The sequence below is a fragment of the Aulonocara stuartgranti genome (assembly GCF_965226115.1).
Source record: "Aulonocara stuartgranti genome assembly, chromosome: 5".
Classification (NCBI taxonomy): Eukaryota; Metazoa; Chordata; class Actinopteri; order Cichliformes; family Cichlidae; genus Aulonocara; species Aulonocara stuartgranti.
In genome coordinates this window covers 1,526,823-1,592,500 of record NC_138943.1, presented here as the reverse complement: position 1 = coordinate 1,592,500, position 65,678 = coordinate 1,526,823, and the positions used below count along the sequence as shown (strand labels likewise).

At 46.5% G+C, this 65,678-nt stretch overlaps 1 protein-coding gene across 1 annotated transcript; it reads right to left on the bottom strand.

Annotated features, from left to right (window-relative positions):
- Window positions 1-8,205: 8,205 nt before the first annotated feature.
- Window positions 8,206-64,298, bottom strand: dag1 (dystroglycan 1). The gene is made up of 4 exons (XM_082533440.1): window positions 63,779-64,298; window positions 35,107-35,789; window positions 12,342-12,803; window positions 8,206-12,146 (listed from the first exon to the last, which is right to left on the bottom strand). The coding sequence occupies exons 2-4, from the start codon at window positions 35,512-35,514 to the stop codon at window positions 10,305-10,307; spliced, it is 2,712 nt and encodes a 903-aa protein (XP_082389566.1). The 5' UTR covers window positions 35,515-35,789; window positions 63,779-64,298; the 3' UTR covers window positions 8,206-10,304.
- Between the last annotated feature and the right edge of the window lie 1,380 nt (window positions 64,299-65,678).

The window sequence follows — 65,678 nt, the reverse complement described above, 5'->3', positions numbered from 1 at the left end:
TCTGTTTAAGAAAGAGACCTGTTTTACTGTGTTAATGTTGTCATTTTGAGCTAAAAATAAATGGCTAAATGATCATTTGTTTCACATGTGTTCATATCACAAAGAATATGCAGCTGCTTAAATCAACTTCAAGTCAAATGGTTAAAAAATAATTTCACACACAAAAAAGGACCTAAAAAATTCACCACACTGGGAAGGGTGAAGACGATCGGGTCGCCCAGCCCTGTCCACGAGGTGTCCCTTATTTATTTTTCAGGGAGTTGGCAACCCTAGTTGGCACCTCGACCACTACCCAGCAGCGGTAAAAACAAGCCACACTCTGAAACAGCTGGGCTACGCTGTGAAGGAAAGCCGCGGGATGAGCAGCTTACAATCAGCCAAATTCTAAATCTAAACTTTTCATTTTATTATTCAGCAGCGATATGGTGGGAAACACAGCCAACGCAACTGAAGAGGTCATGGTGAGGAGGAGGAGGATGAAGGTCCGGCTGAACAAACTAAAGATGACATCTCCAGGACAATCACTGCCATCACCTAAAATATAATAATTAAAATATAATAAAATATAATCATTATACTTGTCTTCTGTAAGTCACCACCTTATCGTGGTGGAGGGGTTTGTGTGTCGTTTGCTGTTTGTGTGGGATGATGATGTCAAAGGGGTTTTGCCCCCTCCCAAGCCAAACAGATTCAGACAGCCCATCAAAGGAGATGTTTCCTCTGTATTGTTGTAGGATTTTAACCTTACACTATGAAGCACGTTGAGGCAACGACTGTTGTACCTGATTGGAGACACTTGAAACACATCACTTAGGAGGTGTCAGAGGTTGACGTGCCTCCTTTTGATGTGGAGGAGGAGCAGCTGTCCGCTCGTAACAAAGTCTCTAAAGATCAGATTTAAAATGAGTTATTAGTTGTCTGTAATGTGCAGACTGAGGACTGGTTCATCCTTCATAGGTCAGACTGAAGTGCTTCAACAAGCAAAACGTTATAAATGTGTTTAAAGGGGCTGCTAGACCAAACAGCTATGTTATTATAATAACTTTATTTTAATTTGAATATGTTCAAAGAGCAAAGAAGAAATGTGCAAACATGGTTCAGGCTGTAAGTTAGAAGGACACAGTCACTTATGATGTAAAATATTTTAGCAGCAGCACAAACTGCAGCCTCCAGAGAGGCGTCCACACGGAGCCAGCAGCTCTCTAAACGTCGGCATTCATTTTAGCGAGGAGCGCCAAAAAAACTGGCAACTGAGAGTATGCTCCTGATGTGTTGTGGAAAAGTGGTGCAAAGAAAAGACACATTTTCCTTGTCAACCAAAACATATCACGTCTTCTATAGTTATGTGTAATTCTCAAAATGGGTCATCCACACACACACACACACACACACACACACACACACACACACACACACACACACACACTCAGAATGATGGGTTTGAAGAGGACGGGGAGGAACTTGTCAGCAGTGCAGCATTTCAGAGCAAAAAAAAATGGTGGAAAGAAGAAAACAGCAGACAGGAGCTCATTATGTGATTTACCAAAGCAATGGAGGGGTGGTGGGGGGCCGCAGCATAGGAAGGAGGGCGGGGGGGTTCTATTCACACCCTTCTGTTGGATGATGCAAGGTCAAGAACACTCAGCGTGACAAGACGCGTGAATGGAAAGGAGCTGGGAACGAGGCGAGCGCGGCGCCTCCGAGAGCGTCTGTCCACACATCACACGGAGATGGACAGATCTGGATCACTGGGCAGACAAACAGCCACAGGTACAGCTCAGTAATGAGGAAAACTGTCTCTAAATGTAATCCGTTCCCTGCACTGTCTGCTGTATGATCAGCACACAGCTGCACAGCTTCCAAACAAACACGAAGGTGTGAGAGCCTCATTGAACCAGAATCTTCTGACGAAGCTTATGAATACATTCAGTAAGGAATATTCAGGCGAGAGACACGTGTCTGTCTGCATTCTTGTCCTCTCTCATCATGACTACCCAGAGATCTTCACCCAACTCTCCACCTACTTCATCTCCACCACCAGCAGTGGTGTCTAGTGGATGCGTCCTGCCTGTGGCCATCTCCCTGTACAACGCATCCACTTAACACACTGTTTGCTGCTACAGCTACACATGTTTCTTTTCCAAATATTTATTTATAAGTGACTTATGTATGTATGTATGTATATATATGTATATATTGTACTATTCTTAGTTAGCGTATTGTCTGTCTTGTCTTAATGTTGGTTTAAAATGGAGCACTGTAACAAAAAATAATTTCCCCCAGGGATCAATAAAGTATTCTGATTCTGATTCTGATAGACTCTGCTTTACTTCCTGTTAATGCTGGCGCTCCTCTCTGCTATGTAGTTTCATCTGAATCTGATCAGCAGGTCACTACTCAAACACTCTGCTTCAATAAGTGATGTTCAGTTCTTCCACGTGAGCTCTGCTTAATGAAATGCAGCTGGTTAAGCAACTCTAGAGGACCAGTTCTAGCCACCATGCCACTCGCTGTGCATGAAAGATGGATGAACTCTGAGACTGCAGTGCCTCACTTCCTTATCCACTGCTGTCATCAAACTGACTTTATCCTATGACTCTGAGACTGAACGGGTCAAGCTGGCTGTTTGTGATAAACCAGCAAAAATCGCAAATCCTTTGCTTCCTAACATTAAGAGTCCAGCTCTGAAACAGAAATTCCTCCACAGACAGTGAGGCAAGCAGGACGATGGTGTTACTGCAAAATGACAAATGCACCTTGGTTGATTGCAATATAACCAGAATACAAACATCCACCCATCCATCTTCTTCCACTTATCCAGGGCTGGGTCACGGGGGAAGCAGCCTAAGGAGAGAAGCCCAGACCTCCCTCTCCCCAGCCACCTCCTCAACTATCTGGGGGAACACCAAGGTGTTCCCAGGTCAGTCGAGAAGATATAGCCTCTCCAGCATCTCCTTGTTCTGCCCCGGGGTCTCCTCCTGGTGGGACATGCCTGAAACACCTCACCCAGGAGACATCAAACCACTTCAACTGGCTCCTTTTCATGTGGAGGAGCAGCTGCTCTACTCTGAGCCCCTCCCAGATGGCCAAACTCCTCACCCTATCTCTAAGGGAGAGCCCAGCCACCCTTCGGAGGAAGCTCATTTTTGCCTCGTTCTTTCGGTCACTACCCACAGCTCGCTCAGGATAGTGACATAGATCCCTACCCTGGTTATTAAACACAAATAGCTGAGCCAAATCCTCTGTAACCTGGCACATCATGGCCTGAACTCTCTGAGAAGAATGATGCAACACCCTGAAAGTGAGCTGCAGCACAGTGGTCAACAGCATCCAGCAGTTTAACAGGACAGGTTCCACTCAAACCTCGCTGTGAGCGACCCAAAAAGTTCAGTGCACATGCTCAGCGTCATATCTGATGAGACCAACATAAACGTATTTGGTTCAGATGGTGTCAGGGGTGTGTGGTGGCAACCAGGTGAGGAGTACAAAGACAAGCATGTCTTGCCTACAGTCAAGCATGGTGGGGGGATGTCATTGTTTGGGGCTGCATGAGTGCTGCTGTCACTGGGGAGCTACAATTAACTTAGGGAACCATGAATGCCAACATGTACTGTGACATACAGACAGAACATGATCCCCTTCACAAACCGGGCTACAGGACAGTATTCCAGCATGATAACAACCCCAAACACGCCTCCAAAAAGACCAGTGCCTTGTTAAATCTACTGAGGGTACGTGACTGCCCACGCATGTCTCCAGACTTAAACCCTATTGAGCATCTGTGGGGCATCCTCAAATGGAAGGTGTGCAGCACTTTCTGTCAGCTGTGGTTGTTTTAAAGAGCTTTATAAATAAAGGTGATGATGATGAGTGGAAGAGGATTCCAGTGGCACCCTGTGAAGCTCTGGTGAACTCTGTGCCCAACAGATTTAAGGCAGTGTTGGAAAATAATGGTGGCCACACAACTTACTGACACTCGGGCACAGTTGGGACATTTTCACTCAGGGGTGTACTCGCTTTTGTTGCCAGCAGTTTACACATTAATGGCTGTATGCTGAGTTATTTTGAGGTGGCAGCATATTTACACTGTTGTACAAGCTGCATACTCACTACTTTACACTGTATCAAAGTGTCATATCTTCAGTGTTGTCCCAGAAAAAGATATAACAAAATATTTACAAAAATGTGACGGGCGTACTCACTTTTGTGAGATACTGTATGTAAGCATCTTGGGTGTATTTAACACAATCGCCTCATGTTTGAATAACTTTAATAGTGTTAATTTAATCAGTTGTTAAAGTCGCTACCAGAGCAAATCATCTGTGTGTAACAATGTCCACTAATGAGTGCAATAAATCCAACATGTTCTTCTTCTCAGTGATTTTAGAATTCCCAGTTAACCTAAGCCCACATGAACTCTCATTCTGATTAGCTCGCCTGAGTTTTTCCTCGTGTTTTACCATCGACCTTACTGAATCTATACCACGTGCTGTCATTACTTGCTGTGGTTTAATTTGGCTTCATAACTCAGTGCAGTTAACAGGAAGAAACTCAGGAACAGAACCAGCGTTCTTACTCTACCTGTGTGGCTTCTCTCCAGGTACTCCAACTTCATCCCACAGTTCAACTACACGTGTGTAGGTTACCACTGGAACATAAACACTTGAAGTACATTTACAATTAGTACAATCAGCATTACTCTGGTTCAGTGGCATCTATGGGAGAAAATCAATGATGGCAATCAAGTTAAAGGGGGGACCAGTGCAGCATATGCCCCCGTCTCCCCACACAGATATATGTAAATGGCCTGTATTTATATAGCGCTTTTCTAGTCCTTAAGGACCCCAAAGCGCTTCACACTACATTCAGCCATCCACCCATTCACACACACATTCACCCACTGGTGATGGCAGCTACATTGTAGCCACCCTGGGGCGCACTGACAGAGGCGAGGCTGCCGGACACAGGCGCCACCGGGCCCTCTGACCACCACCAGTAGGCAAACATGGGGTTAGCATCTTGTCCATGTTTATCTGTTCAGTAAGATGCTTCGCAGGTCAGACTGTCTCTAAAGCTCACATGGTGCTACTATCTTCGTTTTAAATTATTCAAGTCGTTAATCCTTTCTTTTCCATTTCTAAAATAAACTTCACAAATAGAAGAAAAAACAACTTCCTCAATAAAAAGAAGAAACTGCTAAAAATACGATGGAGTGGTGCTGCTCTCGTATTTTTAGTAGTTTTTTATTCTAAGGCGTGATCCTTAGAACTCACCACCACTTTTATTCAGAACTAATTTGGTATTTATTTACTTGTCATGCATCTGAGAGAAAGACCATCCTAATTTATGAATATTTTCTTGCTCTTATTTTGAAAACCCCTGCTGACACATCTTCCTGGTTTGTTTCCATGACAGCTGGTTGACCGTCAGTGAAGTGGTGGTCCTCGACATCATCTGTTCTGGAGGATGGAGGTCCACTCCAACCAGAACCTGCAGCAGGTGGAGGCCTGGTTGACGAGCAGGGACCACGTTTGCTGTTCGCTGTCTGAGTTGGTGTGAAACCAGAGGACGAGGGACTCACCGGAGAAGAAGCAGAGCATTGCTTCATCGACTGAGGCTGCTCATGTTTGCACGGGATGACACTATACTGGTACCAGTGTGCACATTTAGCTGCTAACACACTAATGCAGCTCTGCAGTCGTATATTCAGCCTGCGTTAAGTATCTGTTTGTGGTTTGCACATCAGCGAATGACCTTGGGGACTCAAACGCTTCATGCTTACGCTGCTGAGCGGGTCAGGCTGTAATGAAGGAGCATGTCATCGTGGACAGTCCTCATGACCTGGGTAATAGCCAGGCTGCAGCAGACCAGCTGAATTGTTTTCTGAGTGACTTTTCCTGGGATTGATTGTCAATTTATTTCCAATTTAAAGTCCTGATCCTCAGCTGCACAGTTTCCACCCACCTATCAGACTCCATGCACCCCCACTCCCCCCACACACACCTTTAATAGAGACCCAGTGCACTCGACTGCATTCAGCTGTAGCCTGTGTGGCCAACGAGAGTTTTAATCAACCTTCCCTGCAAAAGAAGTGTGATAGTGAAGCCTTTGTGGCTATAATGTTTCCTCAAACAAAGCCCTGAAAAACTGTCAAAAGCTACAATCTTGTACCTTTTATGAGACCGTTCAATTACTGACAAAAAGAGATTCAGTCAGCTGAAATTACATCTCATAAAGTCTGTCACAACTCCAGAGAAAACTAATCATGTATCAGAAGGCTGACTCAAGCAAAAACGCGTTTCCCCTGCTCCATTCTGTCCGATCCAGTTTTACCTGCTGGGGAAATTTTCCCCGTGCTGTTAACGGTTTCTTGTCAAACCAGGGTGTGCTTTTTGTGATGTAGATGAAATCTGAAAATGATATAAAGGATACATCCTTCAGATCAGAATAGAGTGTTAAGAGAAACCTAAACTATGCACGTAAAAGAAATGAAAATCAGCCCCTTCGCTCGTGAATCTAAAACCAGAAACCAGGGAAAATCACAAGATGTGTTTAGGGAAAGTGACAGTAATGCACATGCTGATCTCAAAGCTGAGGAATGGGCCTTTAAATGCTTTCTGAATGGGTTCATGGTCCCTTCTTGCACGTTTACAGGTTTAGCTTCCTGTGTTTGTGAGCAGAGGGAGCTCGTAGTCTGCGTTTCCTCCTGAAGTCAGTCTGAGCTCCTCGACACGTAAAACTAAGAAGCATCGCGAGGGTGTGCCTCAGACGTTTCAGGTTTTCTGCCCTTCACCGTTTCTGTGTGACATCTGTCACGTCCGGCCATGCTGTGAATTTAATTAAAAGTGTCTCTAATTATAAAACTTGAGCACTGTTCCACTTCTTATCATAAATCCAGCTGCAGCTGAGCTGCAACAAAACTATTTATGACACAAATGACGTCGCTTTAAATGAAGGTGAGGATGTCTCTCTCTTTTTACCTGCTGCCTCGCCACCTCAGCTCAGGTAGGAGGTGCTAAGACATGAGGAAATGAGACAGGTGTTGTTGCGGCGGGATGACTGACGGTGCTTCTGGAGAGTCGTTTGTGTCGCTGAGCTTATGAAAGTCGATTAAATTATAAGCACAACCCGCACAGTTCTGCTGATATGACAGTTCATTACATAAGTAAATGATCTGAATATTGTTGCTTTTCTCTTTAGCGTTACAGCTACAACACTGGACTAAATTCAGTGTGACTTTTTTCAGGGCCTCTGGCAGGAGTCACGGCAGTACCACAGATCAGTACCGTGCACCTGAACACGAAGTATTTCTTTAAATGACCTCCATTTTATAACGTACTGTAAACGTCACACTCTTGTTTCTCCTCCAATCAGAATCAGTATTAATGAGCAGCGTATGACCTATGCCGACGTCTTCAGAGGGGTGTAACTCCAAAGCGTAGAAGGAGAACAGGTGTGAGCACAGTTTTAAAGATGCTTTGCAGCAGGTTGGGATCAGTGAGCAGGTAAAACCAGGGGCACCTTTGTGGCACTTTAGCCCACTAACCTTGTAGTTGCACTCAGATGAATGTCTAAGGGTTATTTAGGTCCAGATCTTCCCCTTTGTGTAATTTTTACCTGTGTGAAATATCCAAATGGAAAGGCCAGCTTGCTAAGCTTGTTTAGCATGTTGCTAAGATGCAGTCTAACCTGTTTCTGAGACTGTGCTGGGCTACTTGAACTGAAGCCAGTAGCCTTTCACACTTCTTTGCTTGCCCAGTGAGGTCTGAGTCTTCACCTTGACCCCCATCCTCGGGGGCTGTCGTGAAACCTCTTCGCCGTCTCGTTGGTCATCAGAGATACTGCAGCTAAAGAGCCGTCAATTTCACCCTTTTTATGACCATGCTGCTCATTTTAATTCAAAGGTCGAGAGTCTTGTCATATATGCGCACACCGAGCCACCTCACGGGTTGCCTCAATCAAACCCAGATCAATCCCCCGTTAATCTCTGTCATCAGTACGACCCGTTTATCCATTTCAGCATCTACGGACGTCCCGGGAATACATCGATCATCGCTTCCCCTACCTCCAAATTAAACTCTGTCGTGAATTATCGCAGAGGGACAGCAGAGCTGGCAAATTGTTTACATCTAATCAATATTCCAAGTAATCAATGCAAATTATCTGTATGCAGCGTGTGGAAAGACAGAGTGAGCTGAGAGACTGTTTTCACAGCGTAGCCTTTTTAATGGAAAGAGCTTTCAAACGGAATTGTCCAACTAGTCATTCAATGGCAGAATAATTTAGTACAAAAAGGACAGCGGTACAACCGTTCCAGTGAGTCCAAAGACCGTAGATGGTTGCCAGGCAGCGAGCTGTCTAGGGAGGTAAAACCTCTTGTGGACTTCAGACGGATTGATTTATCAATTCAAGGCTAAGTGGAGCAGTAGAAAAGTGACGGTGACCAAAAATCTCATCCATAAACATCAGTCAGGGTGGGAGAAAATATTTTCCCGGCAGAAATGAGTTAAATCAGAATGAAGAAAGGGGTGATTTTGCTTTTGTTTAAGGTACCACTTGGTTTTATTATTACAATGCACACTCCAAAAGCAAAAAATAAAAGCCTTGGCATCTGCACACCCGACAACATCACGACCGTACGAGTCACTCGAGCCTGCGTCGACCCGTTGCTGGGTCGACCGCAGCGTACATTATTATTGCAAAGGGTCACTTTCAGTTGAACTCATCATCAAACAGAAGGACATAAAGAAATAAAAGTTGTGAATACATAAAATATGGATCATTCAATTCTTGAATAGTGGGAAATACACTTTAAATGCAAACACACACACAGAGTAAAATAAAACGTTAAAACATGTGACCCATGACAAAAAAATCAAAGTACATAACTGAACCAATAATTGAACTTCTAAGCTAAGATTTTACAAATCACAGAAGACTAATCTTGAATCATTTTCTCGTTTTAATCATTAATCGATTTGAGGCTGTATCAAAAACTCTTGTAAAAAGAAAATTAAAACGTGATCTTATTGTTTCGGTGACTAATCGCATCCGCGTCTCGGCCTCCGTCGTCTCCTCCGTGAAATCTAGAATGGGATTATCTGTACAGTCCCGCGTGGCGTTCCCCATCCGAGTGGAGAGAAGAACTGCCTCGTTACATAAAAAAATAATTCTCCCTGGTCCAAAATAAATTGCAGGGTTGTTCTTCCTGTTAGTATACAACGTGGAGGTGTGTACAAAAGGGCAAGAGTTGTGTTGCTACATTTAATAATTGATCTCCAAATCTCGTCAACCTGTCAACTAAATTTCTTTGTTGCTTCCACCTGATTGAGTCTGTCGGCTGTACTGAAGGGAGGAAGGTTCATGTTTGAATTGTGATATTAGTGTTTCATATATATAAACAAACAGGAATACAAAGCTCCTGCAGGTTATTTTAGTGAGGCAGTCCCTTTCTTCCACATTTCTTCGACCTCCAAAAAAATATAACAATCTATCATAACGTCTTCCAGATATACAGTGAAACCCAAAACCAATGAAACAAAAATTATTCTTCTTCTCTAAATCTTTTTAGGCTACCTTGTTATTCTCATCTTTACTACACATTGTGAATAAGGATAAAAACAGACAACTAGTGTTAAAAGGCAAACCGTATTGAATCTGAATAAACACACCCGCTCATTCAAACACACACTCACGCACACACTTCGGCCTCCTATTGTCTTGTGTCGTCTGCAGGGCTGAATTGAGATCCTCGCGATAGCTTTTCTCATATTCGAAGGATCTGTCTCCCTTTATTAAAAATGCGAGCTGTCGCCTGCAGCGGTCTGATGACAGGACGCCGTCTTCTCGCATTATTTAAAAGCCAGGCAGAAGAAGAGTTAGGCAAACACTTCAGTCCAGAGGAAAAAGAAAAAAGAATCTTGGGCTAAAAAGGTGAAAAATAATCCAGTATCCAAACTCGGGAGAAAAGAAAATGCTGGGATGGGAGCGCACGTCTCCCAGTTGTTGCTTCAGACCAGCTGGTCGAACCAAAGCCAGTGTGATGAGAATTTGCTCGTCTTAGGCCACTGTAGTAGGTGGGCTACCACGAAAACAGTAGTCCCTCCCTGTGCACTGTAAAGCCCACCCAAATCATTGCGCCCCGACCCATCCCAAACCAAAGTCGCTTGAAGCCTTTTTGTACTATAGCACCTCTTGTCATCACTCCCTGCAAATGTCCAGACAGACGAACACCAGAAAGGAAACTGTCAGAGTTCCTCAGGCATCCTCACCCTCCTCCCTATCAGGGGAGGGTTAATCAAGTCTTAGGGCGGCACATAAGGAGGTGGAGATCTGTAGGGAGTTATGTTCTTCGGACGGGAGCCCTTGCCCTCCATAGGAGTGGTGAAGGGAGGAGGCGGTTGGTAGGGAGGCGCGTTGGGGTCGTCATCTTGCAGAGCCGTGTACTCCCCCAGCAGCTCCTGATTTAGGGGAGTGGTTTCTGGCGTGGCCATGTTGGGGTATTCAGGGGGTGGAAGTGGGGGCTTCTCTTCCTGGAGAATCAAGGGCATACTGGAGGATGGAGGTGGCTTGGAATCATCAAGTTCATCTGCAAAGATAATCGGCACACCTTTCTTAATGAAGGTGGCCTGGTCCTCGATGGTAAGCTTGCCCTTTCGTTTCTTTCTATAGCAGATCATTGCAATAATTCCTGCTATTAGCAATATTGCTGCCACCACCACAGCAGGAATGACCGTGTGGAGATAGACGTCATCTGCGCTATCCTTGCTTGATCCCACAGCTGGAGTGACAGCTGGAGGTTCTGGGATATCGATGTCTCCTGGTGGGATGAAGGAATACATTCGGCAGCTTGCCCTCCCCTTCACCTTGACGTCCAGTGGTTTGAATTCGGGGTCCATTATGTGCTTGAAGCTCTGTGAGGGTCTTCCGTCAGAATTGGCCAGCGTCCTGCTCATGACTAAGATCTGCTCCTTTGGACATGGATGCTGAGGCAGGCTGGTGTTCGTCCACTCCACCACAATGGACCCTTTGGTGATGTTCCTTAGACTCACCGTGCTGCTGTTGCGGTCCCCGAGGACATATGCCAGCTTTTTAACCAGGAGGATCTTCCTGTGGATGTTGTTCGTTACAGACCGTGGCTCACCCTCAAATCGTGCCGTAAATATAACGGGCGTTTTGTCATTGGTTGGCCAGCGGTTTACGCGTACCTCAAAAGCATCAATTGCATTGAGGTCACCTTTGTCAGCTGCCTGCATGAAGTATTCATGTTTTCCCACATGCTGGACATCAGGCAGTCCATACAGGAGTTGGCTGGTCGTGTTGAACTGGATCCAGGAGTCCTCTGGAACTATTTCATTATGGTTTTGTCGAAGGGTTAATCGCAGCTTATCTGTCGTTCCATCCTCTTTGTCAAAGAATGTATCAGATGGGATCTTGACTTCGAAATAAGTGCCGACCAATGCATTGACCTGGTCGATGGGGTTCCTTAACTCGGGCTTTTCGTTGAATGGATCTGGAACAGTGCGTGATGTGGTGGTCATAGGAGACTTTGTTGTGGGGGTCTTTGGCGTTCTGAATGCTGGTGTGGTTGTCTTCTGCTTCCTTCCTGGTTTCCTGGTAGGTTTTCTGGTGGATGTGGGTGTGGAGGCTGTGGCTGGTGTGGCGGTGGGTTGTACGTAGGTAGGCCTGGTCATGCTCGGCTGGATAGCAATGCTGCTGGTGGACTCCATGACCTTCGTTGGCTGGGAAGGTCCCGTAGTCGGAGTGTGAGCAATAGGGTCACGTACTCTAAAAGTAGGCTTTCCCGGAAGCGGGACGGGACCTCTCACGGGAGGGGCAGAGCTTTCAGTCGGTGCAGCAATAGAGGGAGAGGAGAGGGTTGGGATAATTCGCACTGGTGGCTCCACTGCAGTTGTTGGAGGAGGCACAACCAGAATAGGCGTCGGAGTGTTGTTTAGTTGTCGTCTCACTCGTTTGGGGACATGAGGTTTCTTGTTAGCGATGTGCCAGCCCACCACGGGGTAACCCAGCTTGGCTGACATTGTGCCTTCCTTTGCAGGACCCTGGACGCTGTTGATATCTGGGACTGTGCTCTGGTCCAGCGAGCAGCCGAGCTTCCAGGACAACAGAGCGCCGTTCTCCACCACCTGGAGAGACATCAGAAATGTTGATTAGATGTTTACCAGTTCAACCCATTGGTGACTATTAGAATTATTTATAAGTAGCTGCACAAGGTAACTAATTTTGTTCTATAAGAAGCCCTTCAAATTGACACAAACTGCTCAGTTCAGAAAAGAGCTTTGAGGGGTACTGCTAGTAGAGTGAAATGACTATTCACTCACCTTTTTGGCATTCCCAGGTCCAGCCATAAACGCAGACATGTCAAACAGCCTGTTGTTGACCACAGGGAGCATCTTCATGTACTGAAGCCCAACACCAGAGAAGCTCCTCATGTTATCCAGAAGCTCTACCCTCTGCTCTGAGCTCATCTTTGTCAAATCAGCATCCAGGATCACCGTCAGCACTGTGACCGGTTCCTCGTTCCCACACATGAACTGTTGGACGTCATTTTCAGTGGACGCCTGGTTAGACGTCAGCTGAGCTGAATCTGAATCCAGGCAATCTTCAGGGTGCACTGCGATGGAAAATACCTCTGAAGAAGACGAGGATTTAGTGTGGTTGGAGATGGACACGGTGATGTAGTGAACACCTTTATCCTCTTCCAAAGGTAGACCTTGCAAGATTCTGCTGCTGGCATCCCAGTGCAGCCATTCTGGGAGCGAGTCCTTACCCATCTCTGTAATCTGGAAGACAGAAGAGGGGGGGAAAAAAAGAGCCAGATAATTATATATATTAGCTAGCTTAACGGTTTTAGCATGTAGCTACAAAATATCCAAAAAACTGGGTTGGAAGGGGAGTTGGAGATGTACTATGATGTGGTTTGGTTTAGGCCAGGGGTGGGCAACATTTTAGATGTGTCCTTGATCCAACACAGCTGATTTAAATGGCTAAAAGTTCTCCAGAGGCCTGGTAATGAACTAATGATTTGATTCAAGTGTGTTGACCCAGGGCGAGATCTAAAACCTGCAGACCCTCGAGCCCTGGAGTTGGACACCCCAGGTTTAGGCTCTAATCAAACATGATTTCTGGTCAGCTTTGACAGTAGTCTAACAGTATCAGAAGACAGGTATGAAAGTTTTGGGACCTCTCTACTTCAATTTTGCAACGAACCCGATGTAAACGTAGCTTCTTTGTGTAAATCTGAAATGGCCCCTCGGTGCTCGTGCCGCTAGCAGTCAACCACAAATGTCGATGCTCAAATATAAATCATAGTTTGTCATCAGCGTCTGCATTAACATAACCCCTACGTCAACCATAAATCCAGTTTAAGCCTTCCTCCTTCAGCGCATATGGACACACTCAACAGAATTGTAATTTAAACCCGACTAAAATTAAAATAACTCGGCCAATTACACGGCTGGGGACGCCCACATGGCAGGAGGCTGATGGAGAGAAATGGATCGCAGGGGACTGACAATGCATCCGTGCACATAAATTCAAAAACAAGAGCGAATGCATCCTGCGCCGCCTCCCCGCCCCCGACCCTCCACCAGCCCCTACAAGTTAATTCTGCGGCTAATAAATCCTGGTTGATAAATTATGTAGAGGCAACGCTCCCTAGACACATCATTAATGCTCTAACCAGCACACACGCGTCGCCGGGGGAAAACACACACAAACACACAAACACACACAGCCATGCAAACAGTCGAACACACACACAGAAGCCTATTTTCCATGAGAGGTGCAGCGCATGTGGCCACCTCAACAAAAATCAAAAGCATGCCAGCAGCTGGACTTCTACCAGTTACCCCCTCGTGGACAACAAGTCTCCTAAATACCCCCCTTCACGCCCCCTGCTGGATAAGCGCCCTCAAGCCTTCTCTGGCAAACTCTTGGATCTCGTCCTTTTTTCCAGAAGCAGAGCAAACAGCAAAGGGACATAGTGGAAATAAGTTGTTCCAGTCATTTTATTTATATCTTCCTGCCTTTTCTTTGTTGCCTCGCCTGCTTTTCTCATCCTCAGTTTCCCGTCAACTTCACTCTACTTCCCTTTCTTTCTGCATCGCCATGCTCTCCTCTTTAGTCCCGCCTTCCTTTTCCTTCTGTCATTTCAAAGTGTCACGATTAAAATCTGATGCTCCTTTTCCCCGCCGCCAGATAAAAGCTCATTTCTGGATGTCACGATTCAGCTCGAAAATTATTACTGCAGGAAAACAAATTATAGATACAGTTCTGTCCACATAATTATAGATTACAGAAAAGCAGACAGGGCCCATTATAACCGACACTTGAGCTTCATAACATAGGCTGTTTGAAACCAGCAGCCTTCTGCGATGCTGCGCGGCGAGCAGCAGAGACGGCAAAAATATCAGAACGGGTCAACGGCTGGAAATCAAGAAACAAAAATCTTCAGCTTCCTCGGCTGATTGAGTTTGTCACAAAGTGTTCTCCAAAGACAGAACTTCAAACCAAACGCCTTCTGACACGGCGCTGCAAATTAAATCACAAAGAGACGACGAAGGACAGGCGAACTGTCGGGCAGCGATCTCCTCCAACTCGTCTCTAATTGTTCGGTAAATTGCTTAATTTGTGTCCGAATAGCAGAAGGATGATCGCTTACTTAAGAGTTGCTAATTAAATATGAGTGTGAGGAAAAAACAAGGGTGATCATTTCACTTATCGAGGCCTATATCAGGAAAAACTCACTGCTGTGCTGTGTTAGTACCGTACCGGAGCCCCAGTAACACCAAACTGGGCCCCAGGTCCAGACAAACACAAAGGAACCGTTGCACCCCAATAAACATATCACCCTTTATACAGACATTCAAACAAATAATATTCAGTAAACCTAATTTTAGTAATTACTATATTTTTATGATCTCATTTCTTATTCTGCAGGGATGTAACTCCCTGGTGGGCTGTGAAGGTACTGCAGGTTAAAAAAACTATTCAAAATCCTTAATTCTTATAAAGGTAAAAAAAATGACAAAAGTTAAAAATTTAAATGACTTATTCCCTGAGGATTAAGCATAAAATCAAATTATAATCTTTGGTTTAATTCTTATATCAGGCAGTAGGACAGCATCCATTGGGACTCGTTCGTCTATTAAAATCTTCCTTTGGACTTCAGTTTTCAATTTTGAAAAGAAGTTAAAAGACTGAAGCACGAATGTGAAGTTTAAAAATGATTTATTCTTCATTTTGGGGGTGCGTTTGATCCCAAATTCACTGAAGAGACTTTAATTTGAAAAGTAAAGCTGCTGATGAATCAAATTCAAGAAATGAATGAAAGGAAACACAAAGGGAACAGTTCATTTTCCTCTCGTGTGATGATCAGAGCCGTGATTACAGGTTCGGGTCGGCTGCAGAACATTTTCATTCTTCACATGATCCCAACAAGCGTTAAGATATTAGCAAATAAAAATGGAGCGATTCACTGATTCGGCTGAGATGTGAATTGGACTTGTGTGTAGCTTTTTCTGGCAGTTTCCTGTTATTTTTGGACATTTCACAATTAAAAGGCGCTCGAGTAAATTCATCTCCACTTTAGTTTATTGTGGATCTCAGTTCTGAGGACTTCTCTTCCTATATGCATTTTTATATGCAGGAAAAATCCTGGTGAAATATAAAAAGCTCCTGCTGCTTGCTACCAGGCATCCACCACAGGGTGAAGACATGTCGGGAGAACGTGACGAGAGTGGAGCAGAAAATAAAAGATGACAATGAGAGGTGGTGCTGAATGATAAGCTGCAGGCCAGCTGTTCCCGTTAGCTGTGTGGATACAAACGGCAGATGAAGCTAGTCAAACCTGATGTTTTTTTTACTAAAAAACCCCAAAAACCCATCTTCCTGACCCGACTGACACTAAAACGGCAGCGGCACAGGCCCGACTCCAGCTGTGATTGGGTAAGCGCATCCCCTCCACAGCACATTCCCCAAAGCTGCTCTCCGAGGCAGCGTTCCTGGCTCGGCGTACGTTAAAACAGAACACAACAGCACCTTTTTAACTCCTGCATGAACCCAGCAGAGAGCGTGGAGTTTCCCGCTTCCCTAAAAGAACATGAAAAATACATCAAATCCTCTCAAAATGTCAAGAAAAATATTTCACATCTTTTCCCGGCACAAGTCTGCGGCGCAGAGGAGTTTGATGTTTGGCCCTAAAGGTTATCGTGCGCTCTCACGGGCTACTCTGGCTTCCCTTCTTCCTCCCATTTAGCAAGCACCTCTGGCGAGGTTACAGCCCAAGCTCCTCTGAACCAGCCGGGAAACTTTGGGAGGATTGGTCTGCAGAGGAGAATGGAGGGCGCTAAACCGCTTTGTGGGACATTATTAAAGGTGAAGGCGAGGGATGTACGGACGTACCGAAGCAGCGAGCAGGATGAGAACCTTTCAGAGCTTCGGTTAAATGCTCGAGGACTTTACAGCAGAGAGTTCCTTTGCATCCAAAAAGACTTAATGCTTAATGATGACGTTGGTGCTTTATGGCCGATTCAAAGACCGAATCACTGACATGCAGACAGAGGTGTGGATGCCCCCCCACCCCCCCACTTAAAAGACTTAATTAAAGCCAAATACGTGATAATCTCAAAGTTGGGACTTGTTTCATCGTCTTTGAAACAAGTCCCAACTTTGTGGCTGACACATGCGTCAGCCACAAAGCCACCATGACTATCAGCTGCAACAAACTAGGCAGAAAATGTATTTGAAGTCTGTGTGAGCGACAGCCATGAAACACGAGGAGACGTTATCGCATATCAGCAGCATCATCCTCGTTTTCCTGCGCGTCGCCGGGCTCGCTCGCTCTGCAGGCTCAGCTTCCTCATTCAGAGACGCAGCCTGGACAAAAAGTCAGAGACGGATCGCAGAGTATTCGCAGTGTGTCTGACGTGCAGAGGGCATGAGCTTTATTTTGAAACACCCCCTCTGACCTCTGGCACGTAGGCGTGGACACTAGCAGGCTCTTTAACGAAGCACTTCTAGTTCGAGCCCAGTGTTTGAGTTTTCATTCCATTAAAGTCATTTTTAAATGAAATGAAATTGAATATATTTTATAGAATTATATTTTTAATGTTGGCCGTGTTATATTATTTATGTTCTATGACCTACATTAGCTGTTGTAAACGGGCCGCAGCGTCTCTGCCTGAGAGTAAACAAAGGTTTTCATGTCCTCTCTGACCAAAAGGACCCTCGTTGATAGCATCACAGTCGCTACGCTACAGGAGCAGCGCTTTTATAGACCGTCCCACCCGGTTCTGGCTTGTGAAGGTGTGGCCTGCATTAGCCACGCCCTGGATTTGGACACAGGTAACACGTGTTAACGATCACAGGTGGTGTGACACATAATTAACTTCACTTCTGTCCTCACTCTCTTCACACCCGGCGCTCTAATGACCTGATAATATGGCACATAGATACACCGCCTTTATGAAACACTGGACACACACACACACACACACACACACACACACACACACTTTTGTTACCTCGAGAAAAATGCAATCACAGAGCTCTTTCAAAGAAGTCCAAGAGTGGGAGCGAGCGCGAGGCAGATAGACTGAGATAGTGACAAAGACAGGAAGCAGGAATGAGTGAGAGAAAGAAAACGAGAGGTCAAGCAAGAATAATGAGAGAGAAAATGAGGGAGAGATCTCCTAAACATGGACATATTACGAGGAGGCGTCGAGTCTCGCAGCAGAAAGAAAGCAGCTCATTGTCGCAGCGAGAGGCGAACGCCGAGAAAGGAGTCCATTGTTACGGCGGACCTGGTGACAGCTCCACAGATAAGCCTCATATTTGGGAGGAGGACGAGGATGAGGAGGTGCAGCGGGAGCACAGTGATGCGATATGATGACTTGGGGCGAAATGAACCTCAGAGTGAGATGAAGGAGGACAGAGGGAGCGTGAAGGGAGGAAGAGAAGGAGGAATGATGGGGGGAGCAGAGGAGTGTAAGGAAATGCAAAGAGGGGAGAAGTAGAGCGAGGTGAGAGGCTCAGCGTGGGGCGAGTGAGAAAGGTTGCATTCAGAGAGCAGGCGGGTGGGGGGGTTGCAGGAAACCTGCAGAGGGAGAGAGGGCAAGATGGGAATGGCTGCCTGGCACAGTCGAAGGTTTCCAGTGGAAAATATGAAGACGGACGGACGAGCTATTGGGGGGGGCTTCAGCTGGCCAACAGGCAGGCGGATGTTTATGGGGGGAAATCCATCTTAGAGCCTATTTTCTGCTGTTAAAAATTCGAGGCCCCGTCCACAGCAGGCACACTCACACTCTCGCGGTGCAGTCAAGGAATTGGAAATATATGAGCAGCGAGGGCCGCGAGCTGTCCAACTCCCAAATGTCAGCTTGATCGCAAAAAACAACCAAGTTTTTAAAATGGAAAAGTTCTGAGATCGGAAAATGGGTTTAAAGGCAGTTCGATACGAACGCCGCTCTCCAAATTCACTATGGAGAACACTCAAGCCATTTTCACACAGGTCACTGTGGACTTTTTCCCCACAGTCGTCCTTCTGTCATGCGGCACAGGAAACACATTCTGCACTCCTGGAAATACTGTTTGTTATAGGTGACGGGGTCTGACGAGGCACCGCTCAGGAGCCACACGGGACTGAGCCAGGCTGAGCGCAGCATCTGCACAGCACCTCTGTCTGACACCTCAAAGGCTTCGGCCTCTACAGCAGCACGGCAGTAAAGACGTCCAACAACAGGAGGTCATCCTGGGAGCGAGGACTGAACCCTGGACTTTTACCCCGGAGGCAACAGCTTTGTATTTGGGACCGTTTACTTTAACTGGAATGACTCTAACACAGCTTCATACAACATGCCTCGTTCACCCATTCATACAAGCACTTGCATCTGTGCTCAAGTCCTTTCTATCCACCAATGACACGCATTCATACTCTGATGGATGCAACTTGGTGTTAGTAATATTGTCCAAGGACATTCGACATGTAGATGGGAGCAGCCGTGGATCAAACCACCAACCTGCTCTACCTCTGTGACTTATGCCGGGCAGTATTTTAGCAATAATTTGGTTTCCTGGAACCGTTTATTAAGTGTCAAGTCTGAGCCTCAGTTAAGCTTAGAACACCATCATCTTTGGCGTTTTTCATCAATGGAACTGCTTCTTCCTGGTAAAAGGAAGTTTTTCCTTCCCACTTTCGCCAAGTGCTTGATTGTAGGAGTTTTCCCTGTATGATTGTAGGATCCTTACCTTACAATAAACAGCGCCATGAGGCAACAGTTCTCGTGTTTTGTTGTTAGTTTTATATTTTACAATAAAGGCTATCTATATTCTATTATTATATTCTATATTATTATATTATATTCTATATTCTAGTAGAAATAACCGAACTGAACTGATTTTTTCTTTGTTCTGATTTTCTAAGCGCTCATTCACGGGACTGTTACCTGCACAAACATGTGATCAGTACTGCAGTTCCTGCTGGCGAATTCGGACGAACAATGAAAATCATACAGAACACACACGTGGAAAAAACACAGATTTACACACAGCTACAGAGGTAAGTTAGACACAGTGCTGGTTTGTAATCTGCTGAAAGCTTTAAGGTATCAAACAAGATTTTCCATTCTCAGTATAACTAAAAAGAGAAGTGTTAATGTCGGCATTTCTCCAATAACAGCTGCAATATGCAATTATTATAAATTATATATACCTGCATTATAAACCAAAATTGAATTAATACATCCTCAAATATAAAAATATACACCCAGAACTCTGCATGTTTGTGGAAGGTGGGTTTACTTCATGGTCATAAAGTCAAACAGGGGTGTAGATTCCCACAGATGAAACACGTTCCAGGAAAAATATACTCTTCCTATTAACAGGCTCTATTTCAGGATCAATGTGGGATCCACAGGAATCAGCGGCATCAGGAAGACATTATGGGCTGTGGGAGTTTAAGAAGTCATTAAAATGTTTGCGACTGCTGCGCACAAGTTTGCAGTTACACGCACACGTGTGTGCACGTCACACACACTCATAACCACACACACGCGCCTATTATAAAGTCGTTAAAGTATGACGATGAAGCGGCTCTGGGCTACAAAACCTGTGCTGAAGTATGCGCTCTTTATATCACACACACACACACACACACACACACACTGTGGAAAACCCGCCCGCCAAGGCCTGCGGCACGCTCACAAAGCTCTCCTCCTGTGTCTCTCTATCCCTCTCTCTCCGTTTTCTTGCCGTTACAATAACGAGCCAACAGAAGCCGGCCATTGTGGGACTCCAGCTGTGTGGGTGAGAGATTCAAAGGGAGGGAAGAGAAAGATGTGCGTGCATCAGCCGCTCCTGCAGGAGGAGAAAAGACGAGTGTGTGAAGCGGCCGAGAAAAAAGGTTGCAGGAGAGTGTGTGTCGTGTTATGACAAGGACGAGTGGAAGGCGAGCGAGGAGCCGAGCGCACAGCTTGCGGCCTTTGCAGAGACCGTCCGAGGAGCAGGCTCGACTTAGCAAACACGACAGAGCCGAGCTTCCTACCGCGCTACGCCGGACGCGCGAGCGAGGAAAATGAAACCGTGTAAACAAAGCCAGCTGAGACAGATGTGTGTGTGAGAGCAGAGAAGCTGAGCTGGAAGGGCAAAGAAAATGAAAGACTGCATGCACACACACACACGCTGCATATAATGTGCATGCACGTGTACTGTGTGCTAAAAACAATAAACGTGTGTGTTTGTTATCTTGTCTCAGCGTGTGGCTCGGTTTTCGCAGACTCTCACTTTCAGCTCTGACTAATGCTGCAGCCCCACCACACCACAATTACTCACCACACACACACACACACACACACACACACACACACACACACACACACACACACACACACTCTATCCTCAGCAGTAGAAAATGTTCCACTATCTCTTTACTCTCAGCCTCACGAGGAAGGCAGAGCACAGGAGTACACACACACCTACACACACACCCACATCTTCATCTTCCTCTGCAGCGCTCGAACACAAATACCTCAGAATAGAGACTGGCCTAAATATCTGTCAGCCGATGAAACAGATCTGCTCTCCAAAGCCGTCCTCTAAAATGACATGGTACCTCCGTCTCCACAATTCTCTCCATCTTTGTCTCTTAAATTTATTTTCTCCCTGTTATCTTTCCTGGAACCTCACCTTTCCTCACCTTGCATCTTGTAAACTCTTCCCGTTCATTACTGAACTCGAGCAGTCTTATTCTGTTTACTGATGACACAAAGTTATTCCATTTTTCACTGAAAAAAGTTGCCAAACACAAAGCAAACACCTGGGGTGGAGGTGGGTTGCAAAGTGGCTTGCAGGAGCACGCTGAAGCGGCTTAAATGGCGTGTCCTGCGTCAGCCGCAGATGACCACATGGCCTCGGTCACATTTGCTGAACGTGTACGCTCGTCTCGCCGTTGAATTATGTCAGCGGCTGGGATTTAAGGCATCAGCTGGAAAAATATGTCTAAAAAATGACATAAAATCTCAAAAAGTAGCAAAAGAGAAAACGGTGCTCACAGCATTACAGTCCTGAGTGAGCCGAGCGAGAGACTCAGCAGTGATTCACAGTAAAGAGTAAACTAAAGACAGCGCTGTGGGCCAAATAAGAACGCTGTTAAATCCTTTGTGACACGGCTACAATGGAGGGAAAAAAATGGACAATTAAGCACACGTCACACAAAGTTACGCTCCCATCATTTCTTCTGAGATGTGAATAAAAGGAGCTCAACCACAATTCGATTTGCTCTTCTGTTTGACGGACTCAGTTTCCCACCGGCCGTCTTCATCGGGAGACCTGACAGAGCGAGCGCGTCCTTAAAGACGACGGACTCGGCCGAGGCCTCGCTTGTCCCCAGGTCAGCAATTACGCCCTTTTTCTTTGCTGAATAAAACATTAGCCCTCTATATCCGGCTAACGAGCTTTAGTGCCGACACCAGCCATTAAATTTGAAACGCGGTGCTCGGGGATAATGAGAGACACGGTATAGAGCGTCCTTCTTTTGAAGCGGCGGTGACGCTGAATGCTGCAGCCTGAAGAGGAGACAGAAATAAGATCGGTTTGAGATGAGAGGAACGACACGGACGGCCTCCTTCCAAGTCGAGATTTCAGCCTGTTTATATTAACACCGTTGGAAGAGCGAGACCGAACAGAGCACACCGGGGTACTTGGGTACTGAAATCTAAGGCCATGTTTTTCTGGGGTATTTGTAGCCTTAACGATTGGCTGCCAAGTGTTTTCTGTGTGAGTGTGGAAAAAAAGTTGGCGTTCATCCTCCAGCTTCACTGTGCTAATGTTATGCTAACATAGCTGTGTCACTAGCAATCACGTAGCACAACATTATATACCAGCTAGCCCAACTTCAGTAACCCTAAAAACATCACTGCTGTTTAGTTTTCTGTCTTCATTTATGTTGGAAGTGGTAGCAGAGCTGTACGTTTGAATTAGTTTCAAAAATCTCTCAGTCAGAACATGCTATGAAATGTTTAGGTGGAAACTAGCGAGCAGATATTTTAGGCCATATCGCCCAGCCCTACGGTGCGCCTTAAAAAATATGATAACTTCTACCTTCTTTAGCTTTAACTTTTTGTGCGATGGTTAGCATCTTCCTACCGCAGATGCCTTTCATGGTACAAAACGTTTCGTTGACATTGTTGTTTGTTGGCGAGAAAACTTACAAACATACAGTGCAGCACTTCAGAGTCACACTGCTAGCATCGAAGATTTATGTAAATTTGACAAGCTGAACGCATTCTGGACTGTACACACAGCACGAGATCGATTGACAATGAGAAAAAAAGCGTGCAAAATTGCACCAAAAAAATCAGCGAAACAGCGAGGCCGTGAAAGGTGAACCGCGTTATAGCGAGGGACCACTGTAATATATGCACAGCCACCCATTGGTCAGTGACGTCTGGCGTTTGTTTCCAAATTGACCTTGATGTTGTTAAATGAGACATATTTCTACACCCTGCTCTAACATCCTGTACGGCTAAAGTACAGAGACAACTGTCTCTTATAGTCTTATGTGTAAATATGCTGGATATTTTTAATGGACTTTATACATTTCAGATTTAGATGTACTGATTTTTTTTACATTGTCAGTCTGACGGCCAGTAAATCCATTATGTTTGTCAGGTGCACTGACTGGTGTCAAGTGGCTTTTCTGTTCTATTCTATTGTATTCTATTAAAAGGAATAGTACACCGATTGGTTCTCTCTCACTGTGGATGGTTTGGGTTTAAACCTCAGGCCCAGCAGATCTGGTCTTCTAATCTAATTTGCGCTATTATTTCTTTTTTTCGGCAAAGCAGCCAAACCACAAAAGCCGACAGAGCCTGCATGTTGTGGAGGAAGCTGCCTGCTGACAGTGAATATGGGAGTGATTTCAGCTGATTGAAAAGGCTGATAGCGTGTCACGAGGACTCTCTCCTGATTGGGTTGCAGGCACCTCAGTGAGACTCTGCCCAACATTCGGGCCGATGCCGTACTTTTTGAACTTTGTGCACACAGTGAAGCATCACTACTGCTTTGACTTATTAAGGCAGTCAACACACAATCTAAGACCGCAGCGTCTAAAAATAAACTGCCACTGTAACTTTCACACACCAAATATGGCTCGGCTCACCGAGCCTGGCAAGCCAATGAAAGCAGCCCACCACGCTCCAGCTCCACTCCCCCTTTGGGCGACAACCAAGCATGCAGGAGGATCCCGGCCAGTCCAGAAGCCGTGGTTGCCTGGCTACGGAGGCACACACCAAAACAACGTCGCCGGGAGGCATTTTTTCAGCAGCACGAGCAGTATTTACTTTCAGAAACGAAACCACTGAAATGAGCTCCATCTTTCTCTGCCGTGCTTTTCTTTGGGAGGTTAGGGAGTCAAACGGTGGCTGTTTGGCAGTAATTATGTGTGCTAAAGGTCAAAGGGAAATCACGCCCTGAAACCCAACACTGACATGAAGGCATCAATGTGAGTAGCAGAGAAGCAGCTTGACACTATGAGCAGGAGAGTCCCAGAATGTGAAGCGCACAAACCCTCATTTTAAACTGAGAGCCATCAAATTGTGAATGAATTTGTGGGAGCATATAATTTGGAACATATGAATCAAGAAGCCTCGCCTGCTGTATGTTTAATTACATAGCAACATGGCCACCGCCGTCCCGGTGCCAGTAAACCCATCGCACCGTGCTAGCTTACAGCTAGGGTGACTCATATGTTCTGGTGTGTTTTTATCTTTGGGTCGCCTCCTCCCTCCTGCTCTCTTAATACCAGTTTTCCACTGCTATCCTGCCAGCTAACAGCTCCGGAGCTACAGGGGCTCACAATGTAAGCCTGTCTGTAAAAAAAGACTGCAGGACAAGCAGAGAGGCCCGCGACAAAGAGTGACAATGCTGCCATTATCAGAGGAGAGCCTCGAGAGCCAGAATGAAAAGTTTTTGTGAGTAAAGAGACGTGGAAGCAAATGGAAAGAAGGGGAAATAACAGAATGACGGCTGCGGTTTTAAAACCCATCGAAAAGAAAATGCAGAGGGAGTCTGGCAAAAAAGGAGAAAATTACAGAGAAGGGAAAGAAAGAAAAATAATTTTTGCTTGTGCTTGTGTTGCAAGCTAATCTGCAGTAGCTGAAATGGGAGACTGATTGCTGATGTGGAAGAAAAAAGATGAAGCACAGAAAAGAAAGGGAGTTCCCTTCAGTCGTGGGCAGAGAGCGGTGGAAATTTAACAAGAAAAAGAGACGGCGAATGATTTGGGGGGGGCAGGAGGATGAGATCTAATTGAGAGGAGGGAAAAGGATACAGCGGGGAGGAGAAGAGAAAGTTAGTTTTCCCACCAAAATGCCCCCGAGGGAGCCGCCGTTAACAACAACAAGCCACTGTCTCCGTTCATCAGGAGGGGAGTGATCCAAACAGCGAGTCGATGTGTTCTGACAACCGCACGCACGCAGCCGCTTCCTCCCTGCGTGCAAACACACAGCAACACGCAGCCGCAAATATGCATGCATCTACAAGTGTGCGGCCACTTATTCTGCTGTATGTGTGCAGGAAACTTGAAGATTTGGCTGTTTAGATTTGGATCCACTAGTCCGTGTCATCGGGAAGAAGCGCACCCGACTCAAATTCAGCCTACAGCAGCACGGCGAGCCCAAGGAAGCGCCAAGAAGATGACGAGACAGGCCTAAAGAATCCCAGCTTTAACCTCCTTGGAGCTGGCGTACACATATGTGGACGTCACATTTTGGGTTATTTAGACCAAAATACTCAATTTTGCTCTATAAAGGGCCTGAATCCACTTACGAGGACGTTATACTGCTACTGTTCTATCGAAATTTTAAATGAATATCCTCATATGTGGCAGCACGGTGGCACGGTGGTTAGCACTGTTGCCGCACAGCAAGAAGGTCCCGAGTTCAATACCACCATCAGGCCGCGGTCTTTCTGTGTGGAGTTGGCACAGACATGCAGACATGCAGCTTGTGGGGATAGGTTAATTGATTAATTCAAATTGCCCACAGGTGTGAATGCGGGAGTGAACGTGAGTGCGAATGGTTGTCTGTCCCTGTGTGTTGGCCCTGCTACAGACTGGTGACCTGTCCAGGGTGTACTCCGCCTCTCGCCCTATGACAGCTGGGATAGGCTCCAGCACCCCCCGCAACCCTGAAGAGGATAAGCGGAAGCGAATGGATGGATGGATGAAAAAATATCTGGTAATTCTTCGTTTTTATATTCATCAATCACCCCAAACATCAAAGAGAAATTAAAAATGCATGCCGTGGAAGAGTTCCGGTTTTAGGAAGTTAACATCACTGCCTAAAATGGTGCTAAGAGGTCTACGTTATCCTAACAGAGCACTTGGCTCTCGCTCTGCAGGCCTACTTGTTGTTCCTAGAGTATTTAAAAGTAGAATGGGAGGCAGAGCCTTCAGTTTTCAGGCCCCTCTTCTGTGGAACCAGCTTCCAGTTTGGATTCAGGAGACAGACACTATCTCTACTTTCAAGATTAGGCTTCAAACTTTTGATAAAGGGCTGATCAGGTGATGCTGAATCAGCCACTGGCAACAAAAGACTCCCCCAAATCTTCCCACCGTTGCCAACTAACGGGATCTTTTTGGACACCAGCTCCACGCGGTAACAGCCGCTCCCTACAGTCTGCCAGCAGAGAACCATGTTGAGCCCATAACTGTGTCGTCTGTTGGAAACGTTGGTTCATGCTATAACAGTACGAAGTGTTAACATTATGGCACTTCAAATAATTTCGAGTCTCATATTAACCAAAATGCCATTTAATCATATAGTGTAGTATTAAGTGGACACGGCCCTGAAAAACAAAGGCATTAGACTCCGTGTCCTTCAGTGGTAGAAAGCTGTAGACTCTCGCCCACGAAAAAGTAGACAACAGGGGACCATCATTTACTGAGAAAGTTACTGAGACACTGTTGTTTAGAGTAGAATGGCGTAGCGGGTAATAAAACTGTTAAGCGTGCGTCACCATTTTGAGATCCGTGGCACCGTGTCATGCAGGACGCATCACCCTTCTAGAAGTATTGTGTAAGAGAATAAAAGTTGATGGTCTCCTGAGCAGTGGTTTGTCTTCCATCGGATGCCTCTGAGGAATCAAAAGAACTCGGTGAAGTGTTGATATTCAACAGAAGCTGTCCAAGCCCGACTGTTTGGTGTACAGTCTGCGTTTCCTTGGCAGCACAGTCAACAGCAGAACTATCAGGCGGTGCAGCGGCTGATATGAATGCACTGGCTTTCAGTGCAAACCATAACTTGGTGTGGTTTAAAAGCTGCTGCTGAAACCCTGACCATCAGCAGAAGGGACCAAAGGGGCTTCGGTGCTTTGATTGGGCAGCAGTCAAAGGTGCAGGAGGTGGACGGGGAAAGCAAGGTTGATGCATCTCTGCTTCGACTCCAGATCCAGATAAATGGTAGAAAAATACAGATAGACTTCTGACGAGGGTCACCTGCTAAACCATCCATCTGACTGAAGTAGTTCTAGTAACACTGAATAAGAGATTTCCAACACTGTCCACACTGAGCATGTGTCGGAGTGATTCACTCTCTCTTTCTCCAGCTCACACCTCCTCCTCCTCTGGGTGTGAGCTCAGATCTTTCAAGCAGAGCAAGACCAGCGTTTTACCAAATAAACTGTTTGTTATCCAGAGTTTTGCTTTGAGGCGCTTTTACGTGGAGGACAAAGACGCAGGGAGTGGAGGCGTGTTGGAGGGAGGGTGGGGGTCCTTCCACAAAGTAATTATGAAAGGGTTAGCTGTGAGTATCTGTCTTTAATCTTCATGCACAATCACAACATTGAGATAACAGAGCAGTACGCAGCATCTGCTCACAGGCAAACAGATGAATACCCACATAGGCTTCTTTCGTTTTCCGTGAACTGAAGCACAAAAGAATTTTCAGCTAGCGTCAGTTATTTCCTGGAATAAAAAAAGGAAAAGCGGGTAAGCGTGCTTTGCCTGCCAGCGAGCCCATCAGCCAATCAGCTAATTACGCTGGTAATTGCAGTAATGAGGCAATGGAGAGTGCTCATCTGCTGGCCAGAAAGCCCAAACTTCCAGCCACTTCCATTAATAACAGCAGAGAGAACCACAGCAGGGTCGTCGAGTCCCAGCAGCACCTGCACGCAGACGCCACGATCGTAAAGGTTCTGGCTCTCCAGCCGCTCTGAATGATAACATCCAAAATAAGAAAAGTAAGACCTCCTCTTCCACCTCTGTTTGGGCGCTCTGCAGTTTGCACACATCGTCCAAACCTTTTCATCTATTCCAATAGGGCTGCTCAATTAATCGAATTTTAATCACGATTACGATCTGGGCTTTCAACGATCATTAAAAATGACTGAGCCGATTATTAGCCCCTCCCTCATTTATCCGCGACACCTTAAAGGCCGGTCCGTGAAAATATTGTCGGGCATAAACCGTCCGTGGCGCAAAAAAGGGTGGAGACCGCTGATTAAGAGGACCCGAGGGAAGCTCGGAAAGCTAAGCAGAAGTTATTTGGAGAGTGACTGCTGTTGGTTGAAAAGAGTTAAAAAAAAACAAAAAACTTCAGTGGTGTTGCACACTATTTTATATTATTTTTTTTAAAGTCATTGTTAACCCTTTAAAGCCGGTCAGAGCAGCACGCTCCGTTTTGCGTAACTATTTTTAAATCCCTGTAGAATCTGAACCGTGTAAGCTAGCGCAATAATTTGTTTTGCATATGAAACCGGAGGAGTTGTACTTACATCTGATGCCATCAGCTTGTCCTCGGTCACGGTTTCCTTCCACATATAGCTTTGCAAAAATTGCATAAAAAGCGCTTGCAGGAACAAAAACATAATATTCCAGAAACACGCTTTGCCGTTCCTATCAGCTGTTCGTAACACTTCCCACAGTGAAATGATGCACATGCTGTTTTCTTTGCAAATTTGCATCATAGGATTGTTTTTTGTTTTTCCTGCAGTATATAAAAATTGCTGTATCTCCAAAATAAAACTATGAAGACACTCAAAATAAATTTCCTGTGGTGGGAAACTATTTTTTGCAACTTTATTGTATTTAAAGTTTTGAGGGATAAACCTCTTAAACTTCTCCAAGTAGAAATATATGTAAACAAAACAAAAGCGATTTTCAATTTTTTTTGTAGTTTATTGCACTTTTTTGCAATTTATGTAATTACTATGGACTTAATGCATACATATTATTAAAATATGGGCTATAACAGTTGTATTGATGTATAGCAACTTGAAATGCTCCCACAAATGGCACTACAGCATGTAAAAAAATATATATATATAAGCTCTGGTGGACTTGGTTCTATAGTAGGTCTTAAAGGGTTAAATAAATATCGTCAAATAATCGTGATCTCAATTTCAGTGAAAATAATCGTGATTATCATTTTTGCCATAATCGAGCAGCCCTATATTCCAAAAGCTTTCAAATCGCTCCACTCTGACAAGGTTAACCTGCCACGAATCTGCCCGGAGTGGAGAGCTGAGCAGATGTCTGTCTACTTTCCTGAACTCATCTCAGGTACAAAAACATTTGTCTAATAACACGCCAACAACAGCTTCAGAGCCGCTCGCTGCTGTGTGTTCACAAACAGGTAATCGGTGAAGACTGGACACGCGTTTCAACGCTGCCAGTGTCTGAATCTGAAGTTCTAGCAGCTTTCAGACCTCCCTGATGGTACAACCCGCTGGAGAGCTCCCCAACATGCCAGCTGGAAACCAGCATAGCAACAGATACAGCTGAAATAACAAGACTGACCATGTGCATTTGTTGCACGAGTTGGAAAAACAGTTTAGCACGGCAGCTGGTCCGAGGATGAGGAAGGGCAGCAATTTAATGATGTGCGTTCTTTAAAGCATGTTTGAGCTTCATACCTGCAGAGGCGGGATGAAGCTGTCTTAGGCTACGTTCACACTGCAGGCGAAAGCGCATCAAATCCGATTTTTTTGACCCTATGCGACCCATATCCCATCATGGTGTGACAGTGTGAACGGCACAAATCCGATCTGGGTCACTTTCGTATGTGGTACTGAATCCGATACATATCTGATGTTTTAGAAAGCGACTGCTGTTTTAATGGTCATGTCGCATTAAATCCGTCTTTTACGTCACCGACACAAGACAGACGCCAATTATCAGCGCCGGAGAAGACATCGTGAACGCTTCCTGGACATCCGGTGAAACTGCTGAGAGGACAACGTTGGAGAAACGTGAACATTTTATTTGTACTGTATAATCTGCAGATTCTGACAGAAACTATCCTTTGAAGCAGCGCTCCTCTAAAACAGCAACAAGGATCATTATTAGGTTATTTACATTATTATTACATTATCATTATTATGTCAATAACAAAATAACTTAAAGCAAAAATTGGGAAACGTAAAGTCCGAAGTCTTTATATTAAGGGCCATCAGTCAAACGATATTGTTGCTCTGGGTCTAAACTGAGCGCGTCGTGTGTGACGTCTTCTTTTGCGCATGCGGCCGCTTTGAGCGTTCACACTAGAGCGCGTTTGCTGTCGCATTTTATTTGTAGTGTGAACGAGCAGACAAAAAAATCTGATTTGATCAAAAAAATCAGAATTGAGCATCAAGACCTGCAGAGTGAACGCAGCCTTAGATGCTCCCCTATTCACACAATGGCAGATTTTAGCCCAAATGGTCCTCCAGACGCAACACCAAAGGGATCTGCATCTCTTCCTTGTTAGCTAACTGTGTACATCGCCTTCAATCATTTGTCAGTTTCCTAAATCAGCCATTAAAAATATAAGAACCTCTGCTCTAAATGAATCTTCAGAGAAAGCTTGTAAAGCTGCATTTTCTCTGTTTCATAATGACTCAGTGTAAGAAAGCGCATTGAAATCCATTAACCAATGCAGCCATCTGTCGGCCAATATCAGATCAGTACTGGCCCGTTCAGTTTATCACCTAATATCTCACCGCGACCCTTCGATGAAGAAACGGTGTCACATTAACCTCAAAAAGGATTCAGAAATGTGTTTAGGCAGCTGCAGCAGCACGGGGAAACGCTACGGCTCTCAGAGATATCACTCAATATAAATAACGTGCACTTGTAAAGGTTTATACTGTATTTCTTAAATCACCCTGCGACCTCTTTAAAACCTCCTCTGAGGCTGATGTCCTGCCCACCCGGCTGAGAACCCTCATCTCTACGCGGTATGAAAGGCTAAATGGCGATGCATTCACTGATGGGGCACCGACTGCTCAGCTAAAGGTGAATGAGCAGGCGAGGCTGTCACGGAGCTGGAGACCTCTCAAACTCTGGCAGATTTTCATAAGAAAAGGCCATTAGTATGAGTGCAACGGCAAGCACAAAAATTGATTTGGCCTTTCGCTCCACAACCTTCAGCGCCGACCTTCGAAATACCTGAGGGGGGGGCTAACATCTGAGGAGGAGGGGGTGGCGGGGAGAAAGTGTTGAAATTTGTAATTGAGGACAGAGCAGCAGCGGGGAAGGGATGTGCAGGGCTGAAATTAGAAATGGAGGAGGAGGTAAACAAACTTTGTTAGAGTCGTGGGGATTTCTTGGCTCGGCTAAAAGTCTGAGAGCGGCGCAGGACGAAGGTGCCGACTCCTTCACGAGGGCGCTTCGGCAGGCCGGCGTATCTCGTGCTCCACATCTAATCTGTGACCTTTTATTTGCAGAATTTTACAGAAGCTGCGGCTTCTAAGGTCAGGATGTCTTTTCTTCCTCTCCTCCCATCTCTCCGTTCTTCCTTGCTTATACTTCTTCCATTTTTTGGCTTATTTGCCCACGCTGTCTGCTCCTATTGGCTCTAATAGAGGCCCAAAGCTTCCAGTGTGACAGATATAATCAGGTTTGGAAGAACAGCTTTCGCCTGCGGGACAAATGGAGGGAGAAGGGGTGGGAGCGAGGAGACAGAAGAGCTGGAAATTGTGATGGGAAGTGTGAGAGGAAGATGAGTAGAATGATTTAAAAAAAGAAGGCATGTCAGAAGAAGACGAAGAGGAAGAAAAGGTGAGGCTGAAACGGAAAGCACCGACTCCCAAACTCACGTTAGACTAGAAGGAAAAAGCCAACCACATAAACCAGGGGACTGACCCAGCGGGTTTATTTCAGCTGTCACATGAAATCTGCGTCATATTCCCTTAAACTTCCAGACAGAACGCACGCGGCGCCCGGTTCCTTCAGAGAGCCACATCGAGTTCAGCAAACGGCCTAGATCGCTCATCCGTAAGCTGTAAAAGAACATTAACGCTAATGAAACACTAAACAGAAGCTCCCACTGCTTGGAACTTCTGCGAATCATTCACATCGCTCCCAAAATTCACCTCTGACATTTTTGTGCCGCATGTGCAGGAAAACATCTTTCCAAAGTCGGATTGTGTGCAAATGTGCCGAGTTTTACTGAGGCGGTTTAAAGTAAATTAGCGTGCCGCTCGTTGCTGGGGGAGCTTGATTGATATGATCTGATGTGACTTGACAGGGGTGGAAGAAAGGAGAGGCTGACGGGGGAAGGATGTGCAGGGCAGAGATCGGACTTAAAAGCAATGGAGATACGAAGGCAGGGGGAGGGGAGGGGGTAAGCAACAGGATATGAAAGGCTGGAAGGTGATAGGGAGAGGAGGGAAGTTTAAAAGTGATAATTAGGGAGAAGAAGAAAGATGGCGAGGGGCGGAGGAACAGCAGGAAGGTGACGAAGAGAAGAATGGACGGCATGAAGGAAATATAAAGATTTACCCCAGAGAGATGAGTGGATGACGAGGAGGGATGGAGGGATGGGAAGCTGAGGGCGATGACGTCAAGCGTGAGAGAGGGTGGAGGAGAGAAGGAGATGAAGAAGGAGGCAGGAGGTAAGGAAGATAAATGGAATTAAGGGAACAGAATGAATAACTGGGACAAGAAGAGGAAACAGAAAGAAAAGAGAGAGGAGGGCAACGCTGCACTCAGGTATGAGGCCATATATTATAGAAAATTGGCTATTGTGGAAAATGCGGTGCAATTAAAAAAAAGGGCATTTTTGCTGTGAATGGCCTCAGAAATGTGGCGCCTCGGGACAGGTTCTGAGCAACGGCGCACGCGTGCTTCATTTCCCGGACATATTTTTTAGTGATTGTTCTTTAGAGTTCATCTGTAGTTGGCCTATTTGCTCAGCACGAAGCATTTGTAACCAGCACCCACCCAGAGGCGGTCCGTTTTTTGTGTCTGCACATGCTGAAGGTTTGGGGCACTTTATTAAGAGTCTTAGCCATGGACCGGCATCATCAGAAGGGCGTGTGATGGGTCTCAACTCCCCCTGCAAAATGAGCCCAAACATCCAGACAGAGCCATAAAGAGGAAACGTCAGCCGCAAGAAGGCCAAGACGTCCTGCAACAGGTGCTAATGCCGTCACACTGCAGCTTTGACATTCCCCCACTCCCACTCACAGAAGGGATTTGAAACTGTGTTCAACTGTCCAGCTCGCTGAAGAGCAGTCCAGCCATCAGCAGAGTGGTTTTCACCTGTTCTCTCCCCTCCATTTGGGCTGTTGTCTTTTACACGTGAGAAGCAGCAACATCACACTATGTGAGGATCAGATCCTCCTGACACCATCCAGAGTCCACATGTGAAAACAGCCTGAGAGATGCCAAACCCACGAGGGATGATGCTGAAGAATCTCACTCAACAATCAGCACGAACGACTTCCTTCTCTCACCCCAACCAATCACAGCAGATGGCCCCGCCCCTCCCTGAGCCTGGTTCTGCCGGAGGTTTCTTCCTGTTCAAAGGGAGTTTTTCCTTCCCACTGTCACCAAAGTGCTGCTCAGGGGCTCATATGATTGTTGGGTTTTTCTCTGTATGTATTATTGTAGGGTCGACCTTCCAGTATAAAGCGCCTTGAGGCGACTGTTGTTGTGATTTGGCGCCGTATAAATGAAATTGAATTTCATTTCCTTTAAATGACTGAAGCTGATCCACTCCACTGTGTCCACATCACAGTATTGCTTCTTGTGAGGTTTTCCAGTGGAGTCTGATTTACTGCCGAACTACATTTAGTATTGACAGACGAGGTTAAGGCTGCACCTTTCAAAAAAAATCTCCAAAACTTGGAAACTCTGTTAAATCACAACGTAAATGTGTTTATTTCCACGACGCGGTCACTTAAAAATGACAGCATGCCGGCGAAATAAGAGCTGGACTGAAACAGCCTCGTACTCCACTAAAACCTGGACATGGTCTTATTCATCTCATACTTCACTCACAGAAGTCATTCAAATTTGCAGCCTATAACCAGAAACCCTTCAGCAGCTACCCCCCTTTAAATCAGAGTCCCTCTGAGTCTTTGGATTTTTTAAACTCCCCAAAGCTTTTTGGCCTCTGATACTTGCTCTGTGGTGTGTGAGTGATGTTCTCCTGTGAGTGCCGTTTTGCTTGTTTTGCATGTATTCCTCTAGTTTGGACATACTTCTCCTGCTTGTTATTTATTCCCGCTGTCAGTTGGCATGAAGCATCCATGATTTCATGATACATGTGCAATGACAATGAAGCTATTCTATTCTATTCTGAGCTTCTACTTTAAACCTGCCGAACCAATCACAGCCGCAGCGTCACGTTACGCGACTTGTTACGTGACTTGTTACGTACAGCACAAGTGCCAAGCCACACATGTGTATTTGTTTGGGAAGCAGCCAGCCGCCGTGCCGCCCGGGTAATGGAGGAAAAGAGTGCGCCGACTAGAGAAAAATCAACCGAGAGCGTGACCGAAGGTTACCGAAGAGAAAACAGATGATGGTTCCAACGCCGGAGAGATTGTCGAACGGAAGAGCCACAGAAGTTCCGTAGTGTGAAGGTATTTCTGCTATTTCAAGTCAAACAGAGTAGCGTGCACTGTAAATTGTGCCGAAAGCAAGTCTGGAAATACAATAAAGCGGTGCAGCTCAGTCTCTGGCTGGAAGCGCTGATTCGTCATTCGGCTTTTGTCAGACTAAAGTAACTGTTAAAACTGTTTGAAAAGCTCAGCTATACAACAAGGAGAGATTGAGAATTTCCTTTTAGTTCTCAGTTTATTTGATATTGACAAAAGTTAGTCAGTTTTGTCTGTTCTTCTGTAAAACAAACTAAGATTTATTTTTAGAATTAATATTTTGTTTCTAAGTGGAATTGACAATTTAGTCTGTTTCATTTGTTCTATTTTGAAACTTAAACGCTTTAGCGGCTGCCTTTTGTGTAGTTTGTAATATTTGCCTTTATTTATCTGAAAAAGTCTCGTGTTCCTTAAGTACATCTACCCTGTTGAACTTATTATGGGAAATAAATATTTAAATAAAAACAAGCTGCTGATTATTTCACATTTTACTTGTGAGCAACGGCACATTTAAATCTTACAAATATAGTTATTTGGCTGATATCGTGATAGATATCGTTATCACCTGAAATGAAAAAAACATATCGTGATATGAAAAAATCTCATATCGCCCAGCTCTACCTGAACATAGGATTTTAATAAGCTCATAAGTAAGACCAGAATGTATTTAAAGTGAGACGTCTTGGCGTGTTTGATCAAACGTGGTGCGATTGTGTGACTCACCTTGACGATATCACCCAGGTAGACATCCTCCATCTTGTTTGGCACCTTCATCCGGAAAATCCGACCCACCACCGCTGAAGAGTCGGGGAAGGCTGTGGGCGTAGCTGCGTTTTGCTGATTTGCTGCCGTTTCGCCAACGTCCGCCGCCGCGACGCCCTCTGTCACTTCCTGGAAGTCCTGCAAGAGCGAGGAGTGCATGGAGGCCTCGAGCTCGCCTCTGCCTCCGTCAAACCTCTCGCTTTCTCCGCCCGCTTCTATCAACACCATGCCGCCAAGCACGTCGATGTCCAGCTCCGCAGCCACGGCCACGGTGAGCAGCACGCCCAGCAGCACGACTCTAGTCCTGGGTAGTCTCACGTCGAGGCCGTTGCTCAGCCCGAGCCGGCCCAAACTTTGTTTATCGCGCATTCTTCACCTTTTGTCGAACCGTCACTGATGCAGATAATAAAATAAAAAGGAGGATGTCCGAGTGGGAGGGTGGGGGGCTCAGGGGGAGCATGCACCCCCGACAGACAGAGCAAATCCCTCTTTACAAATCTCCCTCCCTCTCCAGCACCAAGGAAGAATCTTCTCTTTCTTCTGTTCCTCCTCCTCTTCTTCACTCGGCTTTATTCCTGCTCTCCGTCTTTTGTGCTCGCCCCTCAGAGGGTTACGAGTCCCATTGTGCCGAGCACCTTCGAGATCTGTGAGGAAACACAAGAAAGGCACAGTTAGACGAGCAGTTTGAACACAAGGGGCGAAAAACACTCAGCGCAACCCGAACAGGCCGAACTCAAAGCTCACACTCCATCAAAAGTCAATCTCACGACAAGTTCGGCACCTTAAACCGATTTGTGCGACCCAAATCTCATTGCTGATAGAAATCCATCATGGACTGCACGGAGGGTGTAAGGAGGAATAATATTATCAATGCTGGGGAGTAATCTGATTAGTTCTTACAGACACACACACACTTGAATCACTCATTGCTGAGTTATCCAACGAGTCGAGTCAGGAGTATGAAAGTGCTGAGAGAAAGGAGGGAGAGGAGGCTGAGATGGATAAACCAAGAGGGGGAGGTGAAGGTGATATACGGTGGGACCTTGGATTAGCCAACAATGCCAAACCAGTCAAAGCCTTCTTGGAATTCCTAATGAATGCATGCCTTCTCTATTGTGTGCAGGGTCAGACTGAGTGTGTGTGTAGGTGTGTGTGTGTGTCCATTGTGAGCGTGGAGGGTGAACTCAGAGGTTGTTATTCATACAGCTCTTTCATGGCGGAGAGGATCCCCTCCTGAGCGTGTGTGTGTGTGTGTGTTTGTGACAACACAAATGATTTCCCCCGAGTGCTTTCATTAGACAGAAAGAGGGCGAGAATGAGAAAGAGGGACCCCCGCCGTGACTCCACTTTGCCCCGTAGCAGATGCCCGCTGGAGAGAGTGAAATCACCGCAGGACTTCCCCGGCAACAACAACACCCGGCCTCCCAGGTAGCTTTTCAACCAGCTCAAAGGACCCTTTGTTGTCGCCGCCTCGCCCTCGGCGTGCATCACCTTTGAACAAAACTTTGTTTTTAATCAGGAGCGCCACGGTGTCGTTCCCCCCGCTGCTCAAGCTTTTCTACAACGAGTCAACATCCGGAGCGAGGGAAGGAAAAATCACTGGAATTTCGACATTTCCTTTGTCAAAGTCGAGTTGCTTTTTCTACTTTTAAATGTTTTCATTTCCACTGAAGCTCCTTGGAATTACTTCTGGTGCGTTAAAGTTTTACTGAGGCTTCTTGAAAGTAGTCCAAGATGGCCACCGTGGATAACCCCCCCCCCCTCGCTTTCACATAGGGTCCCTTCAACTGCAGCGCCAGAGGCAACATCCCTCCCGCTTCCTCTTCCTCCTTATTGCTTTTCTGTGCTGTTCAATCTGTCATCGGTTTCTCTTCGTCTGATTGCCTTCGCTGCTTTTGTCTGTTTCAGGATGTTTTTTGTTTTACATTTTGTCCTCACACGCCTTTCTTCATCTCAAACACTTCCTGTCCTCCCTCCAGAGCATTAAGCTACGCCACGCCTTTTCTCACATCTCCAAAACCTTCAAGGCCATTTTTCTTCTTCTTCTTTTCCCTCCTGGCGCTCACTCACCTATCAAAAACACAGCCTTTCTATTCATAGCATGACAATGGGGCTGACGATGGCGGGGGAGCGTCGCTGTGAAAGCGCCGGCGAGCTGGATGAAGAGAAGCTGTCAGCGCACAGAAAGAGAGGCACGTAGACACGAAGGGCACAGAGAGAAGTCTTTGACTCTGAGCGGGACAGAAAGCTGCCATTACCTCAACACCTACAACACCGCCCCCCAAACATGCTCCACCCACCTCCCGGCGTTGTAGCACAGGTGGGCAGGAAGGTGGGCAAAGACAGCCAAGAAGGGAAGGAAACGGCAGCTCTTGGTTTCAGCATCTCGGGTTTAAATCTGGATTCAGACTGAGAACCTGGTGCTTCCTGATTGGTCAAAACCATCAAAGAGAAGCCTCCCCTCCACATCATCTATATGTTGGGCAAATTGTTTTATTTACTCCAAATAACCATGTAACTTGAACCAGGGTTCATCGGGGTCGGACCGACTGAACCGGAGATGGTGTCGCTCCAGCGCTTGCTGCGTGCTTTCATAAATCAGAGTTCAACACGAAAGCCTTTCTGTCTTTATGTAAGCTGCTGATTTTCCTGAAAACAGAACAAAGAATCCTGAAGGTGAATTTATTTCCTTGTAAAACCACAGCAGCTGCAGGACGTAAAGAAATGAGGCAACACTGTGCAAAACCAGCCAAACTAATGCAAGCGTAATGACAGCCGGCTGCTGAGGAATGCGGGCGCATCTCTAAGAGGGATGTCAAAGTAAATCCACTTTTAAAAAGCAAACGTGGAACCGACACTACAAGCCCAAAGCCCAGACATTTATCCAGAAACATTTTGGGTTTTTCCTGCAGTCGATGAGGTTTTCGGTGTAATGTTTACCCAACGCACCGACCTGGAGGTCCGGAGACGATGATCAGAATATCAAAGCACAAGTTTTCTGCTTCTTTGGTCATTTTTAAACGAACTGCAATAAAACAAACACTCATTTACCGAAACATAGCCCGACATCCGGCCCGCCGCTGCTCAGGGGCCAGAATAAGCATCCAGACCTGGCTCCATCTCCCGCTATTATAAATAAACGGCTAACCGGACACTTGCTGCTGCTCTTCTGAGCGGCAGTGACAGTCGTGGGGGCGGGGGTAACAGAGTAAGAGGGTGAGGACTGGTGAGGGGTGGGATGCAGAACTAAAAGCAGAGCGGGAGTGGGACGTTTGAGAGGTCTGGCAGATGATTCATCATCGGTTTGAGAACAAAATGTGAAATGCTGCCAGTAAAGTCTAAACTTGGAGAGCCCGACGTTAATAAAAAGGTGGGTGTCCCTCCCCGCTCTTCTTCCTCACGCGGGCTGCGTGAGGAAGAAGAGCGGGGAGGGACTCCATGTGCAGAGACGGCTTGAGTCTAACCACAAAATATCTGACGTCATCACCTCTTTACGAAGACATGGCTCCTGTGCTGCTCTGTCTGATAAACAGGGACGTCACTGAAACGAGCTGCCTTAAAACTCCTCGTCACTGATTACTGAACGTTTAAGGTCCAGATCAGGGAGAAGCTTTCATCTCTAAGAGGAGGTGGGGTAGTACTTTCAGTACCCAGCACCATTTGTACAACTCGACTCAGATTTAAAGCCTTGCTCTTACTACAGCTGACCTATTAGCTCCAAACAGAGCCTGCAGGTTCTCAGACAATCTGCCTTTGGAAACCAGGTCGGTCGAGTCCGGCGCTTCTTTCACATCAAACTTTTCGAGAAAGCAGTCCTGATTTCACCGGATCTTCACTTCCTGTAACTTTTATCAAAGCTTGTTTTATTTTGAAATTCAGATGAAGCACTTTGGAACGTGGATCTTGGAAAGTGCTTTCAAAATAAAGTCAGTGGCTCCTGTAACCACGGCTACACACACAGATGTGCTATTTTAGTCTTTCAGATTTACTTGAAGCTGTTCTTTGAGGTGTGGAGGGAACCTGGTGAGGATGTTATGTGGATTGCTTGATGCCGTTTGCGTCTCCGGGTCATGGCCCGGCTTTGGCGTGCCCATGGTAACAGCCGGAGGTCTCAAACAGCTTCTCAACAGGGCTGTCTTCTTTATTGGAATCCCGAAGCTTCCGTTTTGCACATTTTACGACATCTATTGTGTTTGAGTTTGTTTTCCCACCAGTGTCGGCGCCAGGATGATCGCAGTGTCATTGCATGTTAAGGTTATGGCTGGGTGGGAGGGTTAGGCAGTATTCAAATAAAAATGAAAGGAAGAACTGAAAACAAGAGCCACTAATTTGTATCAATCTGCTGTAAAAAGATGTGAACCTGCACCGGTTGTCTTCATACTGTCCTCATTAATAAAACCGACTGTGGCTCGTACTTTGAATCGCCTCCAAACATGAAGTCTTAACGTGGAGCAGCGCCTGTCTGAACCTGAGAGGACATTCCTTCGTTGGAAATCCTCGGAGCAACCAATGAGCACACAGAAACGCCACACAGGGGCCAATTAGAGGAAAGGCATCCCTCTGTGGCAGCTAATCGGAGAGCCGGGCGTCTTAGCTGCGGTGAAACATTAGCACTTCAGTGGCACTTTAAATTCTTCCCGTCTCTTCCTCATTCTATGTCCATTTGCCTCCCTCCCTCCTTCCCGTCACCTTTCAATCCCCCAAAGTCACAGCTGATGCCTCTATTATTAGCACAGACAGGACGAGAGCAGCGTGATAAACAGAACAAGAGGGAGAGCCTCTAAAAATGGTCACCTTCCTAAGGAAGCTCCCAGACTGACAGGTGACACTGACGCCATTGCGGGACGCAAATATTCCCACCATTCAACGCCCCCCACCTCCCTCCCCCCGCCTCTGCATCCCACTGATACAACAAACCGAGCGGCGGATAGAGCTCCCTCGGGACGAGACTACAGGTTATGTTTGCGCCCAGCGAAACTCGGGATTATGGCGTGGTTTACCTTTACAATGAGATTTGGATATTTAGCACGGAGATTAGGCACATTTCAGCTATTTAAGCGCTTCTTTCATCCAGCCTGATCTGCAGCGTGTAAACAGAGGCAGCTTATTCTTCCGGTGTGAGGATGTAAGGAGTCCACATTGTTCTGTTACAGCGTGGGGGAGAAAGAGAGGGGGACGCGTGTGTCTTTGTGATAATTTAGGCCTCATTATTGGTGACTTATGGATGAGTTTCAAAAGCAGAAGCATCGAGAGCCAAACGGGGACCTCGGTGACTCAACAATCTGCACTTCCTCTAAAATCTGCTGTAAAAAGCATTCAAATTAATCCTCGTTCCCACTCGTAATTACATTTGTAATTAGCTTGGCTCCAACTGGAACAAGAGGAAGAAGCTCCAGCTACAGAATAATAGAAATGCAAATCCACCCTCCGAGCCGCTTCACCATTAGCTGCTGCTAAAGGCGAGCCGATGGGCCATCTGCGAGAACATAAGGCGGCGAGGAGTGCGTCTGTGTGCAGTGCCAACGCTGACCAGCTCGGCCTGAAAACTCTCCCAACAAACCCACAAAACCAACAGAAAGTGTGAGAAAACAAACTTCCACAGCAAGCCTGAAAAACTGCATTCAAAACTCCATCAGCAGGTGGTCGGGGTGGATGACGGGTGTACAAAACACAGCTGCAGAACCAGAGACTCGTAGCTACGTCCAAATCATGAAAAGCAAGAGGCCACCTGAACCCTCAGAATCACCTGAGTATCAATAACATTAGCATCTTTATTTAATTCACGGTATGTCAAAGTTCACACGTATTAATTTATCCAGCATTTTTACAGCCTCGTGACTTTTGAAGTAGTTTCAAACACTTTGATCTAAAGACCAGAGTTTGCTCGGCACAGTTTTGCTCGTGTGCTCGGTGGTGAGCGTCTGCATCACGGGGTCGGTCGATGTTTGAATATGCTCCACCCAGGAGAAGAAACCCACCGGGTTCCCCGGATCTTTGATCCATTTCTCATAATTCACTGGAGAAAACTTCACAAAAGTGCATTGTGGGTAAACCTTCATTAGCATGTGGTGAACAACTTACGAACAGATGAATGGTGCTCTGTAGGAGAAGATCCTGGTACAGCTGTGCTTAACTATCAAAACGCTCACGTACCGTAGTCATAATTTTTTGCATGATATTTTGGACTTGATCGATCCATTCAGGTCCTAAACTCAAGTTTTTAAAATCCCTCATACTTTAATGCTAAAGTAAAGAAATAACACAAAAAAAACTATGAAGGTGAAGCTTTGCATGGCTACATTAAAAAAAATTGAAGTTACTGTATGAAACAATCAGCTGATGGGGAAATTGTTCAGATTTCTATGGAATGACCCGAATGTCAAAGGTCAATGCTGCAAGCTAGAATAGACCTGCATTATTCCAAATGGCCAGCAGGGGGCGACACTGCTGGTTGCAAAAAGCTGTGATTGCATAAAAGTCTATGAGAAAAAGAGCCGAACTTTCCAAGTTTAACAACACTTTCCTGATGAGTTTACTGTCTCAGCTGAGAGCTTTGTATGGTGGTCCTGAGAGGCCAAATGGACTGCAACTTAAGAAAACACCAGAAATAAGAAAAACACCACAAAACACAACAGAAACAGGAAAAACTGATTTCCAAAAGCACAAGGTAAGTGTTTCTAGGGAGGCAATAACCGGACGGAGCAGTTGCAGGAACCAAAGTATGCTTGGTAAGTGTGTTTTAATGTCATGGTTCATGTAATACTGATGACAGATTTTTAGGCTAACAGTCAGGCTAACACACTGACCTCTCATGTTTGGTTTTTTTTGTTTGTTTTTTTTTTTAGATAGATCCTCCACTTATTTTAAGTGACTCCCAGCGCAATTCAGTTCCTGCATATTTATTAAATATTACCACATTTTGGTTGTGCTTTTGGAAATCATTTTTTTCCTATTTCTGTTTTCTTTTTTCCTGTTTCCGTTGTGTTTTGTGTGCTTTTGCAGTGTTTTTCTTACTGCTGGTGTTTTCTTAAGTTTCAGTCCATTTGACCTCTCAGGGCCACTGTAGTTTTGGGTCTTTTGTTGAAACATGGAAGTCCCACTTAGAGTAAAAGAAAAAACGCTGAGTACAGACTTCAGTGTTCAGTAAAAAACCCCAAAATTCAGTTTAATGTGCCTGAAGACAAAGAAATGAGAAACATTCGAGCTCTAATCCCACAGAGTTGGTTTCCTTTAAAAATCTTTTATGATGATTTCATTTTTTGTTGTTGTTGTTAAATGAGTTGTGTGTACAGAGTTTAAGAAAACAGATGTTAGAGGTTAAAAAGTACTTAAGAAATGATTATACATGATAAAGCAGCTTTACCAAAGATCCCCCAACTGCTCCACTGAGAGCTGCGAATGAATTAAACGTATTAATTCCACAATAAATAAATAAGTTTGTGTCATGACACAGAGGAGATCAGAGCGGAGCTGTGGGAGTCAGAGCGCCGTTTCAACAAACAAACAAACGGATTTTTAAAAACACTGAATTCTGAGAAATGAGAAGAACAAGCACAAATCCAACCGACAGGAATAACAACTCCCCACGGCAATTTCCGGCCGCTCCTCGGCCACACCGGCTTTGATATGTGAGTCGCTGAATGTCCACGTGTGACAGACAGTTGGAAGCAGATGTGAACCTGCCTCATAAAACAAGAGTTCTGAGAGCGAGCGGGAACAACAGGACAGAAGGACAAGAAAACAGCAGGCGACGGGCGGGGCCAGACGCGAACGCCATCCAACCTGAAGCCAGCGCACTGGGCGCAGATGTCTGCACAGATGTGCATGCATATGTAAAAGAAACTGGAGCCGGTAACATGAAATCGATGTGTCGTTCGTGGGTGTAGTGGAAACTGCGGCTGAAGCAGAATTTACAGCTTCAACAGATTCGTGCCAACGTTCATGTCACGAAGGACGTCGTACAAAAAAACAGCACAGCCGAGGGAGGGGCCGCTTTTCCGGACCTCCCAGGTCTCCACAAACACACCCAGGGAACCTCTGGGGTTACGTGGGCGGGCAACCTGCAGCGTGCGGAGCGCCATTTATTATCTCCAACAACAAGATCCTCCTACATTGACGATAGGCGGTGGATGATCCTGTCGTGGAAAACAAGAGCATCCACCGCCTATCGTCAAAACATCCGCCTTCTGGTCTCATCAGAACAGAAATGAAACCTCAGCGTGACCTTCGCCCGGATGAAAGGACCACGCCGGCTTCCCGGGCTCTGAGAATCGGGTCCATATGATGCAGAGGGCCGACACCGCCCCCCCGCCCATCCCTCCGAGGTCTCAGTGTGCTTCAACTTTGTCAAAATGAGGATTTAATTTGAGGCGAAGCTGGAAATAAATAAATAACTGAGAAGGAACCCAGCGGGAAGAATCCTGGGAATTCTTTTGCGAACGCAGCCAAACACACGTCAACTTTGATTAGAGTCGTGTTTTTGCAACGCCGGAGCATCAGCGCTTTCGCTCGCCCGCTTACAAAGCTCATAGGCTTTGGACGGAGAGAGAGAGAGCGTGTGTGTGATGAGGCTAACGGCTCATAAAGGGAAGATGCGGCAATGCTTTGCACATCTCCGTAAACTAATTATAACATTGCAATGGCTGCAAAATGGAATATGAAAGAATTAACAATCAGTGAGAAAGACGGGCAGAGTGGGAAATATAATCATTGTTAAAGAATGTGTAGGACGAAGAGTAATTACATTTCACTCCCATTACACCTCTGGAGTTGTGTTTCCTCTCTTGTTATCATTCGGCCTGTTTCTGCTGCGATTCTGAAGCAGATCCATCCTGCTGTCCTGATTTCCTGTCATGCCTGCTCCTGCTGGATGTTCACATTTGACACCAACAAAGTTTCTAATAATTAACTTATGAACAGCCTAAAGGTGGATTTGAGCCATTTTCACACATAAACTTGCGTATTTTTCGGGAAACCGTCCGCGTCACGCTGCAGGAAACACTGCATGTGGTTCAGGTGAGGGAGCTACTTGGACAGAGCTCAGCTGGGTCGCTTTGGCAACACGGTCCAGCGTGAAGACCACCGAACATCTGATCAGACGTGTTCACGGCTCAAAGTTCAGCAGTGGCACAAATTTCAGTTTCAGATGTGAAGTGACAGAGTGAACCACAATCAGCAGCTGCATTTCAATGTTTTACGTGTTCGTACGACTTTTACAGACAAATAAATCGAAGAGTCGGGATCACTCCTGCAGATCTCGCCCTCCTGCCTGATGGATGGAGATTCACTGCTGCTGGATCAGAGCTGCGGGGTCATTCCAGTTTGTGGGCTTCTGCTCGCCTCCCTGCTTTTACACGTACCAACTAATCTGGATCTGGAGCGGCACCGACTGCGAAACCTAACTGTGAAAAGACTCAGGACTGCAGTGCAACATGTGATAACAGCTGTGGAGAAGGAAGCTCGACTGATCCACGAGGGGGAAACAAAATCTGATGCAGGTCAGACGGACCAGAAATCCTCGGAGAACATCAGAGAGATTTAATGACAAGCCCCAACGAGCCAGAGGATGAGGATCATTTTAACATCATTAAAGCTAAAACAGGAAATAAAACCTGAATGTTCAGGAGCTCGTGTGTGTGTGTGTGTGTGTGTGTGTGTTCCTGGTCATGCTGAGACCACCAGCAAAGAGCTGAGATACACCACCAGCAAAGAGCTGAGATACACCAACAGCTCTGTGTGTGTGAGACAGCTGGCTACTGTTGCTAGCTTGACTGAAAATGACAGCTGGGTAACACAAGACTTTATATATGCCACACACACACACACACACACACACGCACACACACACACACAGGCTAATCTGCACTCTTTAATCCGAGGGCGTGCTTCAATCCATGAACTTTCCCTCCCAGGTGCCATCCAGCTCCCTCCAAACGCGCTGGGCTTTCTTTCCCTTCAACAGCTCTGGCACGAGTAAACAAGCCAACGGCGACTATTTTTAGCTTTAAAGTGAGTCAGAGGTTAAAGGAAGCCGTGTGGAAGCTCTCCTTCTTCTTCTTCACTGTTAAACAAACTCCAGGAACAGCCGACTTTAAATACCGCTGCACTACCGTGGACCAGCTGTCTGACCTTCACTCGTCATTCAGAAAAACAATCCACTCAGCTATTTTAGTCGGATGAATAATCGCGTCACTTTATTTTTCTGAGATGAATCACGTTACAGGAGAAGGTTCTGGAACGCGCGCTCACAGATGAAACGGTGCGACTCGCACTCCCAGAAAGAGCTGTTATTTGTCGTACAGTCGTCGGATTAATGCGTCCAAAAGTCTGAGGAAAACTGATTTAAGAAGAGCTGTGAATTATGAATTTAGTGCAACCTTTAGAGGGAGTCATTCATCCAGGGCTGACTGTAAACGTCTCAGGCTGCTCTTCTACAAGAAAACAGAGGCAAACAGCACACGACGCAGCAGGTCTTAATTTGCTCTAATTTGCCAATCGATCTGTTTTTCAGAGGAATCATACAGATTGCACCATTAAAGTAATAACAAACAAACTTTCCTTCTGCACGCAGACTAAACAAAAGCACTCACTGGACGCACTACGCCTCCCGGAGGCGAGGCTTTTACTGCAGAGGGACGACAGCTCTGCAGGTCAGCAACAACAACCTCGTTTTCTTTGGTTTCTACGGATCAGACGTTAAACAGCTGACGTCATCTAACATCTATTTTCAATTCAAATCACAACACCACCACTTTATATTGTAAGGTAGACCCTACGATAATACATACAGAGAAAAACCCATCATATGACCCCCTATGAGCAGCACTTTGGTGACAGTGGGAAGGAAAAACTCCCTTTTAACAGGAAGAAACCTCCGGCTGAGGGTCAGGATCTGCAGAGAAACGAGGCAACAAACAAAATGATTAAAAAACGTGTGATTGCACTGAAGTTTACTTTGAGAAAGTCAAAGAAATTAATTTGTGATCATTATTAATATTATTAATAAGATCTTCTTGCTCTTATTTTGAAAGTTCAGTGGCTGTCAGCTAGTCAAACCTGGTGACCAGCTAAAGGAGGTATTAACATATTTACCTGTAAACATACTTTGATGTACGAGGCTCTACTTTCTTTCTGGGTTAGTTAAAACGGGTCAGGTACACGGTGGACTCCCAAACTGACGAGCCCTCGGGTGCTTCACGCCTCTGACAGGCTCCATTTAGCTCCGCACTGCAAACACGTCTCCTTCCTCCTCCACAAACATAAAACGGGCCTAATCGGGGTCAGCTGTGAGCAGGTACACGTCTGACGATACAGCTCTCGTTTCCACACACACCGCAGTGACCTTCTTACTGCAGCAGCCATCGCGTTTCCTGTGTGTACGCCGTCGGTTTCCGCTCACACAGCATGTTTGTGTGGTTACCTGCATCAGTGTGCGATGAGTTTGCAGTGATAGGAATCTCCTCCCATCCCCAGCTGATGCAGGTCATCAATTCTCATCTCCGTGCCTGTCCTATCTGGCTTCCACTGCCGAGTTATAAATACACAGGCAGCAGCGCAGACAGCCAGCCTGCTGCATACACACTCATGTAAACCCCCGGGCTGTTCCCCTCCTTTCTCTTTATTTAAAAAAGTATTATTAGCCAAGCGTGCCGTGCATTGTTACTTACAGAACGAGCTGCACGTTTTTGCACCGAGAGACAATTTAAAAATCTGCTTTTATTACCACACAGACCTGCAAACGCAGGGAAAACATCTGCGTTTGACCAGCGAGCAGAGCGTGTCGCTTTATATCAACAGATCTTTGACACGCCTATTATTACTCTTCTGCACTTCCCATAATGCCTTAGGGCATGCACAGAGGCAGAATGATGTTTCTGCAGCTTAACTCCTCCCCTTTTCTTTGTCTGTGCGTGGTTACATTATGTTAAATTGGCAACAATAACAGTTTCTGCTAGCAGCTCCTGTTTGCAGACACAGTTGACGCCAGAGTTAAGGTCACTTGGACAGAGTTCTTTGCCAACAGCCACTGACAGGTGAAGGACAAAGCATCGGTTCTCTTGTTGCATTGCAGTACCTTTGTGGGATACACATAAATACCAGGACCATGTTACAGATACCTGCTCAGTAACATCCAAAAATATGAATTTTATTCACCAAAACTGGAGCTCAGATCCTGTTAGTACAGTGATCTCACAGCAGCCATATTATTGGTCAGATGATGTCATCAAAAATGCTCCAACAGCACAAACACAGACCAGAGGTCCAGTTCAGGCGAAGCTAGCAGACCACCTGTGTCACCGTCCACCTGTAGGCCCCTTGATGTGCAAACAAAACATAAGCTGTTAATGATCAGAGTGATGGAGAAGAGCCAACATGCAGATGGCTTACCCAACAGAGCCTCCACCAAAGCTCGTGGGAATGAAGAGCTAAAATTATTACAAGAACTATTTGATTTGACTTGAATGTAAAATCCTCTTTTTCTTATTTTTAAAGCTGCAAGCCAGCTAGCACCAATCCTTCCCATCATGCTTCCCTATGTTCAGGTCACCGTTCGGTGCTCTCCTCAGTGCCATTCAGCTGTTTCAAGTCCAACTGCAGGACAAACTCCAGCTCCACCGTCTTGGACTGCAGTGGACAACATTAGTCCCGGTTCTGCCAAATCGAACCAGAGCCTCTAACAGGTGGAGACTTGTTTCTGCTAGGAGAAGTCACCAGCGCTCCCAGCAGCAGTCTAAGATGGTGGAGCTGGAGTTCATCCACTTATTCACAATATTTATTGGGAAACAAAGATAGCAAGCACATTTGTCCAACCACCCAACCCTCCTGCCTCTGCGGCCCAGCGGGTTAGAGCTCGTTCGGTTTCTAGACAACATGAAGGAGGTGGTTTTAATGTTTCAGTCCAAAAACAACAAGAAATCAATCAACTTTTCTGTCAATCAAAGGCAGCAGGTCGGTGATCAATAACATTTATTAATTTGTTCAATCTGCTGGAAGCAGTAACTCACTCCACCAGCCTGCCAGCGTGTTACTGAGTCACTCGCGAGTGCAGCTCGTTGTACTCTCAGCGATACGGCCAGAGCGCCGCTCGCTCACCCGCTAACTCACATTTCTGCCAGCCGGTAATTTTTTTTTTTTTCCCAAAGGACATAATTCACTGCAGCCAGACCGTATCTTCGTCTACCTCCCTTCCCCTCGCTCCCTCCACGGTCACTGCAGACGTCTCGGCTTCGAGGCCCCATTCTTTATCTCTATGATAATAGCGGGCCATGGCTGATAGCCTTACAGCCCGAGCAATGTGACCTCCAACTGGCTGGCAGGGTTTTAAAGGCACCACGGTGTGGATTTTTATTTTTTTGCCAGGTTAAAGATGCCCCCCGTCTACTAAATGTATCTCAGCCCAATGGAGCGAGACGGCCAGCTGATATTTATCACTCCATTTTTGTTTTTCCTCTCAGTGGCGGATGTTACGGACGCTCCGCCGCAGACGGACTTAGGTAAATGTCACGAGGAATCAAACCTGAAATCCCTCTAAACTGTTGCAAATGAAAACATGTGAGAGAACACGGAGTCGCCGACAGCGTGGCTTATTTTTTACCGACGAGAACACGCCATCGGCGCTGATACAGCCGTGACTGCACGCCGCTAACAGGTTAGAGGAGGTGTGAGAGCACAGCTCATCTCTGAAAACGCCCGAAAAGAAAGACGGTCAGAGACTTGCAACACAAAGGCTCAAGACTCAAAACTCGGACGTGCAGGTAAAAACTAAAAAGAGACAATTCAAGGTTGGTAATTTGGTTATTCTGCTCTCCTGTCTCTACTTTGATCTTTGGATCACATCAACAACTTCGGCCTTTGTGCAGCTTCTGTGTGAAGTGGAAAAAAAGCCTCTTTGATGCTAATCAGTCAATTAAAATGTGATCTTCTCTGCAGACTTTCGGCGTGCTTTGATTTAAGAGCACTGTGCCGCAGAAGGTTCTGTGAAGGTGACGTTGCACTTGTGTTATCAAAAAAAGAAAAAGTAATAAGTGCCCACAAACAGGAGAAACTGATAACACTAAAGGGAAGGACGCGGAGAAGGCAGCGCCTGGCACTGACTGAAAGGTTGAAGGCTCGAGCCTGAACATCAGGAGATTTAGATGCTCCGCAGAAAAAAGGAGAAGGCAGAGTTTGTAATGGCAGCAGCTGAAGGCCTGACCGACTGACGTGGAGAAGATGGAATAACAGTAACAATAACACGAAGAAAGAGTCAAAACAAGAAACTCCAAAGAGCCGCAGAGTCTTGAAATTAAATCACTGCATCTCCTGCGTACCAAAGGAAGAACGTGGGAGCAGGTCTATCAACATCAGTGCTTTCACATTCATTACCGGGCGAGTTTCCCGTCACACACTGGGTTAATCTACTGTGACGTCCTGAGCTTCTTGAGGGAGAACAGCAGGAAATGACTGAACCGAGATGTGTGCCACAATCCATGTCGTTAGTTTTTTTGGCCACATTAAAACAATCGTAGCTCACCGGCCGCCCGACTCACCAGATCTGTCATTTCTGCCCAAAAGTAATGACCGAGTTGAAGGATCACACGCCCATTGCAGAGGCACAACAGGACTTTAAATGCTCCAGGTGCACGAGGACAGACTTTGAGACCAAAGGTTCGACTAACACTATGAATCCTCGTCTGTCTTTAGAATCAGGAAGAATCTCTTATTTCCCATTTAAAGACCCCGAGCTCAAGCTCACCTATTCTTTACCGCAGGTTGGAACCTTTGCTCGAGTTCAAGCTCAAACATAGCGGAGACGGCCGAGCAGCTGGGCTCTCGAACGATGACTTCCTCAGTTCAAAGACATACGAGCTGGAGCCAGCTGCAATTTGCAGTCATTTGACTTAATTTTTTGGGCGGTGCTCTTTCTTTTTAAGCTTTGAATGATAAGAGAAAGTTTGTTTTTACAGAGCAGAATTCAGGATGTGAATGATGCTCGGCATGTTTGCTGGCAGACTAAATGCAGAGGTCTACTCTCACATTTCAGACACACGAGGTCGTGTCAAATACCTGCTGCTCAAACACAGCCAGAGTTTCTAATAATCACGTCACCTTCAGACAGATTAGCAGTTTTTTTTCTACGATTGGCTCTGCATGATGTCATCAAGGATGGATATTTGCATGTTTACAAGGTCAGACAGAGGATGAACTGATTGGCTGAATGACCAGGACGGGATAAAGAAGGATTATGTTGAACTATGAATCATGCAAAGTTGCTCTAGAAGAGTCCAAGAAGAAAACATGGAGGTGGAAATGAGTAATTTTAAAATGTGCGGTCGGTGGGTTTGAAATCTGTGCCTTCATTTTGTTTGATCCCCCCCTCCCCTCGTGTATTTACTACAGGTGTTTGTGTTTGCAGATTGCCACGTGAGCAACAAAATGAAGCCTTTTTAAATCCAATCCAACTGAGCTGTATGCGTCTCTTTTTAATAAAAGGAAAAACCTAATTTCACAAAGAGTTTCTTAACTGTAGGTGACGGCTGCCTGCAGCTTGAAGACAACAAGTCATAAAACTGCAGAGTGCTTCATAAAACAACGACGTTCACGCTGGCTTCATTCAAAGTCGGCAATTTGTGCCGTCTGCAAAGTTATTGGAGTGTAATTTGGGTTCAGTTACTTATAGTGTGACAGTTTGGAGGATCTGAGATATGGAGTCTTTGCAGCTCGGCTTTCTTTAAGTCCTCTGCACACACAAGGCACGTCTCGAGGATTTTACGCCAACCATTTGACTTTGTTTTATGCAAAATCCAGAAAATGAACATTTAGATAATGGCTAAATATATATGATTACCAGCGAAGGCACAAAAATAACAGTAAAACCTCCAAAAAACACACCAGCAATCACCTGAGACATTTCTGGAACCTTCAAAGTGCTTTAAGATCTCAGGAAAAAGTAAACTTGAAGGCGCTCTGCCGTCATCTGCTCTGCGTTTAAGTCCTGAGACATCAGGTGGATTTACGGCAGAGCTCCTATTTAAGTTCACCTCAAACCAGGTGTTGAGCCTCTGCAGAGCCGGGCCTGTAATCAGCACAGCTCGGCTGGAATGATATGAATTCTGTTTGAACATTCAGGATGAGCTCCACACCCCTCACGGCTGCACAGTGAAGCATGCAACCCCCCCTCAAAGAAACCACACAGACTTTTAAACGTTCTGCTTGTTTGTATGAACCCCTGCTTTTTGCTTGCCATACTTAGCAGATATGTATGCATGAATAAAGTTCTGGCACTTGGAGCAGATCTAATTTTACCAAGTGGAAAGAAAACTAATCAGCATCTGTTTTGCCCTCTTTAATTTAAAAGTAAAGACAAAGACGGGCTGCTCGGCTGCGCCGTGTTTGTTCATAGAGCAGGAAGAGACGGCGAGGATTTTCTCTGAAGTGCAGTAATTCAACCGGAGCGTCCTCTCTCGACTCGTTGTTATTCTGAGATGCTAACACCCTCACTAGCACGGCCAATACATCCATTGTTTGCTCTGTGCTATCGGGATGTACAGGACTGCACTTCAAGAGACCCACTTCAGCCGGCAGAGAGAGAGAGGGGGAGTCATTAGGGCAGGAGCGAGCAGCTATCTCTGCATGCAGCAGTACGTCTGCTGCCGGCAATCCCTCCACACAGACAGCCGATTGTTGGATGTACAACACTCGCTGCTTTACGTGACGCTAAATATCACCGTTATCCTGAGGTCTAAACAGACTCTCACACTCATGTTTCTCCTCACCAGTTTTATCGTTACCGGCTCCATCCCCCCAGCAACAGCTGTCGTTTACCTCAGTATAGGAATACCATCCCAGGATAATATTCCTGGGATGGTATGAGAGGGACTGTTTTGGGTTGTGAGTATCCACCACTGGTGACGCCAGGATACAAAAACATTGAGTCTGAACCTGACGCAGAAACGTGTCAGAAGCCGGATGGGACCGGTTCTGCTCATTTCCTGCTTCGTGTTTTTATTCTTGGACTCTCCTAGAGCAGCTTTGCATGAGTCACCATTCAAAATAATCCTTCTTTGGTTTATACTGAGTGTCAGTGCAGGCGTTTTAGCTCCACCTCTTTCAGTCAACTTTCTTCTTGTAGGTGTGTAGAAGGAAACAGGTGAAATTTGAATTCATAAGTACAGATAACTCTTAAAATTCAGAGCAATCCTTTTATATACGACATCGTTAACGTGAGCAGTAAAGCGTAAACAATGGACCAATAAATGTCGAGACATCTGTGTTCTGAGCAAACAGAGTATTTAGACTCTGAATGATTAATAAGTGCCACGATAACTTCACATACTTAAAGGGCTACACATGTTATCACCTAGAGTGGGACACTCCTTCCCAAATACGACTGGCTCAGTCTGCGATTCTCTGAACTGGAGGAAACCAAAAGGACGACGAGAAACATCTCATCCTGAACAAAGGTCGTGACTCCAGGCAATTAAAAACAAGTTGAGAAGATGCAGATTGACAGTAAAGGCACCATTTAACACCAAAATCACATCACATGATGGAGAACAGGTTTCATAAACCCAACCTTACAGACAAAGAGAGACCATAACCATCTACAAGCAGCTGGACCGCCCTCATTTCCTGTCGTCAGCAGAGATCATCGTCCTGAAGCTCACCTTTGTGCTAGGGGTTAGGGTATTTGAGTTTGAACTCCAGCAAAGGTTTCAGCCTCCAATAAAAGTCTTCAGATGATTCTTAGATCTGATAAACTGCTTTAAACTTTCTCTGAAAGTCGGCAGGCGGCGAGATTTTGTGGCGTCGATAAGACTCCGCCGCCACATCGCGAACAGCGGGGAGTTTGGGTGTGAGCTCCACCTGCAGTCTGTTTGCCCTTGAAGGCTATCGGCCAATCAGAGTGCAACGCTCTGAAGCGGCAGCGACGTCAACAATACCGTCCTCCTGAGGTCCGCAGCGCTGGAAGGATGCTCAAAGGCAATAATCTGCTCCCTCGTGTAATTTTCCTCGACTCACCCATCCTCCTGCTGTCACCACCTCCACCCATCCTCCACCTCTGTGCTCATTTTCTCTGCCGCTCTCACGCCACGGCTTTCTATTAACCCCATTTCTCTCCCTGTCTCACCCTCTGCCGTGCCTTTCTGCAGTCCTAATAAATCAGCTCATCCCATTACTACATCCACTGTCATTCCCAAATTCCTCCTCCATCCCCGCCGCCCGCCAACAAACACGCCGAGCGCATGCACCGCCACCGTGGCGTCTCCAGGACGTGAATCATCAGAGCGAGCTGGCAGACGGCAGCGCTCGTCCCCTGAATGACTGCCTGTCATAAAAGACAGATTGACGGATGAATGGGTGGAGAGAATAAACGGCTTGATGGGTGGATGAGTGTGTGGATAGATGGGAGGGTGGGTGGATGAAAAGGAGGGCGAATAACTGGATGAATGGGTGAGTCATGACATCCTGATCCGTTACACAAATCTGCAAATAGGCTCGGAGATGAGCATTCATCCGCCGTGACACATTTCATGTTTACTTCCTGCTGCAGAAATGCGAGCTCCTTTAACAGAGAGCTGGAAGCTTCTGGATGTATCTGAAACTCAATGTCTCTGCAGTCGTCGCCAAATTTATGTTTATCACACAAGTGGATTATCCAGGAAATATCAGGCTTTATTGCAGCGGTGGCGGCGTTCACTGACGGAGACGCGCAAAAGCAGATTGTAAAGAAATCGACGAACCTGATAAAGTTAAGACAATTTAGCCAAAAAATATTACTGATAAACTTTGAAGCCATTGATTCACTGGTTTCAGACCAACACCTGGTCATTCATCACAGGCTGCCGCCGTGTCACGCACATGTGACGGTGGAACTGCGATGGACGCCGATGTGCAACATTTCTATTCTTAAAGAGCGATGAGGGTTCGCCTTCCTGGTTAATCCATCCACAGGTCCTGAGTCTGCCCTCAGGGTCCCAGTCAGACATCCCCGAAACGACCCACCTGGGAGGTCCTGCTGACCCACCACAGCTGGATCTGTTTGATGTGGAGGAGGAGCCTCCTCACCTCAGAGGCCGAGCCCAGACGCCCTGCAGAGGAAGCTCATGCTTCTAACTTCGACCTTCTGCTTTTGGTGTCCACCCACAGCTCGTCACAGCTGACCAGTTCTTGTACCAGCTAAGAGAAATGACACTTTAACATCGCAGGGCATCAGGCCGGCTGTGGCACCGTCGTGTACCTCTCATTGTTCAGATGCATATTTTAAAGCTTTTAGGGGCGCAGAGAGCCGACAGCAGCGTGGACACACCTGTTGGGGTGCAGACTGACACCACAGTCCAGATGTTTAATACAATCTGTGGAAACAGTAGGAATTACCCATCATGCCTGTGACGGGCTGAGCAGTCAGCCCGCGTGAGTTTACCGTCCTATCTTTTAGTTATAATCTTTTCTCAGTGTTTGATACCCATCAGTAGAAAAGCTGGTGGCTGATGCTGGTAACTGCCATCAGGTTTCCTCACATCAGCCTCATTTGTGAATATTAAAGATGTTTAATGCGCACTAATGACTGCAGCCTGCACTGCTGTTGTTTGCGCAGCCGAGCTGTGAGAGCTTTTGTTCTCTCTGAGTGTTTTTAACTCCGGTATTGTTGCCAAGAATAAATCTGACTTTGCTGTGATTGTTGATCAGAGAGAAGAAGCCATCATCAGGATCTCAGGCTCCGGGAGCTTAATCTGATTATCTGAGAGAAATAATTGAGTCTTAAGCATAATAACCATTAACTGCAGCACTAACGCACTAATAGCAATAATGCTGAAGTGATTATTAAGAACACAACCAGCAACAGATCTCATGAACAGCGAAAAAATGTTTTTTCAGTTTTCTCTGCTGAGAGTTTGTAGCCAATTAACTGACACGTTCATCCAAACGTCACTGGAACTGAAGAACTGATCTCCGAACACGCAAACGGACGTTTAAACGCTGCGTCTTTCTTCTCCTCCTGCAAGAATGCATCTCTGCAGTCTGGAGTCTTTACTCCTGTGTGTGTGCATGCATGTATGCAAGTGTGTACACATTTGAATTCACGCCAGTAAAGTCACCTACTCAGAAACCAACTGCACAACACACACACACACACACACACAGAGGGGCAGGTGTGAAGCTGGCCGGGTGGTGTTTGACTGTTAGATTTAACATGTCAGCTTCTCTCACGTCTCATTTCCTCGGCCGGCTGTATTTGTCTGTCGCTGATGCTTTAAAAGCTCCGGGCCAGGTGGAAGGGCCGAGCTGTCTGCCTGAGTCAACAACACACACACACACACACACACACACACACACACACACACACACACACACACACACACACACACACACACACCTTTTAAACTAAAGCCAAAATTTGAGGTGTAATCAGACAAATTTAATTGAAGTCAGCGACCTCAATGAAGGAAAATAGTCGCGCTGAGAGTCGCGTTGTGTCATTAGCTCATCATTAATCATGCATCAGTGTGTAATCAGCATCTTACTGCTGTAACTCGCAGAGGTGGAGCTCATTTCTAAATCTTTATTCGGGGATGGAGCCAATGATCGTTTCCATTATGGATGACTCTCCTGGTTGTTTGATCAATGAATCCCTGATCGGTGTAGAGCAACACGTCACAGTCAGAGCTCGGCGTGACGCTGTGACGTTGTTTTTAAAATCAACCCCCCCCAAAGAAAAAGAGAAATTGTGCGACCGTCCAATGACTGGACGTTTGTTTCCCCTCTCTGCTGATAAAAGCAGGCCATCTCCTTTTGTGTCCAAAATATTAATTTTGTGCAGCTTTCATATTAATACAAAAAAAAAAATGCTCTGAGAGGGAGTGCAGCAGAAAAAAAATGAGCAGCAGAAGAAGCATAAATCCATCAGAGGAAATGTGTTTCCACCGCCGGAGACAAATGTGAAAAATGCTGCTTTTCCTCTTCATGTGTCATTTCTTTGGTTCCTCTTTCACACTTGCACCACACTCATTAATTTTTAATAATAAAGCATGCAAATCGTCTCCAAAGCAGCAGCAGCAGCACATGCCTGATTACAGTCTCTTTTTTAACACCACACACGAGATAAGCAAACAAGCGCTTATCTTTTTTTATTTCAGCGCGTTGCTATCACAGACATCGTCAACAAAGTAAAACTGAGTTCATGCAAACATTTGTGTCTGTTTGGCACTTTTATGCTCCCCCAGCTAACGGGCAGTTCTCCATGGCTGAAGCTGAATTCCTGAAGCAACATGTCCACACATGCGAGCCTGTTTCCAGCACCTCACTAAGATCTACTGCACGTCATGAAACAGCAGCCTGAGAACGGAAACCTGACCGATGCCGCTCCAAGAAACAGAAAATCTGAAGATCACCGGCAGAGAAGAAGGAGCAGAAACGAAGAAACGCTTTTACAATCAGGTTTTATTAAACTGAACTTTCATCGTTGGACAGCGGTGCTGGGGAAACATCCACCAGGTGGCGTCCCGCCCATGACTGGGTTGGATTACAATCCCCTGTTTTCACTGATGTTTTCCAGCCTGAATGAGAAGCTTAAACTGATCCCCTGCGATCAGGGCGAGTGGACACAGACCACAAGCTACGCTAAACTTCTCACGTTTCCCATGAAAGCGTTTCTGGTCTTCTAGTTTCTGAACACGTGCCGATTTAGCATGAGGCTAAAACCAGACCGAACACCTGCAGCGCAGGTTGGTGCTGGTTTAACGTCTGGAAGCTTCTGTTTGGACGAGCCGAACTGTAATCCCGACAGTAGGAGACTTTCACAGATTACATCTCAAACATTACACATAGTGGGTGTTAACCACAGGGTGCTGAGTTTATGAGTGTAGCCTGTATATAGTAAACATGTGTGGACTGTATAATGTCATATTCTGAATATTGATGTGTAAATACTGGAATATAAAATAAGGGGGTGGGAACAGAAAAAGTGTAAACTTCTGCTAAACATTGTGTATTTCATGAAAACTCGATGTTTTTAAGTTTTTCTTTTCTCGGGTTTTTTCACTTGTGTTGGAAATAAAATTATTCCATCCATCCTATGAAAGGATTGGACACTCCAGATGGGTCACCACTGAGGGAAAACAGGAGATGACCCACAAATATTCAATATCATATGAATTCTGAGTCCATGAGCATCTGTCCAGTTAATATTGAAGCATTAACCTTCGGCCTGTGTGGGCTAAAGGTCCGCATCTCCCACACTCTTCTTTCTTTATGGATTTAAAATCTGCTCAACATGAACACGCTGTGAAACTGTCCGGTATTTAAGTTGGTGTTTCCTGTTGACATCCAAGCCACCGAGGGCTTGTGTACGATTATCCTCCCAGCCTTTAAGACTTTTCATCAGTTTGGACCCAGAAAAACAGCAAATCTATCGTGTTTCAGACTTTATTTCACATCTAACATCTTCTGCTCTGTGAAACAAAAAGCAGCCCCAACCCCAGACGGGTCGACCTGATGGTTACAAAATGCTTGGCCCAGCAAATCAAACGGCACCACCCAGGCTCCGGTCCTATCGCTCTATCTGCTCGCTGCTGGAAGCATTTCAGTTAATCAGACTCCATCTCGGCGGTGAAAATCACGCAGCAGCGTGTGGCCGCTGTGTCGACACCGATTTCGAATCACAATTAGGTCCTCTCCCGGCACCGAGGGTTCTGGCACGGCGGAGGAATTCCTCCATGGTTGACCGGACAACTTGGAGCGCCATTTGGCTCCATGTCCAGAAGGCTAACCAGCCAAAACAGGGGGGCTAATAAAAGCGCCCACTGATAAGCAGTTAATGCTCCAGAACTAATTACTGAACTGCCACCCTGTTTTCTCTCCTCCCAAATCAGAAGTGTGACATGTGAGCACACACAGGGAGGAGGGGGGGGACTGGGATATCTGCTGCTCTGCCACGGCAACCGGGCAAACAGAAGGAAGTAACAAGGAGCTGATTCTGACCTCTGATGTTCATGAGGCACGTCGGCAACTGATCCAAACAAATATGAGCCACAGCAGCGCTCCACAGGTACGAGCGCCGAGGCGGCACTACAAGATCGACGTCCGCCCCCTGCTGAGCTCTAAAATGGATCCATATCAGCAACTACAGGCCCGAGCGCCGCGCCGAGCATCGCTCATTATGACCGGCTCTGCTTTCCGTCTCCCTCTGCAGCAGCCGATGTCAGATTTGCAAGAAGCTGCCACCGTGCATCCGCAGAGCCGCACGTGCACGTGACAAACAGGCTTCAGGGGACATTTTACTCACCTGTGGACGGCGCCGCTGCCACTCATTTACAAGTAAAGGTCTGAAAGATAAGGCTCATCGATTCCACGCTTTGCTCTGCATTTAGATCTCAGCTGTTTTCTGTAAATGTCTTTGAACTTAAACTGCAAATCGACCAAAAGCAAATAAGAAAAGCAGGAAATGAATGTGAGCTGTGGCAGGATCGTGGAGGGGGATGCAGGGCTTAAGTGAAGCGACTACAGTAACAGAAACAAGATCGTCACTGTGAATTTCCGCTGTAATCGAACTTAAAATTCACCAGTATGGTTTCCAGCCAAGTGTGACCTGACTACGATGTGAGGTAACACCTCCAAAGCCGAGGTGGTGGTTGTAGCGTGGGAGGAGGAGTGGCCGCCCCAAGTGAAGGACTTTAAGCATCTACAGCATCTCTGCTGTAGCAATGCGCCATGGCGAAGCGAGAGCAGAGTGCGAAGGCAGTCCTACGCTGATCTATGAGCACAAGCTTTGGGCAGCTCCTCCCCCTGAGGGGGGCGTCCTCCTTATTTAGGACGGTGGAGGATTCTTCCTGTTGCCGGGTCAACACGGCCCTCACTTCAAGCATGTGTGACATTAGTCAGCGAGCATCCGCACAGATGAGCTCGCCGTGGAAGGACAAACGAGTTCTCCTGCCACCATCGCCCCACTGCAGCTCCTCTCTGATGATATTAGTGGCATCAGGATCAATTAATAAAATGCGCTGGGCCTGAAATGACTTCCAGCCTCTGAACTCCAGCAACTCCAGTGCTGATTATTTAAAGCTGACAGGTGTTGATTGGGGTGTTCTGGTGGTGTGGTGTGACTCCAAGCGAGCGTTCGGAAATATCCAAAAGTGTTAAGTCAACTCTAATGGCTGTAAACTTTTACAGTCACTGACACAGCACCGATTTCTCACTCTGCGACTGAAATTAACCACAATGATCTTCCGTCCGTGGGAAGAACAGCAGCTGAAGACGGAGGAAACTCCCCGTGAGCCCTGACAGACTGACGGGATCTGCATTGAACGCTGTAAGCCCGATGAAGCGCTTACGCCGGATGAAAGCTGCGACTGTTAATGATAAAGGAAGCAGCTAGAGACAAAGCAGCAGGCCTGTTGGGTTGCAGGCCGGTGTCTGAAACCAGCTTCGGCAGCACTCGCCCGCTTCGCACCCCTCAATCTGCTCGCCAACCAAAGCCCCGTTGTTATCTCAGGCTAAGAATAGCCCTCGCCGTCCCACGCCTCCTAAAGCCCGCGAGGCTCTTTAAACATCTCATGACCATTTTATTTTCGAGTTCTGACAAATGCGCATCGACAAGTGGTGTTCGAGTCGTGGCGAGAGCATGACTCACAGCGACAGAAGGGTAGTCAGCTGTGGGCACAGTAACACTCGGGATGCCTCATCCCCCTATTTTAGCCCACGAGAGCTCAGGAGGAGAGGAGGGAAAGCGCCTAAAGGATCTCAAGCTCATCTCCCGGCGTGATAAAGCGGGCTTATTCCACAGCACGTTTTCTTTACCTTCAACCCAAAGCTTCAAAAATAGAAAAAAATAACCCAATCTTCCCTTTCCTTCTCGTAACCCAAAAGTTTGAAAAGCAGGGAGCCAAAGATTAGACTCATCATCCTGTAAATGCACAAGGCTTTTCATAACACGAGAACTCGATCCTATTTTGGATGATATTGATTTCAGAGATGGGGACTCGCTCAGACAGAAGAAATGCTGCGAGAGAGGCGGGAAGAGGAGGAAGGGGAGTGTGACTGACTGTTTGGCTGAACCATTGCTGCTGTCAGATTTACAGAAACAAAGACAAAAAAATGAGCCTGCAAGGTTTATCTTTGCATAAACGCCCCGTGCACCGCCATGCCGGGCAGCTGCGACGCAGGAGGGGGTCGTAAAGCAGTCAGGAGCTCCTGCAGTGGACGACTTATAAATAAAAATAAGAGATGGCCCCACTCAGAGCTGTTATGAAGGAGAAGCTATCCAGAGAGGCTGAAGCAGGCTGTAAACATGTTTATTCCCCCTGTAAAGTCGGACGTTTTAACACGGGAGTCCACAGAGACTGGCTCGCTGCAGGAGAACATTAGTTTGCACACTGCCTTCATTTCTCTGCTCCAGAGGTTGCCCCTTGGTCTGAAGTTACTCAGCACATTACTGCTTATGTAAGCATGTAAGGGGGGGTAGAGCCCAAAACCCAAAGTGGAATTCCAGGGTTTCCTTTCCAAACCTCAAAGACGGGCCAGCAGGCTTTGTTTCAGTGGGCCAGCACACAGCAGGCCAAACACGAAGCCTGCACCACATCTATTAGGCTCATCATTGCAACGAGCAGCTCCGAGAGGTCATTCAAGCCCGAAGAGCGTCTCTAACAAAGGCTGGGGGGCATTTCAGAGGCGAGAGCAAACGCTCGCCCTTACGGGTCAGCGCAGAGACGCCTACTACAGGACAAGCAGAGAAAATGTGATGAGGAGCAGCCGGAGAGCAGGAAAAGGCATCTTTCCCCCGACGCAGACAGAGACGTCAAAACGTTTCTCACCTCGCCGTGCCGCTGCAGCTCTCCGACAAACCGATGACGGCTCAGAGTGCGCGTGGCGTCTCATCAGAAGAGGAGACCAGGTTATTTACTGCAGCTGCCGGCTGCACTGATCTGGTTTTTAGAGCTTTTCTCGCTCGGGGACAGTTGGGTGAACACGTTTGCCTTTTTTTCACATGTTCACATCTGACTGCGTTTGAAACAACTCAGCACCACAGGTCCACATCTGGACCTAACAAGCAGCAGGTCACTGGCAAAAATGGAGAAAAAAAGAAAGAAACCAGCATCTACGACCTCTTTTGAAGTTAAACCAAACCCGACAGCAGCAGAATCACTGATAACCCAACCCCAGCAACTGCCCTCCTACATGAGCAACACGGGCAGGCAGCCACACACACCCAAAGGAAAACTGCTGACATAAGCTTCATGCAGATAAACACGCCTGTGGAGCTCCTTGGAGCCAGGAGAAACAGTCTGGGGTGCAAATCCCAAACAACCAGAGCCCAGGACCAAAGCAACTACGTTACTCCCACAAAAACTGCATCGGGGTTTCACGGGCATCAGAGACACCCCGCCCTCCCTCAGCTCTCCTGGGGAGACACGGAGGCGTTCTCAGGCCAGAAACACAGGAACTCCACCCTTCGAAGGTGGAGAACCACGGCCAGCTTCTGCAACTATCTTCACAGATATGTCCACGTTTCTACACACTACTTCATCTTCATGTTTGAAAGAGGAAACAAATCAAGTATTAAACTGATGAAGTCATGACCCACAGCACAACCCTCTCGCTGTAGTGTTGCAGTGCTACAGAAATCCAACTGAAGCCTTTTCACAGAGGAAACGTTCAATATTCCGACTTTTCTTTGTCCAATACGATCGTGAGCAGGTGTTAAACTGCTAAACAAAACAAGACATTTAAAAATGTGACTGTGAGCTCGGTCAGCGTCTAACAGACACGTTTACAGGCTGAAAGTCTGCCGTCATCCACAGTCAGGCCCACCGCAGAACCCATCACCCACTCACATCAGGAAATGCATTTTGTTTACTAGCACGGCGACCTATCAGTGCATGCCTCATTTTTGTACATTGACTTCTGAAAAATTTATCTGATCATTGCCTAATAAAACGACTTTCATCCACAGTGTCCACAAAACGGCCTCACGTGGAAGGAAAGCAGCAAACGATGGGCACATACACACTTTCACAGCTGGACGTCAGAGTCAGCACACACACACACAGTGAACAAATTAACAGTCCGGTGTAGAAACACACACACTCATCGCCACCATGACGCTGATCAGCTCCGGCTCTCAGACGGAAACAAACATTGTTCTCAGTGTGAAGGATTAAAGTCGGCATGTGTACAAAACACACCAGCCCCATCAACATGACACACACACACACACACACACACACACACACACACACACACACACACACACACACACAGTGTGCTCAGCTGCAGCTCTGGCTAATTTGCGTCACTGAAGCCTCGACAGAATAGAAGAGAACAGAATCCATGGTGATGTACTGAGGAGGTATTGATCTACTTCCATTGGTGGTAATAGGAAAACAGGTGGACCTCCAGGCCTGCTCCCGCTTCAGACAGAGAGTAATAGCACCCACGGGACCGCTCAAAACCCTCCAAATTACCCATTACTGAACAGCACAGCCCCTTAATTTATGTAGGGCCCGTGAAGCAGAGGGGCCACATTACTCTGGACCAAAAAAAAAAAAACCATGAAGAAAGCAAGCTGAGAGTGAAGAAGTTTAACAGATAACTGGAGCAGATCAGAGCTGAGGTCAGCCTGGATCAGCAGAGTGTCTGAAATAAACCCGCTGTGCACCGAGTGCAGAGCCCGCGCCGCTCGGGGTCCAGCAGCACACGGACGCGTTCCTGCTCCGCTGGCGTGAAGCAGCCAATCACGTCCCGTGGTTAAAACCTCTGCACGCCTCACGCAATTCACGAAAACTGCAGCTACCGATCAGCTTGGACCAGAAGACCGTTCACCGGTGAGAAAATGACGTCATGGAAGCGCCACTTTTTAGATATAAAGCGAAAATATTCAGTTTTCAGGAGGAAATTTCTGCTTTAAAAATGACCGAAATCAGGATTATTTCATAACGACGTGAATATTAACAGACTGATTGATGAGTCCAGCAACACCATCACTGAACCGGAGCAGTGTGTGAGCCCCCCTCACTCCCCCTCCCCCCGCCGTCCCCCGGTCAGAGGAGACGTCCCCGCGCCGCGGCAGACTGTCAAACGTCTCCATGGCGAAGAGGACGTGAGAGGAATGAAGAAGAGTCGGGCGAAAACACCCTGCGGTGCGCACCTTCCTCACCTCTCCCCCCGCTGCTCACCCCGCAGTCCCGAGGAGCTGCTGATGAGGTGGAGGTTTGCGTCCACGCCGCCCGGCACGTTTTCACGCGCCTGGTGCACTTCGGCCAACTTCCAGCCCAGCAGAGAGAGAGAGAGCCCGGGAAGGGTGCAGGGGAGCCGGCGGGTCAGCGAGCCGCTCAGCCTCCGTCCGAGTGTCCGAGGAACGCTGCCCCTGACTGCCGCGCTGTGTCCGCGTCAGGGGCAGAGTTCCACACATGACGCCTAAAATAAGCCCGACTGTGACCGAGAGGCGTTTTAGAAAGAGGCACCCCCCCAACCCCCGAATTAAAAAGCACCTGTTCGGTTCTGAAGCCCGAGCCGCGGACACGGAGGACAAGCAGGGCTCCGGGGCGTGCTGGAGCCGACGCGCTCCGAACGCACCGATATTCACACTTAAACACACCGGAAGCACCGGCGGGAAGCCGAGCCGCCGCGCGGTGACGCACAGAGCCGAGAACACACTGACCGTGAGCGCTGCTGTGGGTCCGGGTCCTCCCGACATTAATCCCGCTTCCCTCTCCGCTGCTGCCGCCGCGGTCACACCGGAGCTGGTGGCGGAGGAGGCGACGGGGAGCTCCGGTTACCTCCTTCCTGTTCACTCCGGAGTGCAGCGGACGAACCGGGCCGTGTGTCGGTGTCAGATCTCCAAAGTTGCACACGAAGCAGAGGCGGATGTCCGTAAAGCTCCGAGTGGAACACCGCCGGAGCTGAGGGAGGCACGGCAGCTGGAAAAATCCGAGGAACCGAGAAGAGCTGAGAGCCACCGGAAAAGCACAAGACGGAAATCACGCCGCTGTGCGCGGAGCTCAGAAGCCGCAGAGCACCAAACCCGGCGGTAGAACTTCTGCTGCCACCGCGGGTCTCCGAGTCTCCGCGTCCCGCACTCCCGACGTCCTCTTCACAAATGTCCGCTACCCAGCCTGAAGGATGAATTTCCACCCGGAGGAGGAGGAGTGAAGAGAGAGGGAGGGAGGGCAGTGTCTCGCATTCTCTGAATTACTCCACCCTCCAAGCTGCCCCCACCCTCCCCTCAGCGCCGCCACCTCTCCACCAGTGGCCTGCGCGCGGGGGCAGCACTTATTATTATTATTATTCTGTGTTTTATAATTAGTTCTTTAGTTTTCAAGCCAAATGTGTGTGTAACACAAATCTACCAGACAAATACACCAGATAGGAACTGGATTTCAAAATAAAATACAAAATATAAAAGTTTGTTTGCATTTCATTTTTCAAACAGTTATTAATCAGTAAAATTACAAATCAGTCAAAGGATGAAGTACAACATCCAAATAAGATTAAGATCTGCGACTCCAAATTCTAGTGAACTTAATTCAAACATCCAAAAGTTAAAAACGTGGAAACATATCAAATATAGGACAGAACAAGAAAAAATAGAAATGTACAACAAATAAAGCCACAGTCTGATGTGAGGTGTTCAGGAAGTTCGTTTCACACCGCAAAGATCTACAAGCTGATTCTGGTTCTCAGCGTGGGAGCGCAGACTGAGCCTGCGGAAATGTGCGAGCGCATCTGAAACGTAACTTGGTCTGCTCGTGCTTTTTAAACCAGTGAAAGGATTTTCAAGTCTGTCCTTTGAAACACAGCAAGGCGACACAGCTTTGTGAATGTGCGCGTTGCTGTGGTTGAACCTGCTGAACGCCAACACGTGAGCGAGTTTTCCTCCGTCTAAACGAAACTCAGACGCGCAACTATTCCAGGATTTCGGTCCTGATTTGGAGATTCTGGTTTTCAGGTGGACTTCAGTCTTTTGTTGCAGCGGATTTAGGCACTGATAAGTACACCTGTGTGTCTTCAGCAAACATATAAACAGTATCTGAAATCTGAGCAGGAGCGAATCAGACGCTGAGGTTTGGTTTGTTCAGATTCATCACTGCAGTCCAGTTTCGCTCCAGCTGGTCTCCGGAGCAGATTTTGCTGATTTTACATTATTTTTCATTAGTTCATTCATTTTAATTATTATCACACAGAGGTTGTTTGTCAGAGGCTAATATTAAAAAATGCATCTTCACCTTTCCTACTTCTCACTTTCTGCCTACAATCATCACTGTTCTTCCACGCACTCTTCTTTCTTTCAGTCATCCTTCAAACTGTCGCCCTTTTGATGGCCTATCTCATAATTATTGAAACGCACCGTTATGCATCAGTTCCCACACACAGGCGTGTTGTGGGCCTCCCTTCTTGTTGTTTTGCGTTGAGAGATCTCGTTTTTCTTCGACATGAACGCTGGAGTCTCTGCGGGAGTCTCAGTCGTGTTGGTCTGTAAGAGCGACGCCACACGTCCACCACAATCCCAACATGACAATAACTGAAACGATTACGATGTTACATAAAGAACATGAAGGGCT

Bases quoted from the DNA above. Each gene is read 5' to 3' on its own strand.
- dag1 (XM_082533440.1), bottom strand. From the start codon at position 35,514: ATGCGCGATAAACAAAGTTTGGGCCGGCTCGGGCTGAGCAACGGCCTC. The intron at 12,804-35,106 runs GTGAGTCACACA...TCTGTCTTCCAG, and splicing joins ACCTGGGTGATATCGTCAAG to ATTACAGAGATGGGTAAGGA. The intron at 12,147-12,341 runs GTGAGTGAATAG...ATGTCTCTCCAG, and splicing joins GACCTGGGAATGCCAAAAAG to GTGGTGGAGAACGGCGCTCT.